General features: G+C 40.9%; 1 protein-coding gene across 2 annotated transcripts; it reads right to left on the bottom strand.

Annotated features, from left to right (window-relative positions):
• Positions 1–219: 219 nt before the first annotated feature.
• On the bottom strand, positions 220–52132 carry LOC140127158 (uncharacterized). 2 transcript variants are annotated; one of them, XM_072147503.1, is made up of 21 exons: positions 51996–52132; positions 46235–46387; positions 44196–44326; positions 43862–43970; positions 43163–43279; positions 42763–42824; positions 40613–40672; positions 37053–37199; positions 36740–36925; positions 35224–35326; positions 19626–19767; positions 19292–19475; positions 17769–17868; positions 16175–16293; positions 15447–15484; positions 13624–13736; positions 10361–10509; positions 8552–8646; positions 4445–4523; positions 1213–1321; positions 220–852 (listed from the first exon to the last, which is right to left on the bottom strand). In XM_072147503.1, exons 1-21 carry the CDS (start codon positions 52048–52050, stop codon positions 779–781), a joined length of 2325 nt encoding a protein of 774 aa, XP_072003604.1. In that variant the 5' UTR covers positions 52051–52132; the 3' UTR covers positions 220–778. The 2 variants fall into 2 exon arrangements, with proteins under 2 accessions (XP_072003604.1, XP_072003605.1); XM_072147504.1 differs by lacking the exon at positions 40613–40672.
• Positions 52133–53097: the final 965 nt, after the last annotated feature.

Here is a 53097-nt window from a genome sequence, read left to right as displayed (position 1 = left end):
GAGGAGTTACAAAATCTTGTTGCAAAAGGTACAAGACTCCTGCTCTCCTCCACAGGTATTATCCTTCTGTGCCCAATGGGCCCCGAAAAATTAAAAAAAAAAAAACGACCACCTTTGAACCAACTGGATTGTTCCAATGTATAAAACTGCCTTTATATAAAATTAGGAGTCTGCTAGTTGTTTGCATGAATGCTACAAAAAAAAAAAAAAAAATACCACTCCAAGAAAAAGAATGCTTTAATAATCTTATAACTATATACAATACATATTAAACCAAAGGGATTCTAGTAAATCACTGTATTAGAGTACATAACATGTAAAACAGCAGGTCACCACTATATGGGTATATGGGGCACAAACTGACAAGCATAGAAGATTAGTGAAGATTTTAGAGACCATACAAAAAAAAAAAAAAAAAAAAACATAAAAAAGGTCAAAAGTCCATCTAGTGATGTTTTAGACTCTTCTGCCAGTTATATGAACACAAGAAACGGACTTTGATTTGTATATTGTAGGTGTTACCCAAGTATCTGTACCATTAACCCCCATAATTTATTTTCTAGACCAGTCAGTGCAAGGTTTCCAGCTTTCTAATGTGTCCATCAGAAACCAAAATGGAACAGGTCGCTTCATAAGTGGTCAGAGGTGCACAGTGGTCTGGCAGCTCTATTGGATTTGTTTTTTTTCTGTTTCTATTAATGTGCCCATTTATTATCAGATTTTCCCCTCCATCAGTTAGTATGCCTTCAATGGCTGGCAACCTTTCAGAATGGATGAATTAGCAACCAGCAGGAGACGGTGCAAAGAAATACATGGCAAGAAGTATGAGGTAAACCATTACCAGAGCAGTTCCTGCAAAAAAGAAAAAAAGTGTTATATAAATGTTCACATTGGATTTCTACTATGCAGTCTGCACCGGGCTTCACTTACAGAGTGCTGGCCTGGTATATGGTGAATGCATTAACCAAAAAACGGATTTTAAAAGGTGGTTTCTGTACTGCTGTATTAACCATGTATGATTAAAATTCTAACCCTATTGAATATTATGTTGTGTTTCAATAGTCTAAATATTTGCTTGTTTAACCAGTTCCTGTCACTTGATAGTGTTCTCATTCACAAACTGCCTTTTCACATCCACATTCAAAGACATTAGAACATAAGGTAGTTAATCTGCCCCTCACTCTATACACAAAGCTACAGTGAGAACCTTACCTTGAAAATAGTCACACTTCCCATCCATAAATATGTAATTCATCAGTATCACACTGAATATACTGGCCCACAAGTGAAGATCACAAAATATCAATGTAAATCCTGTTGGCTGCATGGAAAAAACAAGATAGGTTAAGAATATGTTACTCTGATAAAATCATTTTTTCCCCATCTAGCAAAAAAATAAAATATTCTACGTACTGAAAAATAAAAACCTCAGCACCACAAAAACAAATCAAACTATGTTCAGAAACTGGTAGGGGAGCTGAGGATAGGGGCAACTGGTTGGAGTGCCACTACTAAATCCTGTGCCCCATTAATGTCAAATCCAAACAAACAGAAAAGAATGATCACTACATTCAAAAACATTAATAAAATCGATTTGATTCATAAGAAGTTCTTCACAAAAGGATAATCATAAAAAAACGAAAAAGGGCAGTTATAAAATGGGAACACTTAGTTAAAAACAGTGCACAGCCACATAAGACAAAAGCAGAACACCAAGGAAAAGGAAACTTAGTATGGGATCCATAAAATCACTTAGACCAAAGAGCAGTAGAGTACAAGCCTCAGCTATAGAATATGCAATCTCAGTGAGTAGCAAAGGTCGTTACCATACCAGGATAGGCGGTGTGCACAGTGCAACCCCGACACGTGTTTCGCCAACTGACTTTCTCAAGGGGAGTATCAAGTGAAAGTGAGTTGTGGGTAATATATCGCTATCAGCCAATAAGAATTGAGGAATGATTGAGAAGGGGAGTACCTAGTGGGGTGACGACAATGGAAGAAGGATTAAGATACCTGGCAGCTGATTGCGCCTATGTGGCGTTCACGACCGTGGATGCAGTTACATTGCGCATGCGCGCGGCTAAGGATGCCAACTCCCTGAAATCGCAAGAGTACGGAGCATGTTTGTGCCGCGTGTGCGCGGTCCACGGTAGGGGACGGCACTGCGCATGCGCGGGATGCTGGAGAAAGTACCGGCTATCGCGAGAGAAGCCTCTGCATTGCTAAAAGTGAGAGGCGATTGTGCATGTGCCGATAAAAATAGAAAAAAGGTGCACAAGGTAAGTAAAAAGGAGAACTATATAGGGACCGCTACTATGAATAATAATCCTATTGTAGGGAGCCTCTCATAAATTAGCCATATAAATATGGATTAAAACATATCAATTTCATAGGAATGAAGAGGATGAAGCAGCTTCATCCTCTTCATTCCTATCTACAGTATAGGGCTATGTCGGGCCCTGTGTGAAGACCTGCACCCGCTTTCTACACGGTGCCGTTCCACATTTTCCTTATCTCGCATATCAATTTCATATATATACACGAACATGAAAAAATATATATATATATATATATATAAATATAGAGAATATGAATCCCTGTGAATAAAAATTAATATATACAAAAACCTTAAAAATACATCCACATGAGACCATAATATCCAATGTGATATAAATTACAATCATCATAAGTATACGTAACCTACATAATAAGTGTAGGATGATATCACAAGAACAATAGAGTGACGTAATACAATAGAGCCACCATAGTGGTTTAACATTTCTGTGCAAATTATGCAAGTAAGTTTCAATATGTACAAAAGGACCATAAAAATAATACTACGTGTGTATATATAAGAGACGTGATGTTATAAAAAAAAACACTAATATAAAGTACATAAGAACCTACATAGTAAATATGAGATAATATACCAAGAACAATAAAGTGACGTTTTGTAGTAGGACCACCTATAAGTGGTCTAAGATATCTGTGCAAATTATGCAGGAAATGTGGATAAAAAAGTTAAAAAGTGAGGGAAGTAATCAGTGACATGTGTGTCACGTGTGTCACTGAGCACTTCCCTCTCACTTTTTTTATCCACATTCCCTGCTGTGCACTGTTTCCCACACGGTTTGGATTTGATATGTTCAGAAAGCGGCAATTTACACAAAGTCTTATATTCTAGCTACCTGTGATACTGCAGCTCAGCTTTCATACACTTGAATGGGAGCGGAGCTGCAGTAAGTAAGACCCAGCCACTACACAGAAAATAGAACTTCATTGTAGATGACCTGCCTATGGTGAAAAACAAACACCAGCAATTGGACTGTATGGTCCAAAACAACTTGCATAAATTAGTCCAAAGTTCCATTTTATGGTATTTGGGATATGTTATGCAGTACTCTTAAAGTTAAAAAAAAGGCGTACCTTGCAATAAAGAACATGCAGACAGTAAACAACCTGGATGATTGGGATGAATATATGGCGTATTGTCACACAGTATCCCCATCTACTTATACTCCAAACAGTTTTTATTTCATGAACTTGAGGAAGGGAGTGGCAAGTTTCCAAAACCCATATTTTCCACCTTTTACCAATAAAACTTTAGTGTTACACCAAAACCTCAACCCGAGCAACCTGTCACTCTGTACCTTAACTTTTCACTCATTTTCGTTTCTATACTGAACAAATGGCTGTCCCAAAAGTCAGTAAAAAAAGGCTAGGAAACTGTTAAGGAGATTGCACTGGTTTTGGACGACATCGTGACTACTGTCGGCAATTTTATTAGACAGGGGTCAAAGCACCGTCCAGTTAAATTCATAATTCAAACTTCAGTTCTTTTTTATTTAAGATCTGCCTGTAAGGATTTCTCCTTGACACTTGTTATACGTAATAGTTCTCCTTATCTTGTTCTCTAGCATTGTTTATCTCTTGTTATGGTTATCAAGAAGCTTCTGGAGACATTCTCAGTACTTTTTGCAGCTTGGATAAATGATATTGTTTAGATTATCAGTGTACAAGATCCCTGAGAACTGAGCACAATTAATTAACTTTTTGTAAAATGTATGAGAGAGCGGTTGTAGTACATTTAAACTAAGCCTATAGCATCCAAGCACCTTATCTCCTTGTCACGCCCCCCCGATGATGATTTTTCTGTCTTTTTATACATGCAGCTGTGATTAAACGGGGGAAGATCTTTACATACACTAAGAGACTGACGTGTCTTGGTTTTATGTTTAAGTTCCTGGTACCAGGACAACCATGAAAGGGTTAATTCGAAAGTCACTGTACAACATGAAGTAAGGACTGTTAGATTTTTATCTAGGACTTCAAACAGAAACAAAAATAAAATCTCCCTAAAAACAAATACACAGTAAAGTAACAATTTATACCTGAATACTGAGCACTACAACATAAACAGGGCCAATGGTAAAATGTTACTTACATAGAAAACCGAGAACAGCACCAGAATAGGGATCTGTAGCATGCACACCTGAACTGCAATGCAGCTTCCAATTTCTATGCTGCAAAATAAAATAAATAATAACAAAGATTTTTTTCTTAGCACATATCTGCCATAACCTTCTCTTTGCCGCTGCCGGCACTTAAAACTTACCTCCGATCATCACTCCCCCAAACGTCATCGGGGGGGGGGGCGGCGATCGGTTGCCATGGCAGCCTCGGGTCTTCGTCAGATCCGAGGATAATTGGTTTAAAAAGATTCGTTACAATAAGCCAGTGGCTCATTGTAAGGAATCACATGCAAGAACTCCATATGCTGCAATACAGTTGTATTGCAGTATATGGTAGGAACAATCTGACCATCTAGGGTTAAAGTACCCTAGAGGGTCTAAGAAATTGTGAAAAAAAAAAAAAAAGTAAAATTTTTTTAAAAATTAATAAAATATTACAAATTCAAATCACCCCCCTATCCCTAGAACTGATATAAAATATAATAAACAGTAAAAATCGCAAACACATTAGGTATCACCGCGTCCCAAAATGCCCCATCAAACTATAAAAATGGTTATAACTGGCGGTGACCTCAGAGACGGGAAATGGCGCCCAAATGTCCGAAATGCAACTTTTACACCTTTTTACATGACATAAAAAATGTAATGAAAAGTAAGCAAAATGGTACACAGTAATCATAATGATAGCAATGAAAACGTGCGAAATGAGCCGACATCACACAGCTCCATACACCAGTATGAAAAAGTTATTAGCGTCAAATTTTTTTCCTTTGTCGTACACATTCGTTTAATTTTTGAAAGTGTATTAAAATGCTATAAAACCTGTATAAGTTTGGTATCACCGCGATTGTACAGAACCAAAGAATAAAGTAGAGGTGTTATTTGGAACGCAGAGTGAAAGTCATAAAAACTGAGCCCACAAGAACGTGACTCACGTGTTTTTTTTTTTTTTTCTTAAATTTTTCCACATTGGGATTTTTTTTCCTGCTTCCCAGTACAATGCATGTTATAATAAATAACATCACGGGAAAGTAAAATTTGTTGCGCACAAAATAAGCCCTCACACAGCTCTGTACATGAAAAGTGAAAAAGTTATGGATTTTTGAAGATGGAGAGCGAGAAATGAGTGAAAAAACCCTGCATCCTTAAGGGGTTAAAGTCTGTTTCCGTGTGTGTTTCAAACAGTAGGCTGGCTATTTTGTTTTTGGAGTAATGGCCTCTTCTTGGCAAAATGGCAGCCCATGTCGATACAGTGCCATTATCAACCATGAAACGGGTATACTCTTACCATTTTCAGTCGCATCTTCACATGTTATATATTATTATATAAACCCAAGAATAAAAGAAAGTTTCAGACTAAAGCTCGTTCATCCCAAGGACACAGAACCTGCCTCCTTCCTGTATGATGTGATTCCCATCTTGTTTGGCATCTTAAGGTATCTGCAAATTGCACCCAAGGATGAACCAGAGTTGTGCAAACCCACAATTTTCTTCCTGATATATTGGCCGATTTATTTAGACATTATGTTCATTCAGGTATGCCTGAAAATAAATCCACATGTGTGTCTATTTAAATCTCCATGTGTGTCTATTTAAATCTCCAACTTTATCTAATTGCCAATAAATCTGGAATTGGAGTCACTGGTAATTCAGTTTCAATTAGTCCATCTTGATGAAGCCCCTCGACTTCTTTAAGGACAGGAAGAAGAGAGGAAAAGCCCCTCCTGCATCCTCCCACCAGTGTTTACCAAATAACTACACCGGAAATGAATGCAAAAAAACTTTAGTTGCATGTTAATTTTCACATACCTAAAGAAAAACAAAGCAATAAAAATAAGGGAAATTAGGGGTCGTTGTGGTGGATAAATGGAAACTGAATTACCATTGAGTCAGATTCCAGATTTCCACTTCGTCCCCCATGGCGGCCCACCTGAAGACATAAAAAAAAAAAATCTCTCATAGGTTGGTTAAGTGGGGGATTATGGCCTGTAACAATTCCTCCTAAAGGAGAAGTCTCCTGATCTTTGAATATATGCAATCTGTAATGTTTGACGAAAGTTTGATGTGATGACTAGGTAGCTGCTTTACAGATTTGGTCTAGTGAAGCTCCTTTTCTCTCAGCCCCTCAGGAATAGTTTAATGTTGATACATAGACCATTCAGATATGGTAGATTTATACCATCTAGCAATTGTTGCTTTGGAAGCTTTCTTGCCTCTGTTTGCCCTAAAATTGAACCAAAAGATTAGGATCTTCAAGTTTTGGGGTTTCAAGATATTTGACAGGTTCCAATAGCCTACGCTATGAAGATTTTAAAAAATGCCATAGCATTTCAGTAGTCTATATAAAAGTTTTATTCACGTTACCTGGCTTCCTGCCAGCAGCATGTGGTGCCCCCCCCCCTCCCTGGGGGTAGAGAGGGGCACCTGCAGGCTGCGTGTTCCTGTGTCAGTCTTCACTCCTCCAAACTGGGGCCTTTTAACTTTTATTCTTCCTGCACCTACATCGGTCTAGGGCAGGGGTCAGGAACCTTTTTGGCTGAAAGAGCCATGAACGCCACATATTTTAAAATGTTATTCCGTAAGAGCCGTACCATATGCACATGTCCCCAAGTAGATAGGTAACCCCAGTGTCACGGGTGCCCCTGCGATCTAGGTCTCGTGCCCCTCCCCTTTCCGAGCTCACTCAACTCACCACTTTCCGGCTCCCGTCCCGGCGTGCGCACCGGCACTCGCAGATTTAAAGGGCTAGTGCGCCGCTGTTTGGCGCTGCCCACTTCCCGGGTTACTATAAAGACCGGCGGCTCACAGTATTGCCCGTCGGATCTTAGTGCTTCATGCCTATGAGGAAGCTTTCCACAGTGTTTCCTTCCCAAGGGTTGGCCTCCCATTGCGACACTAGACCAGTAGATAGGTAGCCACAGCAAAAAAAAAAAAAAAAAAAAAAAAAATATTCACTTACCAGTGCGCCCTGCAGCCAGCTCCTCATCACTCCCACACTCTTCTCTTTGACCCAGACTTAGACGATGGCACCTGGGTCGTACAAAGGACGTAGGCAGCGGTAATATTGCTGCCTGTATCCAGTGATCAGTCTAAGACACACAGCAGCCATCACTATTTATTAAAGATCTGTCTGAGAGCCGGATGTAGCCAACAAAAGCCACATCTGGCTCCCGAGCCGTAGGTTCCCTACCCCTGGTCTAGGGGTATGCTCCAGATGGGCCGTCGTGGGGGGGGGGGATGACGTGGAAACCAGAAACTTCCAAAGACATGACATCAACATACAGGCTCTCCCAGATTGTTTAAAGTCATAATAATCTTAATGCATAAAAACAAAGTTTTACATACATACACTAAGGCCTTTTTATGACTTTCTGCAAAGTCAAATGATAGATTTCCTCTGTGAGAATGCTGTAGCTACACTGATGCAGAAACATATCTTGTTTAACACGATCCAAGTGGGTTTGCTGAAAAAACAATTATAAAATTGAGGACCTTGGGAAAGCTGGGTGCATACTGGCTAACACATTACACAGAGCTTCCTGAACTGACCAGACAGGACTTATCAACCTGAGCTGGATCAATGATACACAGCAGCTGCAGCGATTGACTACTTTTGCCTGTCAGGGACGACAGAGTGAATACAGCGTTTTCTCACCGGAGCAGCAACAGAGCCTCATTATCATAATTTTATAATTGTTTTTAAGCAAAACCACTCAGTTCAGGGAACAAACAAGATATGTTTCTGCATCAGTGTAACTACAGCATTCTCAAGGTATGTTTGGTTCATAATGCATAAAAGCAAATGGTAGATTTCCTTTAAAAGATTCTCTCGCTCTATTTTGGCATAAAGAATTTTGGTAATCCTAGTTGACCTAAAAAACGGAAAAGGTTTATTTTGAGTTCATGTGAGATAGAGAGAAAAGCATGCATGTGTGTGTGTGTTGTGTGCTTTGTGTGTTGTTATATAGTGTATGTAAACTTATGGATTCAAATATATGTACCACACACATTCATAAAAACTCCAACACACCCTATGAAAGTACAGCTTTGGTGAATGATAATTGCTCTTATTTACCAACCTTAGACTCAGGTTGTTCAGAAGGGCAAACTGGATTCCATTCACAATTTCTGGAAGTTCTGGTATCATTGCTAGGACAGTGACTCCAATAAAGTACTGACAAAATAAAAGAGAATTCAACTATAAAAATTTATACTATACACTAAAAACAGATCAAAGATGTGTTTTATGAAATCACAACCGTACTATATAATTAAATATAATATAAGGGGTTGCCTGGACACTTCACCCACTGAAGCCATAAATGCGGAAAACATTAAAAGAGCGATACTTGCCGCCCTCCTGTACAGCAAAACACCTGAAACAGAAGGAGTTTAGAGGAATATTTAAAGTCAGCATTCTTTGATCCTTCTATTGGCAGGGAGAATCCGGCTTCAGACTCCTAAGTCTTGGAGTAGGCTGGTTTATGCTCATCGGTGGGTGGATATTGATAGATGCTCTCGCAGGGGCCATAATGGGATAAATTAAGCCCTCGCTAATCTACTATAGAAGTCCCACTCCCTCATCTTTGCCGGCTGCAACCATGGGGTTAACACCTGCGATTGGTTTTGTTAGCGATGGGTGTTTGCTGCAATATGCAGCAAACTGAATGCCAGCAAGTCCTCTTCATACATCAGATAAATCAGTGAGAAGTTGAGGAACTGGAGCAGAAACTGACTATATGATTACACTGCAAAGATTATACCCTTTCAGACTAAACTTAAAGAAATATTCTCATCTGGACATTCATATTCATAGTATCATAGTATATAAGGCTGGAAAAAGACGCAAGTCCAACAAGTCCAACCTTTAAGAATTAAATAAATGTTTAATCCCCATAACCCGTGATATTTTTGCTCTCCAGAAAGGCATATATATTTAACATGTATATGTAACATTTGACATATTCAGACACTTCTTCAATTGGATGTTTTAATCACACACACACACCAAGATAGCTATCCCTGGATACGACACACTGCACCCTAGCATCATTGACCAGACAAGCAACATTACAACCAACAACCACCTAGATTTACCGTTCATTGCCACGGAACAGCTGTGGCACATACAGTAACTTCTAGACTTTGCACAAACAAATACCTTTTGCATATGAAAAATCACTCCAGCAGTGATGTAGTATCCAAGGACGACCCACTCTCTCCCGAGTACAACAATACCCCATATGTGGTGGTAACATGGCACACGTCATGGCATTGATGCAGATTTGCATCGTCACTTTTTAAAGGCTATACAATGTCTTATTTGGGTAATTTGGACATATAAGGACTTCTTTTCTGCAAGATTACATGCACTTTACAAGTTTCCTGCACTTATGCCAACCTCTTTCTGGCCATATTAGAATACATATTTACAAACGCAATGTGGACGAGGCCTAGTCCATAGTATGGAGAGGGGACAACGATTTGTTTGTTCAAATAGTAAAAGAGATCAACAGAATACATGACATGAACATGTATTACCACCAAAATGGAGGAAATAGTTTAGACATGCTAGTGGAAGTAAAATTAGGAGAAATAACAAGCGCGCTCTATAGAAAGCCCAGGACTAAAAAGGCACTATGTGAAGAGAGGGCTGCCATATGGGCAACTCACAAGACTCATACATATTAACAGTACTAACTAAGGGTTCATCAGACAGGCTAATGATTTAAAGCAAAAAGTTAGCTAAACGGGGTTACCCAAGTGTGTTAATAAAAGAAGGCTATAACCAAGTGTCAAGTAAAGATTGGTCACAGGGATGGATAAGAAAGTATAGAACAGATTCGTTTTTTTTTTTTTACCCTATGGCAGGGACGATAAGGTCATACCTGAGAAACAGTTGCTCCTGTCAGTATGGGGCTAATATGTTCAGTAGCTAGATCTGCGCAAGCTGACATCAGTAATGTGGAACCAATCAGAATGACCACTGCCCTCAATCTGGACCAGTGGACCACAGGGCTGTGATGATGTCCAGGCACTAGAATAGAAAAATAAAGCTGATACAAGTACTAGTAGTAAAGAGCAAAAAACACACTGCTAAATACAGAATTTTAAAGCCCTAGAACCATATAATAAACTGTAGTGTGTGTGTGTTTATAAAGAGATAATACCCCAGCTGTGGATGTTCTATAATTTGTTGCTACTGGTCAAGAATTAACTCCTTAACGACCTGGCTCTTTTTAGTTTTTTTCACTTCCATTTTTCACTCCCTACCTTCAAAAATCTATAAAACTTTTTTTTTTCACGTAAAGAGCTCTGTGATGGCTTGTTTTCTGCATAACAAATTACACTTTATAGTTATGGTATTTAATATTCCATGCCGTTCACTGGGAAGCGGGGAAAAAAATTCCAAATACAGTGAAAAATGGTGAAAAACCGCATTTGCGCCGTTTCTCGTGGGCTTGGTTTTTACGGCTTGCACTGCGCCCAAAATTACATGTCTATTTTTTTCTTTGCGTCGGTGCAATCATGGGGATGCCAAATTTGTATAGGTTTTATGTTTTCATACATTTACAAAAATTTAAACCTCCTGTGCAAAAGTTTGTTTTTTATTTTGCCATCTTCTGGCGCTAATAACTTTTTCATACTTTGGTGAACGGAGCCGTGGGTGGTGTCATTTTTTGCGACATTTGATGTAGTTTTCATTGCTATCATTTTTAGGACTGTGCAACCTTTTGATCACTTTTCATTTATTTTTTTTTATATTTTTCAAAATGGCACAAAAGTGCCATTTTTGACTTTGGGTGCCATTTTCCGTTACGGGGTTAAACGCAGTGAAAAAAGTTATATTTTGATCGCACATTTTTTGGACGCAGCGCTACCTAATGTGTTTGATATTTACTGTTTATTAATATTTATATCAGTTCTAGGAAAGGAGGGGTGATTTGAATTTTAAGGGTTTTTTACTAGAATTTTTTTTTTTTTTTTTTACTATTTTTCAGACTCTCTAGGGTACTTTAGCCCTAGGTTGTCTGATCGATCCTAACATACACCGCCATACTACAGTATAATATTAAAAAGTATTAATTACGGGGCAACATAAAGAAAAGGAGTTTCATTCAAAAAATGATGGTCATAGTCTAGGGATAGGCCATTATTTACAAAGCCAGGAAAACATATTAAGCTTTCTACAGAACAGACAAATGTTTGGACACACCTTCTCATTCTGTATCTGAGTTTTCTGTATTTTCATGACTATAAAAAAAAATTGTAGGTTCACACTGAAGGCATCAAAACTATGCATTAACACATGTGAAACTGAAAATATGTCTTATATTCTAGGTTCTTCAAAAGTTGCCATCTTTTGCTTTGATTATGGCTTTGCACACTTAGCATTCTCTTGAGGAGTTTCAACAGGTAGCCACCTGAAATGGTCTTCCAACAGCCTTGAAAGCATTCCCAGAGATGCTTAGCACTTTTTGGCCCTTTTGCCTTCACTCTGCGGTCCAGCTCACCCCAAACCATCTCTATTGGTTTCAGGTCTGGTGACTGTGGGCCAGGTCATCTGGCGTAGCACCCCATCACTCTCCTTCTTGGTCATATAGCCCTTACACAGTCTGGAGGAGTGTATGGGGTCATTGTCTTGTTGAAAAATAAAGGATGGTCTGGATGGGCATCCCGCTGCAAGATGCTGTGATAACCATACTAGTTGAGTATAGCTTCAATTTTGAATAAATGCCCAACATGTCACCAGAGATGCCACCCACACCTCCAAGGTTCACGGTGAGAACCAGGCTTGTAGAGTCCACTCGTTCACCTTTTCTGTGACGCACAAAGGAACCAAGGATCTCAAATTTAGACTCATCAGATCAAAGCACAGATTTCCACTGGTCTAATTCCTTGTGTTCTTTAGCCCAAACAAGTCTCTTCTGCTTGTTGCCTGTCCTTAGCAGTGGTTTCCTAGCAGCTATTTTACTATTAAGGCTTGCTGTACAGAGTCTGCTTTTAACAGTTGTTGTAGAGATGTGTCTGCTTCTAGGACTCTGTGCGACATTGACCTGGTCTCTAATCTGAGCTGCTGTTATTCTGCGATTTCTGAGGTTGGCGATTCGGAATGAACTTATCAGCAGAGGTGACTTTTGGTCTTCCTTTCCTGGGGCGGTCCTCACGTGAGCCAGTTTCTTTGTATGGTTTGATGATGGTTTCTTGATATTTTCTAACAGTCTATTCAGTAGGACCATCAGCTGTGTATCCATTTCTACACAACACAACGGATGGTCCCAACCCCATTTGTAAGGCAAGAAATCCCACTTATTAAACCTGACTGTCATGTGAAGACCAGTTCAAGCGACTACCTCTTGAAGCTCATTAAGAGAATGGCAAGAGTGTGCAAAGCAGTAAAGGTGGCTACTTTTAAGAACCTAGAATATAAGACATATTTTTAGTTTCACAATTTTTTGTTAAGTATGAATCTACAATTTTATAGTCAACAAAATACAGGAAACTATTTGAATGAGCAGCTGTATACAAACTTTTGGTCTGTACTGTATATAATTATACAGTATTATAAAGGCCAATGAATATACAAAATATTTGCAATACTATGTAGTCCTCAGAAGATTGATACTCGGAAAATGTGAGTCAAAGCCAGAGGAGTCGCTAACTAAGCACGCTCCCAAATTGGCCATAAATTCAAAGTTCAAGGATGTTTGTGCTCTACTCTAAAATATATCATCAAACCATAGTTCCAAATAACGATCTCGCCATTGGCGGACAGATAGTGCGGATCACCAAGATCAAGAGTAAAAAACTTTTTTTTAATTTTCATATACTCAAACAGTAGTTAAAGCGTGCGTTCCAGTACAGGACCTTCTACTGACCTCGGGCACGAGAGTCAAGCAGGGTCTTCAGTAAGATGCAATACAGGAAATGGAGGAATAACCAAGGAAAATCTTCAATTTTCCATCTACCAAGGATTTGGGGAGATCGTTCTTTGGAACTATGATCTGATATTTTACAGAGTAGAGCACTAACATCCTTGAAGTTTGCGATAGCTACATTTGTACAGTGACCCCAATGCACCATTCAACGATTAGTTTCAATTCAGTGTCAAATACATGTTTATAATTAACAGATTTTTTTGTCACCTTACCGTGACAGTCACTGATGTGAATATCATATATATGGGAATGTGTCTTCAGGGTAAAAATAAGTCCTATGACATAGGCAGCAGGCAGAAGAATGGACACTGTGTATACCAAGGGCCTGATCAAGGAGGAGGAGTATATAAAATTATTGAAACCATCAAAAGCTTATTATTTAACACTATACATTATAAAAATATATCTACACCTCGCCCTCTTCAGTATCATTAGGTGCAATAAGCACATGCTACTTGGATGTGGCATAAAGGAGATAATTCTGCTGTACATATTTATCCAATACTATTTTTGCACTGATCCTGAGGAATAGAAGATCACAATGGCATCATTTCATGATTAAAACTACAGATTTTCCTTTTTACGAGAGGTTTACATGATAGTTAAATGGGGCACATTTACTTACCCGGTCCAGTCCCGATGCAGCGGCGGGTTTGCCGACGCGGATTCGGGTCTGTCCGGGATTCACTAAGGTAGTGCGCCCGATGGCCACCAGGTGTCGCTGCTGCGCTGAAGTCCGCTGGAGTTCACCGTCCTTTCGTGAGTGCAGGTAAGCGCGTGTCAAGCGACACTTAAAAAATAAATAAAATACGCCGGTTTTTCCAAATCCATTGGGTTTTCCGACCGCCATGCCCCCGATTTCCGTCGCATGCATGCCGGCGCTGATGCACCACAATCCTATCGCGTGTGCCAAAAAACTTGGGGCACTTCAGGGAAAACGGCGCAAATCGGAAATATTCAGGAGACCCGATGGAAAATCGCGATTCGCGACCTTCGTAAATGACCCCCAATGAGTCAATTAAGTTTGCCAGCAGGGAGCCAAGTACATTTTTAAAATTGTCCCCCCCCTCTTTAATTATAAAAGCAAATTGGGAATTAGTGTTAAACAAGCTATAGGAACCTGTCATTACGTAAAGTTCTGCAGAATTTGATGGCGCCAAATAAACATCATCATCATTATGGAAGGGACAATAAAAACAATATGTAACTCAGGATCGGCACAATACAAGTTATACAAGATATTTATGAAGATTAAAGTTTTAAAACTGTGAACGAAGACATATTAATATAAAAAAAAGTGCTAAAAGGTCAAGCATTGCTTTTAGTTGCAAGTTTAACTGTTTGAGATCATTTTTATATGTTATAACATTTTTATTATGAAATTCTTCCGAGAGTCTCACATGATCACACTGTGAAGTAATCGCACAGATTCATAGAATAATACACAACCATGTTTGATTATCCATTCCTTAGTTAATGTTCGGTCCGTGAAATGTGGCCAAAAGATGTGTGAAACAAGCCTTCAGCTATTCTGTTCTATGGTGTTATGTGTAATGCACTGGTTCATCTTTTATGATCTCTTTGTTACCTCCTGGATTATGTCGAAGGTTTTTCTTTTGTCCATTATGTTATAAAATTAAAAGAATAAAAATAAAACAAAATAAGCAACTATTAGGCTAATCTACACAGGTGGCAGATTCACAGTTTTTTCTGCAAGGAATCTGTTGCACAGTAAGGAAAATAAAATAATGATCATGTTAGTAATCTTGTGGGTCCTGAAGTATTTTTCATGCTTTTTTTTTTAAACCAGGGAGAGTTGAAAAAAAAAAATAAAACATACACATAAAAACCATGCACATACTGGATGCAGATTTTCTGCATGACAATCTTCAACTTGTGCAGCCTTACAATTCTCCATGACAACAGGATTGAAAAAAAAAAAAAAAAAAGTATATAATAAAGTCAACAATGGTAATTCAGCTAAATCAAATAGCCAAAGCTTCACACCAGAGGTTTGCACAATGCTGGTACTTACTTCACGCCACTATAGAAAACCGTGCCATTTTGTCCAATCTACAAAGAGATTTTGTGTTTCAGAACATATCAAAAGAAAAAAAAAAAGCTTTCAAGTTTACTTAGAGGTTATACGTTCCTTCCAAACATTTTTGTACTTTTTGTTGTATTCTAATTTATGTCAGCACACAATATTCACATTATGGTACAGTATGTAAGCCATGGTAAAGAGAAAAACCTTCAGAAAATCAGTTCATTCCTATTAACAGAAAATGACAAAATAAAATGGCTGCAAGAAAGTGCAATAATCTTTATGCACCAAGAAATACGTATAAAATTGAATATTTCAAGTCTTGAGATACCGCTTTTCATTTTCTGTATATTATAGTCTTTGAAAGAGAGCTTCTGAGATTATCCATGGCAAAGGTATTATTTTTATTGAGTAGTTTAAACAAATACAATCATACCCTATTGTATATTGTCTTGTCTTTTCTATGTTAATCCCCCTTCGGGTTTCCCATAGTTGAAATGTTGATTTGTTATTGTTGACAGTTAACCTATTGTTTTACGTGGAAATGTATACCATGCTATAAGAATGCCTACTTAATTCTTTCAAGAGTATACTCATGTTTAATTGTTGCATATTATATAATGCATTTTTCATTCCTGTACTACCCACAAGCAACAATCAATAAAACTTAATGTTGAACTATAAACAAATACAATCATTTGCTACACATTACTACTTACCAACTCAGTATGGCAATTCTGGCAGATGTACTTGTCAGTTCCATTTTGTCCAAAATTCAGACATTCACCACAAATCATTTTCCCATAAACTTTAGAGAAAAGAGTTGGTGCAAACACACCTGAAATACAATAAAATCACTACAGCTATAGTAATAACAATTTATACAACAATCAGACTTTAGGATAATAAATGGTGTTCTAAAACACAAAAAAATAAAAATATATGTTTTTCGATAAGGTGATCATATGAAAAGGTAAAATGTATTAAGGTTTTACTATATAGTAGAGGTAGGCGAAATAATGTACTGCTACAACTTTACTGCTTGCATAGAAAATAGCATCAATGATTAGCTCACCAAATGCCAAAAATAAAGTGATCAACAAGTGATCATATTTTTAGATGGTGGAGCCAAGAAACACAACAACATCATCATGTACAGTTTGAGACAAATCGATAAATCTGCTCCAAAACTTTTCAATTGTGGAGGCCATATATAAGCAAAAATCTTCCAACTGTAGAATGAGCTATAGAAAAACAGCAAATAAAGTTAACGAAATGGCTTCCTTCCCTCCCCTCAAATGTCCCCCCCCCCCAACGATATTATATGTACTCTTTACGAGAACCTATTGTAAGAGTTAATTAGACTTATTGGCCATGTGTGGGGAATACATCTAATCAACCACTAGCAGTCACAAAAATTAAAACCAAAAAAAAAAAACAATTCCAGTGAGTGGGTGGAGTAGAAAATCTCATGTATTCTGGAGGACCAATCTCCCCTTATTATTCTAAGGGGACTGGTAGTACAGGATAGAAAAGTCTCCAGCATCACACCAGAACAGAGAACCAAAACTCAGGTGCAAAGTCTGACCAACAAATAATGGAGACTGCTATTTACCAATAAGGTGCCAAGTAACATAACCGTGACTTTGCTGAAACTTTAACAGAGCTATTGGCAGAGCTTATCCTTATCCAACTCTATGCATTTTTCTCCAGACCTTATCGTTCTCAAACATCAATGCTTTTTTCAGCTCTGTTAGATGGAAAAATGCCAGATAGCTCCAGCCCAGGAACAGCCGTCTGACAGTGGCCCAAAGAGCATAGTTTCAGGCTAGCTTCAGTAAGCAAAAAGCATACTGTGGTTTCTGCTGTTAGATCCGTAGTCCTGAGCTGCAGCAGACTAGTCTAGAACTGCCTATAAGCCATTAAAAAGGTGAATATACCAGATTGCTCAGGAATGGTGGTGTGTAGAAATGAAATTACTGCTATGCCAGAATTATGAGATGGGTACAAAATTTGTTGGTAAAAGTCCCCCGTCAAATATTCCGATTCTGCCTACTGAAATGTTTGTGAGTGCCAATCAACTTTTTCTCCATGGTCTGCATTTGTCAACAAAAGTGAAAGACTTTTCTGGATTGAGCACCTGGTGGTGAGCACATCTGTTTTTTCTCTTTGCATTCTTATTCCTAACAAGGAATACAATGAAAATGACTCATGCCCCTCTTCAGGCTCTGCTCCAGAATTAATTAATAAATTAGTTTTGACTTAAGTTTTCCTTTAATTTATCATCCATTTGGGAACTTACAGGATCCTCACCTCCAACAGAAATGAAGAGTAGAGCAGAACCCACACCAGCCGAGCGACTATTAAATCTTTGTTCACGATGTTTTATTCCTCCAATTACCATGCACAGCCCCTGTAAGAACAAGTGGTATTTATTGCATACAAACTTTCAGTCTACATTCTACAAATTACGTACAAAAATTAGATATTTAAGAGGGAACCCGTCATCAGGCAGGTAATCTTTTACATATGATTGGTTTCAATAGCCTCTGGCCAATAACATTAAAGTGTAACAGTCATTCTGAGCTTTAAAAAAAAAAAAAAAAAAAAAACACAATTCTGCTCCAGGTGCCCCTGGGAATCATTCCTCAAAGTATTTTGCCTCTCGGTCCTCATTTAGTACCTCTTTTGGCCCATAGCAACCATGGTTTCCAGCTCTCAAAAAAGCTACATTCAGCTAGATGGAGGGGTGGAGCCTGCCTCCTGTCACCTCATCACAAGCGCAGGCCAATCACATTCTATCTATCTAGTCATATCTATCCATTTATTTAGCCTATATCTATGTATATTCTATCTGTGTATATCCTATATATCTATGTACCTACCTAAGTAGAACTTCAGCACATTCATGTATCATCTTGCAAAAGTAACTGAGTATTTTTCACTGGGACATCTTATAATGAATACCGATAATGTGAATAGTGTTGACATAATTATATGTTTTCCAGCAGGACCAGTTTTTCTTTCCCCACCCGTTCCGGGCTTTGCTGCTTCATATCACCTGCGTAGTCCTGAAGTAATTAGACAAGCTTCCGGAGGAGAGGGGTTTTTAACAGGAAACACCAAACAGTATGTTTAGCCATGAGTAGAACAATATCAAAACGCGTAGGCTTTGCCTGATATTTTTACTGTGTGCCTTCCCAAGATCTCCATTGCCTGTAAGGATTTTAATACATTGTGGAATAAGGTACTGGAATGATTTTTAAGGAGCACTTCTGCAGTGGAACCTTCTTTCCACAGTTTGTGAAACTGAGAAAACCTACAACCAAAATGGTCGATTTTTTAAAAATTATTTTTAAATTTTTTCAGGCTCACACAACTTCGAGAATAGAGCACCACTCATTTTTCATGGTTACGCGCTGCACAAAGCCTGTCCCCATGGGGCTCACAATCTAAACAACCTAACAGTATGTATTTGGAGTGTGGGAGGAAACCCACGCAAACACGGAGAGAACATACAAACTCTTTGCAGATGTTGACCTGGGTGGGATTTGAACCCAGGACCCCAACGCTGCAAATGTTTTCAGAAAGCAGAAAAGCAGATGTGCAATGCAGCTGTAATGGGCTTTTTCAGCGAGTCTTTAGTAAAAATTAGGTACCTGGTAACAGGGTCCCTTTAAAGAAACAATTCAAAAGCAGATGAATTATTCATATGCACGACAAAGACCTTTTCATTATGCCAGATCATGGAAAAATGATCTGTTTGATGACAGGTTCCTTTTAATAAGAATGTCAACTATACACAATGTTAGAGATTCTTATTGCAGAGGACTCACAGGAACGAAGAGGACACACCCCAGTAAAGTGCCAGTCAGCGCAGACTTCACCACTTCCTCATAGCACTTGTTATCTTCCCTTGCCCCCTTAATCAATGCAGTGATGTAGAAGGTCAATTCAATAATAGATCCGAATGTAGCATTCACCACTGCTCCTACTGCAAAGTTACTCTGAGCCGAGATACTAAAGCATTCAACAAGATTGGGGAAAATAATAAAATATATTAGAACTGCAAGCAAAATACAATATAAAGCCTTGAAAAACACAAGTACATAAATATGAAGACCAAAAATGTCTTCAGCCCCAATGCCGAAGATCAAAAAGTACACTTACCTGGCTATAGCCATTCCAATGTAATAGGACAGTGGCATTATGGAGATCAAAGAAAGTGTGAATTTCACTGGGGAGCTTGAATAATAGTTGTGACTGTCCACATAGCCAAGAACCAAGGACACAATCACTAACACAATGAGATCTACAAAGAGGTGTTAAGGCATTTTTCATGCATGAAAAGCTTCCCCTGGACAGGAATGAAAAATGTATAAACCGCCATGGTTGTCAAAAATGGAGGCTATATAGGCTATGATTAAAAGTAGATAAAAGCACACTTCTAAAACACTTAAAGGACACCTGTCAGCAAATTAAATCAAACAAGCTGCACATACTAACAAAAACAGATCCCTAGCCCTCTTCCAACTGTGGAACTGTGAGAAACCAATCTATATAGCAGTGACGGCAAACCTTTTAGACACTGAGTGCCACCACCAGGGCCGGATTATAGGCGGGGCTCCCGGGGCTCGAGCCCCGGGGCCCCCACCATCTTGCTCCCAAAGGGGCCCCCACCATTCTGACAATGTCTGCCGCCGCCTGCCGACTTGAGTACGCGAGCGAGCGGAGCTGTGTCGCTGCGCTGACGCTCCGTGCCCCTGTCGACTCATGTGCGGCATTGCTGCTGCCGGGCCGGCCCATGCCTGCTGCGAGTACGAGATGACTGTCTGTCACTCAAGTTGGGAGCGATGATCAGCAGCGGCGCTTCTGCAGTGTATCGCTCCCACTTGGTCATCTCGGCAGACTCCTGCTCCCGGGTCCCGCCTAGAGCCTGACTCGCTCAGCAGCTTGCTGTGAGCTCAGCTGCCTGTCAGCTGGAGTGAAGCGCAGCGGTGGACCATAGCGCTGCAGAGCTTCGCTCCAGCCTCCCTCCCACTCTTCAGCTCCAGTGCCCGCCCAGCTCATTCTGCATGCAGCGCGATTTTAGCAATTGCGCTGCACGCAGAGTGAGAGACCCAGTCTGTGCTGACCCCAGCGTGACCCTAACCTAACACTGATTGGATGAACTGACTGAACCAAATTCTAGCCAATCAGTGTTAGGTTGCTTCACAGATCACTTGGCCCGCCTTCTCCCCACACCGAGTGATCTGGGAGCTGTATGAGGAGAAGTGTCAGGTGTGAAGTCCCTACTTTGTGAACTTTGAAGTAAGTACAAAATACTTTGTAAAAAAATTTTTACTTAAAGACACCCTTCACATGGCCCTCCCCATGCCACCTATAACTGAAGGTCTCACCTCACCAAAATAAAGAAGGTGCTCAGCTATGGGTGGCCTTAGATAATAAGCCCCTTTTGCACAAACATTATGGGGACATATATTTGGCCACAGAATTTGCAGCAGGATATGTGTCCCCATAGACGCCCATGGCAAAAGTACAGTGAACACAAGGTGTGCGTCTGTCCCATAATATCCACGGAAAAAGAGCTGGCTCTGTCTTTTCCTGTAAGGGTGATGGCACATGTGGCATTTTGAACACGTTTTTGGCCTGTGTTTAAGCAGTGAATGCTTTTTTGACAGGTTTGACCAATTAACTTAATTCAAACTGGTCAAATGCATGCGTTTTTTGACGGACTGCGTAAAAAATGGGCCAAAAACGTGTTCAAAACACCACGTGTGCCATCACCCCAAGTATGGTCAGGCATTCCTAAGGCGAGCGGTGCTCATCCGTCCGCCTCTAAAGCCGAATGGGTGCTACACTTGGGCGTGAACACATTGTAAGAAGCCTAAGGCTAGTGACGCATGTGTTTTTCAAATATTTGCTTTACTTAGTGTTTTTCAAAACCCAATGCTTGATAACTGTGATAACTGCAGGAAACTGTGTGTCTTGGAATTTGTAAAAACGCAGTGATCTTGTTATCTCTGAATTTTGCAAGTAATAGCATACGTTTAAAAAATAATGAATTTTTGACTTATAAGTAAAAAACGCAACGCTTTGAAAAGTGCTATTAAAGCACACCTAAAAAACGCAGACACAAAAAACGCAAGGGAGAAAACGCTGAGTTAACCCCTTCCCGACATTTGACGTAATAGTTCTGCATCGCGGGACGTGCGTTCCCGCAAAATGCAGTACTATTACGTCAAGCTTCTGGCGCCGGCTCCTGAATGGAGCCGGCGCCAGAAGCTGCGGGTGTCGGCTATATGTTATAACCGACACCCGCCTCTAACACCCGCGATCGGAGATCTCTCCGATCGCGGGTGTTAACCCCTAACACGCCGCGGTCGCGCTGACCGCGGTGTGTTAGAGGCATTTAAAGTTGTCTAAAGCTGAATCGGACCCCCCCGCGGCGCTTACCGGGGGGGTCCGCTCCTCCGATCGCAGCCCCGGGACTGCCGGTGCCCGGGGCTGCGCGATCCTCCTCCCGGTGCCGGGTCCCTGCCTTCTGACAGGACCCGGCTGTAAGACACTGGGCATACGCAGCATGCTCAGTGTCTTACATTACACAGTGCAATACATCTGTATTGCACTGTGTAACCTGTAAAAAAGCTTGAACAAGTGATCAGAAGATCACTTGTTCAAGCTAAGATGTCATTAACTGTAAAAAAAGGAAAAATAAATAAATAAAGGTTTTTTACAATAAAAATAAATAATAAAAGAAAGTGAAAGTCCCCCCAAACACCACATTTCCCTTTACACAAGTAATAAAGTATAAAAAACACTAAATCACGAAAACCCCCCACTTATTTGGTATCGCCGCGTCCGTAACAATCTGTACAATAAATCCTAATCATAATTGGACCCGCTCGGTGAACGTGGTAAAAAAAAAAAAAAACCAAAAACTTGCCAAAAATTAAAACTTTTTATCAAATTGCTTTACAAAAAATGTTCTAAAAAGTGATCCGAAAAAGTTACAAGCACCAAAATAATACCAATAAAAAGAGCAACTTGTCACGCAAAAAATAAGCTTACAACCAGCTCCGTAAACCAAAAAATACTATAATTATGCCACTATAAAAATGGCAATACTAAAACAAATGCAATTTTTTCTATTCTAGTTTTCCTGCAATAAAATTGGACAAATAAAAATAAAACTATATAAATGAGGTATCACCGTAATCGTAGTGATCCGTAGAATAAAGATAATATATTATTGTTATGCTACAGTGAACACCCCCCCAAAAAAATGCTAAAAATCCAAAACAAGAATTGATGATTTTATTTTCCTCCACACGTAAAAAGTTAATTTTAGTGGGTTTTTAGCTTATTGAAGAAATTTTATTAAGTTTTTTTTACAGTGCATCTCGTCTCGCAAAAAATAAGCCCTTATTTGTCTAAATTGCTTAAAAAATAAATAAAGATTGTATAGCCTATTCCCAACGAGCGTTGTTATAGAACGGTGCGGCAGGTAGTGACTTTCCAACACCGGTCAGGGTAAGACGGCGGCTGTTCACTGATCGGGGTAAGATGGCGGCTGTTCCTCACAGCCATCCATCCTGCCCTATGGACCAGAAGGGTTACGTCCCCCCCACACACCCCCAGTTTATTATCGCTGCTATTGGCTCATCAATTCAGACGAGCCAATAGAAGCGAATTTACTAATGACGTCAGTAATACCGGTCACTATGTCTGTAGACACGGTGATCGGGGCAGGGTGGTGGCTGTTCCTGACAGCCACCAATTTTGCCTTGCGGTCCAGAGGGGTTTTGTTGCCCCCCTCTGTCCATGTTTGCCGCTATTTGCTGGTCGATTTGGTCCAGTCAAAAGCAGCAATATTCGTCACAATGGGCATCGCTAGGGTGAATAAGAGTAACACTTGGTGATAATTTCCCTACTAAAACGAAGATATGGTACAAAAGTGCTGGCTGTGCACATTGTTCAGATGATGCTGTACAACTCTTACGAGCTGTTCCAATGTGCAGGTCCTGCCGTATCATTTCTCCGTTTTCAAGAGGAAGATATTAGGAAACTAATATTGGGACAAGAAGGACGGAGCCCCAGGACCTCTGGTTTAGATGTTCCTGTGTTTTGCCAGGACAGCATTTTCCCGGTGAATTCTGCTGCTTCTAATGGTAGGACTCAATAAAGAGTCTGTTCCAAAAGAGGAGTTAGGATGGACACTATATACTACTAATAGACCTGCGACACCTCCAGAGTGACAAAAGTTTAGTTGGTCCCCTGTTCTATTCTACCTCCTTATACACTAGACATTCACAATTCATGCCCAACCTGTTGTGAATTAATTTCGGTAAAATGAATAATTGTAACAACTGTTATGTCCCGTTGCTCCCTATACCCCTCCAATATTTAATTAGGGGCGCCACATAACGGGCACTGAACTTTCCAGAAATAATTGAAATTTCCATCTTGGACTCCATTGCACATCATATTTAGAAACCACCTATATGTTCAAAATACTCATTTCACCACGTGTATTACACTACACCACATATTACACCTTGCTATATTCCCCAAGGGGTGTACATTCAACAATTAGGGTCACTTTTCGGGTTTTCCTCTGTTTTGGTACCACTACGGCTCTCCAAATGTATCCTGACACATGTGAAGGATTTCTTACAAATTTGGCCTCTAAAAGACAAACATCCCTCTTTTCCTCTACTGTGCGCCCATAAAGCATTTTATATGCACATGTGGGGTACTTCTACACTCGGGAGAAATAGTTTTACACCTTTTTTGGGGTTATTTAATATATTATCCCTTGTGGCTTACATAAATTAGGGGTAAAGTGACATTTATAGGAAAATTTTCATCTTTTTAATGATTCGGGCCTAATTGGATCATTCACCTGTAGGGGCAAATACATATATTACACATTGCAAAATTCTCTAAAGGAGTGTGCATTCAAAGATTAGGGTCACTTTTCAGATTCTTATCTGTTTTATACCACTAGGGTTCTCCAAACATTTCTGTCAAATTTGGCTTTTAAAAGGCAAACATTCCCCTTTCCTTTTACTGTGCGCCCATACAACATTTTATATACACATGTGGGGTACTTCTACCCTCGAGAGAAATAGGTTTACACATTTTGAGGGGTTATTACATTTTTTTATCCCTTGTGGCTATATAAAATTAGGAGTAAAATGACCTTTATAAGAAAATGTTCACCTTTTATCTATTTAAGTCCTAATGAAATCAAACACCTTTACAGACAAATACACATATTACACCTTGCTAAATTCTCTAAGGGGTGTGCTTTCCAAAATGGTGACACTTGTTGGGGTTCCGCTCTGTTTTGGTACCACTACGGCTCTCTAAATGCATCCTGACATATGTAAAGGATGTCTGTCAAATTTGGCTTCTAAAAGGCCAACGCCCCTCTTTCCCTTCTGAGCTTCACTGCGTACCCATACAACATTTTATTTGCATGTGTGGGGAAATTTTATTCTCGGGAGAAATGCTAGTACACATTTTTTGGGGTTGTTTCATCTTTAATGCCTTATGGGATACAAAAATTAGCCGTAAAAGTGACTTTTTGGGGAAATGTTCACCTTTTTCCTTTTAGGGACCTAATTGAAGCAAACACCTGTAGGGGAAAATACACATATTACACCTTGCTGAATTCTCCAAAGGGTGCACTTTCCAAAATGGTGACACTTGTTGGGGTTCCCCTCTGTTTTGGTACCACTAGGGCTCTCCAAATGCATCCTGACACATGTAAAGGATTATTGTCAAATCTGGCTTCTAAAAGGCCAAAGCCCCTCTTTCCCTTCTGAGCCCTACTGTGCACCCATACAACACTTTATATGCAAAAGTGGTGCAGTTCTGTGCTTAGGAGAAATAGTTTTACACATTTATGGGGTTGTTTCATCTTTTATCCCTTGTGGCTTACAAAAATTTTGGGTAAAAGTGACTTTTTTGAGCAAATGTTCACCTTTTTTCCCTTTTGGGGCCTAATTGAATCAAACACCTGTTGGGGAAAATACACAAATTACACGTTGCTAAACTCTCCAAGGGGTGTACTTTCCAAAATGGTGTCTCATGTTGGGGATTTCCTCTGTTTTGGTACCACTATGGCTCTCCAAATGCATTCTGACACATGAAAACTTTTTCAGCCTTTTTGCCCTGCAAAAACGAAACAACGCTCTTTCCATTCCAAGTGCCCCCATGTGCCCGTACAGCAGGGTACAGTGACAAAATGGTTCGTGGCATACTCAGGAGGAATTGCCCTCAACATTGTAAAATGCATTTTCCTTTTTAACCCATTGTGAAGGTGCAAATTTTAGTGTTCAATGAATCTATTGTAAGATAAAATTACATTTCTCTAATTTCACTTTCATTTATCTTTCACGCTCATGAAACGCTCAAAGGGTTAACAAAATTCCCAAAGGTTGTTTTGAATATTTTGAGGGGTGTAGTTTCTAAAATGGTGTCATTTGTGGGGGGTTTCTGTCATGTGGGCCTTATAAAGTCACTTCTAACTAAATTGACCCTCCAAAAGTAGGTTTTGATGATTTTCGTGAAAATCTGAAAAATTGCACCTAAAGTTATAAGCCTCCTAACATCCTAAAAAAAGGAAAATATGTTTGAAAAATGATGCCAAGTTAAAGCAGACATATGGAAAATGTTAGTTATCAAGTTATTTTAGTGATATGACCAACTTTCCAAAAAGTAGAAAATTTTGAATTTGGAAAACATTGTTTTTCTCAATATTTTTGCCAAATTTCCATTTATTTCATAAATAAATACTAAATATATTGATTACATTTCTCAACCAGCATGAAGTACAATGTGTCACGAAAAAACAATCTCAAAATCAACTGGATATGTTAAAGCGTTCCAAAGTTATAACCACTTAAATAGACACATGTCAGATTTTAAAAAATGGGCCGTGTCAGGAAGGTGAAAAGTGGCTTCAGCGTTAAGGGGTTAAAGGACATCTACCACCAGATTACTGGTGGTAGAGTGTCCTAAATAGGCTGCTCGATTTACATCAGGGATGGGGGGGGGACCATGTTTAACATGTGATTTGGCGTTTTTATTGTGGAGGCGCTCAGGCAGACGGCGCCACCGCTGAATTACAGTGACGACAGAGGGCCAGGGGCAGTGTGAATATATTAAAGGCCATATTATAGTTATTAACCCTAACACAAAAAGACATTCCTAAAAGTCCTGTAGCATAGGGGGGGAGGGAGTATGAAACGGGCTCACGGGCTGAACCCTCTCATACTCACCGTGTGTGGAGCAAACACCCGTCGCTAACATGGGCGCTGCCTGGCGTTAAAACCTGTAACGGAATATAGCGCCAAAGTTGGAAATGTCACTTTTTTGCCATTTTGCTCAGTATAAGGATTCAATAAAAAATGATCAATAGGTCGCCCAGTCCTCAAAATGGCAGCATTGAAAACGTCATCAAAAGTCGCAAAAACTGACACCACCCACAGCTCCATACAACAAAGTATGAAAAAGTTATTAGAGCCAGAAGATGGCAAAATTAAGAATTAGTTTTTTGTACAGGAGGTTTTCATTTTTGTAAATGTAGAAAAAACATAAAACCTACATAAATTTGGTATGCCCATGATTGCACTGACCCAAAGACATGTCATTTGGGGCGCACAGTGAAAGCCGTAATTCCAAGCCCACAAGAAAATGGCGCAAATGCGTGTTTTCATACTTTTCACTGGATGCAGAATTTTTTCCGCTTTCCAGTACATGACATGGAATATTAAATACAGTCACCATGAAGTGCAATTTGTTACGCAGAAAACAAGCCATCACACAGATCTGTACAAGGAAAACAAAAAAACGGATAGATTTTTGAAGGTGGGGAGTGAAAAATCAAAACTGCCAAAATGAAAAAGGGGTTAAAGGACATTGTCGTTGTCTGAGGGGGGACATGTTAGATGTCCTACTCACTTGTACTAGGGGGTCTGATTGCTCCTAACATATACTGCAATACTGTGGTAAATTGTGAATTTTTTAAGAGTCTGTAATAAAGTGCCACCATCATACGGTTGCAGATCAGGTAAAATGACAGTCTGTAATGTCATGGAAAGGGTTGCCTGTCTTCTAACCTGTTTTCTTGGATCAAAAAATAAAGGACAATGTCTTAGTTCAGGAGAAACATGCTAGTTACAAACAGCAATTAAAATGGTACAGGTATAGAATTTTTGTGCTCATCTCTCCTGCATCATCATCATCATCATCATCATCTTAATATTTGTGTGTGCAATCCAAGTATGCCCGAATCCCTTTTATTCCATTCTAGCTTCTTGGACTTACGGACCCAGCTCAAGCCAGCAGGTGCAACCAGTGGCACACAGACTGCAAGAGGAGCGTCAGTGTTGATTTAGTGGAAAAGAAAAACCCCAAAATAGTAAGTTTTTCTGATTATGGCATTATGCTGCATGTCACAATGGGGAGATTTAGCACAAGTGTTTGACTATAAAATAGAGATGAGCGAACATGCTCGTCCGAGCTTGATGCTCGTTCGAGCATTAGCGTACTCGAAACTGCTCGTTGCTCGGACGAATACTTCGCCCGCTCGAGAAAATGGCAGCTCCCGCCGTTTTGCTTTTTGGCGGCCAGAAACAGAGCCAATCACAAGCCAGGAGACTCTGCACTCCACCCAGCATGACGTGGTACCCTTACACGTCGATAGCAGTGGTTGGCTGGCCAGATCAGGTGACCCTGGGATAGACTAGCCGCTGCCCGCGCTGCTCGGATCATTCTGTGTCTGGATGCCGCTAGGGAGAGAGCTGCTGCTGGTCAGGGAAAGCGTTAGGGTGTTCTATTAGCTTACTGTTAGGCAGGAGTGATTCTCCAAGAACCCAACAGCCCTTCTTAGGGCTACAATAACGTTCTACTTTTTTTTTTTTTTATTTGCATCTAGTACCATTTTGTGAGGAATTAGCAGGGGGACTTGCTACCGTTGCGTTTAGCTCTTAGTGGCACACATATCCACCTCAAACACCAAAGTGGGAAAATTTAGTAGGGGTTGGATTTCAATTAGGCACAGTCTGCCATTTTTCCTTTTTTATTTTACGTTTATTTTGTTTAATAACTCAGTGTCATCTCATCTGGCATAGTAGTGTGCTTTCATACTTGGCTAGAAAATAGCCATAGGAGAATCCAAACGGCTTACGCCTACAGTAGCGTTATATATTTGATTTCTAGTTGATCTGCTGGTGGCTGTACTTGCTGCAGTGCATCTACTAGCCAATTGTGAGCAATTTGTAGTGAGACTTGCGACCGCTGTGTTTTGCGCTTAGTGACGCACATATCCATTGCAAAGACCGAAGTGGGAAAATTTAGTAGGGGTTGGATTTCAATTAGGCACAGTCTGCCATTTGTCCTTTTTTATTTTACGTTTATTTTGTTTAATAACTCAGCGTCATCTCATCTGGCATAGTAGTGTGCTTTCATACTTGGCTAGAAAATAGCCATAGGAGAATCCAAACGGCTTACGCCTACAGTAGCGTTATATATTTGATTTCTGGTTGATCTGCTGGTGGCTGTACTTGCTGCAGTGCATCTACTAGCCAATTGTCAGCAATTTGTAGTGAGACTTGCGACCGCTGTGTTTTGCGCTTAGTGACGCACATATCCATTGCAAAGACCGAAGTGGGAAAATTTAGTAGGGGTTGGATTTCAATTAGGCACAGTCTGCCATTTGTCCTTTTTTATTTTACGTTTATTTTGTTTAATAACTCGGTGTCATCTCATCTGGCATAGTAGTGTGCTTTCATACTTGGCTAGAAAATAGCCATAGCAATAGGATAGCATCGTTTGGTTTTAAAAACTCAAAAAAAAAAAAAAAAAAAAAACAACACAAAAAAAAGTTTAAAAAAAATTAAAGCTATAACTCTCATTTTAAAAATGTTTAACCCGAGGGCTAGTGGTAGAGGACGAGGGCGGGGACGTGGGCGTCCAACTACTGCAGGGGTCAGAGGCCGTGGTCCTGGCCGGGGTGAGACACCACCTGCTTATGAGGGAGCAGGGGAACGCCGCAGAGCTACACTCCCTAGGTTCATGTCTGAAGTTACTGGGACTCGTGGTAGAGCACTGTTGAGGCCAGAACAGTGCGAACAGGTGATGTCGTGGATTGCTGACAATGCTTCGAGCAATTTGTCCACCAGTCAGTCTTCCACGCAGTCCACCCATGTCACCGAAATCGCCACTCCTCCAGCTCCTGCACCTCAGCCTCCTCCCCCCCAGTCTGCCCCCTCCCAGGAAAATTTGGCATTTGAACCGGCATACTCTGAGGAACTGTTTTCTGGACCCTTCCCACAGTCACAAACCACTTGTCCAGTTGCTGCTGAGCAATTTTCCGATGCCCAGGTTTTCCACCAGTCACAATCTGTGGGTGATGATGACCTTCTTGACGTAGTGGAAGTGTGTAAAGAGGTGTCCGACGATGAGGAGACACGGTTGTCAGACAGTGGGGAAGTTGTTGTCAGGGCAGGAAGTCCGAGGGGGGAGCAGACTGAGGGATCGGAGGATGATGAGGTGACAGACCCAAGCTGGGTTGAGAGGCCGGGTGAACACAGTGCTTCTGAGACGGAGGAGAGTCCTCGACCAGAACAGGTTGGAAGAGGCAGTGGTGGGGCCAGACGGAGAGGCAGGGCCAGAGCTGGTGCATCAGCGCCAAATGTGTCAACTAGTGAAGCTCCCGTGGCGAGGGCTCTTGCGGCGAGGGCTAGATCTTCAGAAGTCTGGAGGTTCTTTAAGGAAACACCGGATGACCGACGGACTGTGGTGTGCAACATTTGCCAAACCAGGCTCAGCAGGGGTTCCACCACTACTAGCTTAACTACCACCAGTATGCGCAGGCATATGAATGCTAAACACCCCACTCAGTGGCAACAAGCCCGTTCACCTCCGGCCGTGCACACCACTGCTCCTTCCCCTGTGTCAGCTGATAGTCAGCCCCCTGCCCAGGACCCTGCCACAAAAACCCCATCGTCGCCTCCACGATCCTCCACCAGCGTTCAGCTCTCCATACCCCAGACGCTGGAGCGGAAACGCAAATATAGTGCAACCCACCCGCACGCCCAAGCCCTTAATGTGCACATCTCCAGATTGCTTAGCCTGGAGATGCTGCCCTATAGGCTAGTAGAGACCGAGGCCTTTCGCAACCTCATGGCGGCGGCCGCCCCTCGGTATTCGGTCCCCAGCCGCCACTACTTTTCCCGATGTGCCGTCCCAGCCCTGCACCAGCACGTGTCAGACAACATCACCCGTGCCCTGACCAACGCCGTTTCTGACAAGGTCCACCTGACCACGGACACGTGGACGAGTGCTGCCGGGCAGGGCCACTATAGATCGCTGACGGCACATTGGGTTAACTTGGTGGAGGCTGGGACCGAGTCTGACCCTGGGGCTGGTCATATACTGCCGACGCCGAGGATTGCGGGGCCTACCTCGGTCCAGGTGTTTCAGGCCTACTATGCCTCCTCCTCCTCCCACCCCTCCTCCGAACTACCATCCGTGGGCACGGCGCCATCAGTCGGTAGCTCTAGGCACAGCAGCAGTGCCGTTGCTAAGCGACAGCAGGCGGTGCTCAAACTGCTGAGCCTAGGCGATAAAAGGCACACCGCCCAAGAGCTATTACAGGGCATCACGGCGCAGACTGATCTGTGGCTGGCACCACTGAACCTGAAGCCAGGCATGGTTGTGTGTGACAACGGCCGTAACCTGGTGGCGGCTCTGCAACTCGGCAGACTGACACATGTGCCATGCCTGGCCCATGTGTTAAATCTGATAGTTCAGCGTTTCCTCAAGACATACCCCAATCTGTCAGATTTGCTCACGAAGGTGCGCCGCATCTGTGCGCATTTCAGGAAGTCCAGCACAGATGCTGCCACTCTCAGGGCAGCGCAGCGCCGCCTCCAACTGCCCGCTCACCGACTGTTGTGCGACGTGCCCACGAGGTGGAATTCAACACTGACCATGTTATCCAGAGTTTACCAGCAGCGCCGAGCCATTGTAGACTGCCAGATGTCAACTTCCACCAGAACTGGTAGTCAGGTCAGTCAGCTTCCTCAAGTCTACAATGAGGAGTGGACGTGGATGTCTGATATCTGTCAGGTGCTGAGTAACTTTGAGGAGTCAACACAGATGGTCAGTGGCGATGCCGCCATCATCAGCCTCACCATCCCGCTGCTTGGCCTGTTGAAAAACTCTCTGATCAGCATGAAGTCGGAAGCTTTGCGCTCGTCACAAGAGACGGGGGAAGAAGATTCCCTTGTTGATAGCCAAAGCACCCTTAGGTCTGTTTCTCAGCGCATATCGGAGGAGGTGGAGGTGGAGGAGGATGAGGAGGAAGAGGAGGAGAATGTTGGCGAGACACAAGAGGGGACCATTGTTGAGTCCTTTACTGTTCAGCGTGTATGGGCAGAAGAAGAGGAGTTGGAGGAGTTGGAGGAGGAGGAAATGGACAGTCAGGCCAGTGAGGGGAGTGAATTCTTACGCGTTGGTACTCTGGCGCATATGGCAGATTTCATGCTAGGCTGCCTATCCCGTGACCCTCGCGTTCAAAGAATTTATTCCAGCACCGATTACTGGGTGTTCACTCTCCTGGACCCACGGTACAAGCAAAATCTTTCCACTCATCCCTGCAGAGGAAAGGAGTGTGAGAATGCATGAATACCAGCAGGCCCTGGTGCACAAGCTGAAACAGTATTTCCCTTCTGACAGCGCTAGCGGCAGAGTGCGTAGTTCTGCGGGACAAGTAGCGAGGGAGAGTAGGCGAGCAGGCAGCTTGTCCAGCACTGGCAAGGGTACGCTTTACAAGGCTTTTGCCAGCTTTATGTCACCCCAGCAAGACACTGTCACCTGTCCCCAGTCTCGGCAGAGTAGGGCTGATCTTTACAGAAAGATGGTGAGGGAGTACGTAGCTGACCATACCATCGTCCTAAATGATCACACAGCTCCCTACAACTACTGGGTTTCAAAGCTGGACATGTGGCACGAACTGGCGCTGTACGCCTTGGAGGTTCTTGCCTGCCCTGCCGCTAGCGTCTTGTCCGAGCGGGTTTTCAGTGCAGCTGGTGGCATCATCACCGATAAGCGTACACGCCTGACGACTGACAGCGCTGACAGGCTGACGCTTATTAAGATGAATAAAGCCTGGATTTCTCATAATTTCCAATCTCCACCAGGTGAAGGAAGCTCAACCTGAATAATTGATCCACTCCTCCTCCTCCTCATTTTCCTCCTTCTCCTCCTCTTTGTACAGTAAAGCAGAGGAAACTGGCTATTTTTTGACAGGGCCCACTGGCTCTTGCTATAGTACTTTATGCATTTAATTTTTCTGGAGGGCCACCGACCCGGTCCTCTGTTTTAAACAATTTTTGGGAGTGCCACATACAGGCACTCAATCTATTCTATTTTTCTGGAGGGCCACCTACCTGCTCCTCTGGTTTGAAAACTTTTTGGGACTGCCACATACAGGCACTCAATCTATTCAATTTTTCTGGAGGGCCACCTACCTGCTCCTCTGGTTTGAAAACTTTTTGGGACTGCCACATACAGGCACTCAATCTATTCTATTTTTCTGGAGGGCCACCTACCTGCTCCTCTGGTTTGAAAATTTTTTGGGACTGCCACATACAGGCACTATCCAAATTAAATTGTCTCCATAGCAGCCTCCACGCGTTGTCTCCATTGCTACCTCCAAAAGTCGTCCATATAGCTGCCTCCATACATCGTCCCTTTATCAAACGAGGTGTGTCAGGCAGAAATTTGGGTTGTTTTCATGGATTCCACATCAAAGTTGTTAACTTTGTCGCCACCCAGCTGTGTTATCCACAAAATATACTAATAAACTTTTATCATTTACCAATATTATTTCAGCGCTTCTTGCGCATCTGTTTACATTCCCCTCACCCGCCATATCCTAAACTTATAAGAACGCTACTACACTTGATCTTATACAAAAGGTTCTTAGAAGTGCTGTTTGGGGAGTAGCCTAGAGACAGGGGCTTGGATTGGCGAAAGCTCGCCTGGCAGCGGAGCGCCAACTCCATGCCAAGATCCAACTAACATAGTTTTAACTGCAGAACCTTTAATCTACTACTAGTTCACTGCCTCCATACATGGTCCCCTTATCAAACGAGCTGTGTCAGGCAGAATTTTGGGTTGTTTTCATGGCTTCCATGTTAACTTTGTCGCCACCCTGCTGTGTAATCCACAAAATATACTGGCAAACTTTTATCATGTACCGATATTATTTGAGCGCTTCTTGCTCACCTCCTTTGGTTCCTCTCTGCCACCCATTGGTTTGAAGCCTGAGTCCATTTAGGGTATGTCGCCATGCCACTCTCTAGCCTGCTGCCGCTGTCTCTGCATGCCGTCCCCTATAGTGTCAGGGTCAATTATTGCATGTTTTAGATGCTATCTAGCTTCATTCTGTCACTCTGTCATGGCCATGCTGTTGCCCATAATTTTGGCATAATGGTGCGATTAAGCAGCCTCAGAGGCATCCATGCATGCTGCCCCTGCTGTTTCCTGTCCATTTCCGTGGTGTTTCCATCCTTTTCTGAGGTTCCCAGGTGTTTGGCCAAGCTTCCCTGTGCAGAGCCTTGGTCCCCTTGAAAAATGCTCGAGTCTCCCATTGACTTCAATGGGGTTCGTTATTCGAGACGAGCACTCGAGCATCGGGAAAAGTTCGTCTCGAATAACGAGTACCCGAGCATTTTAGTGCTCGCTCATCTCTACTATAAAACTGTTCTTTTTGCTTATGGCAAACCATTCAAAGTTCATGCTTTATTTTCCAAAGCTGTGCTTTAATTCAACTAGAATAATTTTTCTCTCAAACACCATTGATAATGCATTACATCGACCCCTGCTGCTTTGCTACCACTACTTCCTACTTCAATTTTCTTTTGTAAAGGGTTGTTATCCTCCCTAATTGCATGTGACCTAAGTATAATGCTAATAAAAATGTATAATGAACCTTAGAATGATTGTCTAAATTGGGGGGCCTCCACCAGATTTTGCGCCCAGGGGCCCCCACCAACCTTAATCCGGCCCTGGCCACCACTCCCACACCAGACGCCGGCAGTGACTGCCTGGTTCGATGCTGCAGTCATCGCCTCCTCAGACAGCCCCTCCTGAATACACTGGACCGCAGAAGGATAGGTCTGCCGATCAGACCGCTACGTGCCACATTCTGTGAGACTCAGAGTATGTTCCTATATAGATTGGCTTCTCACAGATCCAAAGTTGGAAGAGGGCTAGGGATCTGTTTTTATAAGTATGTGCAGCTCATTCAGTTTAATTTGCTGACAGGTGTCCTTTAAATACAGGATGAAAGGTTCACTCAGCAGAGAGATTGTTTACTGGATAGATATATCCACTTTGAGCTGGGTCTCCTGACTATCCAGGTCTGTAGACAGTTATTTCTCTCATTATTTAGTGAATCATCAAGTGTAATATGCTCTAGATATAGAAAGATAATCTGAATTGAACAATTGTTTGGAGTAAGGCTCTTTAACGGAGTAAACAGGACCAAAGAAAAGTAGAAGATTATCTTCTATACAATCAAAGTTATGTTGCAAATCCACTCCACTATCGAAAAAAAAAAAAAAAATCAATCACTCCATGATATAAATGAACATCCATACCTCAAGCCAGGCAAACTTCAACTTACACAATAATACCCACAGACCAACATAAAATGACTATGCACTCACAAAGCAAAGGATATTAACTGCAAAAACATTGAGGCCATCCACAGTGTACTTGTAGTAATAAACATTAACAGCATAATAGCAGCAGAGAATAACATCTTTATTACAATAGTCGCCCACCTAGAAAAAAAAAAACAAACAAACACACTACATTATCAACAGTATTGATCATTCTGAGACGCTCAAAAGTGTATCACTGCAAGGTTAACACCAACCTGACCTTGTATTCACAGGGCTCAGTCCGCGAGTTCTCTCCATACACCCCCAGCCGGTGTGTTATGTACAAATATATTACACATTGGTAAGGGATTAAAAGTAGCTTTTGGCCTGTTCTCCACTGACCAGTTTAGAGATAAAAGAAACCCAATAATGGTTTCCAATAACTTAAAGACTATGTAAAATATGCTCTAGATATAGAAAGAGAAGGTTGGTCTGAATTAAACAATGCAGGACAACTTGTTAGAAGTAAGGCTCTTTTTAACAGTGTAATCTCTGTAATAACTAATGAAAACAGGACCTAAACTGGCCCATGTCCAAAAGCGGACACACATGACCAGTAATCTCTATTTACCGAAAGCTTGAAAAAAATATTCCATAACCACTATACATACAATTTTGATACACAAAACAAGCACATTCCAAAAAACATCAAAGATCAAAGCTCATCAAACATCAAAGCTAACTTGTGTAGTGTTCACAAGACCAACCTAATCTCAACTCCTTATTGGCAGTACCACTACGTGGCTCAGGGAACAAATTAATCTAAAAGATTGCAATTGCAGTCCATGGTTCGAAAATAGATGCAAAAAAGGTTTGGAATAAAGATACTGCCGCCAGAGCCACCTTAAACAAGACAGCAAACAACATATCAATGCCCGATTGAGGAAGTTGTGTGACATCACACAAGATAACAGCCAAACTGGGAAGACCCTTTCAAAAGAACTGTTCCATCTTCTCATTACACAGTAGGGAACTGGTTTGGCTTTGCATAATCAATACATTTAGTTTTTTCTGCAGGTCTTGTAACTTGCTTGAAAGGGCTGTCCAAGAAAATATATATATTTTTTTTTTAAATACGGTGACATCAACAGTCAATAGTGAGTGACAAAACTTATGTAGTGCATAGTCTTACACAATTTTAAAGAGATGTCACTTTTTCGCCACATTTGACCCTCAATGAGAGCGTCAGTGAGATGCAGTCAAAAGACCTTAACAATACTTGAAAATGATACTAGAAATGAGAACACATTACTTTTGGAATATGGAATATGTAATGTCTGCAAGATATATTATTGGGGTATGTTCAAGCAGCATATTGTAGAGAGTGGGCTACCAAATAGAAATCAGTACATAAGTTACCTCCTACTCCAACAGGATGAAAAGAAAAGCTATAGCTCTCTGCATAAAAAAAAAAAAAGTTCAGCTACACATAATTAGTGACCATTGTAAGGAACTACCTTTTCACTAAGAAGTATAAAGCACTTGAGTTGTTAAGCCAAAATTTTTACAGAGTAGGCCTTGCCCATGTCAAACCTTGTTTTCCTGGCAGATGTCAACATACTCTGGGGGCATTAAAAGCACAGTGGATAGAACTCTGCCATTCATCTTGGACACTGGAATGAAAAATACCAAAATCCAGGAGAGCAAACAAGCGAGCCCATGAACGACGGCAAGCACAGGATAACCCCCAAAGAACCAAATGTAAGTGCTGAAACGCTTCTAGGGGAGACAAAAGAAATAAAAGAATTAAAATCAAACAAAACATGGCAAGAACGTCTAGTTTTAAATTGCCTAAAAGCTGTAAAACATTAGCAAATTACAAAATGGATAAAAGAGCAAGATTTACCCAATAGTTGACCTCATTTCCTTGGATATCTTCAGGAAGCCTTTCACATTTTTCAATTAGAGAAGTCTTCTCCAGCTCATCAACCTCTGGTATGGCTTCACACTTTGAAAACCTCACACAGCATTTTTTATTTTGTGTTCTACCTCTCTAGGTAAAAAAAAAAAAATGAAATATTTTGAAAGGTGTAGACACTTTAAAAACACAAATGTGTAGCAGGTCTGGGGGGAGGAAGAGGCTGTAAAAACAACAACAATCATCTTACCTCCTCAGAGTAAAGTCCTTTTAGGAAATTCCCATTCTAATTTATCTGATATTAGAATCCATATTATCAAAAACTAGCTTACCAATCTATCCAGCCATCAGCAGTTTCACTAGCAGCTACTGACTTTGGTAGTTTAAGGGCGTTTCACAAACTGACCTAGGGGCATTATACAATGTGCATTATAGCGATATATGATGAAAAAAGTCGACTTTCATGAGGAACAGCAGCACCAAATTGTAATGGTGATCACATTACAGTTTGCAACTTTTTTGCAGGGAGGAGGGCACTCCATTCATCATACAAGCACTATGACGCACATTCTGAAACTAGTCACTACATGTTCCGTGATTCATGGAAAAACCACGCCCATTGTAAAAACAGGGTATATACAGGAACCTCTCCGTGTAAATAGTACTTGAGGTTAGGAGTGGCCAAAAAAAAAAAAGAAGTAAAATTTGTATTCATTTTGATTTACTGCAGTTGTTTTAAACATACAGTAACTTGACAAGGCACAATGCTGTGACCAAAACAAAGCAATATACTGACTGTGTGGTTTCACAGGCACCACAAAAACCACTATAAAAAGAGTCAACACCCTGAAGGCATAATGAAGGATCAGCAGTGGATTTTCCTGAATACCAGTTTGTAGCACAGAATTTTGTTTTGCATTAGTTATTTTGAGCCATAACCAGGAAAGGTCAAACTTATGCGTCCCGTTACACATTATGTTTGTGTAGTCGGCTAAAAGTTGAAAACCCACACTGCAGGTAAACTGAAGCATTGTTTGCCAAGAGTGGGTGAAACATGTTGAAATGAGCAACAGGTAACTAGTGTACCAGTTCTCAAATTTCAATACCCTAGTGATGTTTACACAAAGATCATTTTTAACCCTTTACAATTTTACTTAGTTTTATTGCCGTTTTAGGAACTATCACTCCCTAGGCTGGTTACTGTAAAACTCCAGATTTCACATGATTTCTCTAGTGTTGAGCGACATGTTGTGTGCCGACAATGTGATTTAGGTTTATATACACTTAAATTTAGCTTCTGTACATTCACTAGTATCTGACACAAAGAGATGAGAGATTATAAGATCCATGAGATGCATATAACACTTAATTACATTTTCAGCTCTGCTACATGTCAGCCACAACATACCACCAGATCTGCTGTGCTCCCTCCCGCTTCCCTGGATAAAGACCTCATCTTTCTGTAGCTTTACTTCCCTCACGCTGCAGGAAGGAAGTCTGTGTGAGCTCTTCTTGGAATGCACGGGGGTTTGGGAAGGGATGATGCAGAGAGCGAGCGAGAGAGCGAGCGAGAGAGCGAGCGAGAGAGCGAATACACACACACACACACACACACACACATATTATATATATATATATTTTTTTTTTTTTACAGAGATTAAGAGGTGTTATTTTGTTATCCCGAGTATATTTAAGAATCCTGTCTTCATGGGAATACCCCTTTAAGGATGCAGCCTTTTTTCCCCATTTTGAAGTTTTCATTTTCATAGATCCATAACTTTATTTTTCTGTATACATAGCTTTATGAAGGCATGTCTTCTGCATAACAAATATTATTTGCAGGTGACAGTATTTAATATTCCATGTCGTGTACTGGGAAGCTGTAAAATATCAAATGCTGTGAAAATGCATTTGTGCCATTCTCTTGTGGGTTCAGTTTTTAACAGGTTTATTATGTTTAAATAGATTTTTAAAAATGAAAACCTTTAGCACAAAAAATTAAAAATATGTACAGACATTTGTAAGGTGTAATTTTTGCAGGCTAGCACCAATTGCAGGTATTAACCCTGCCGATGCCGCTGGCAACATTTAAAAGACGGCGGAGCTGCCATCTTGGTTCCGATTGTTGCTTCCCCGAACGTCATCAGCTGCTCTCAGATCCGAGGCTGTCTGGTTTCTGCAGTTTAGTTACAATGAGCCAGTCATTGTCATGAATACTGTGTAAAAATGCCATATACTGCAATATAGTAGTATTGCAGTATATGGTGGAAACGATCAGACCATTTAAAAAATAAAGTTAAAAAAATAAATAAAAATAACACGCACTAACACTAGATTTGTCCCCGTTTAAAATGCCAGATCACAATATTGAAAAAAATAAATAAATAAATTGTCAGCGGAGAACTCCATATTGGAAAATTGCGCCCAATTGTCCGAAACGCTACTTTTTCGCCATTTTATAACACATAAAATAAAATGTGATCAAAATTTTGCACAGTCCTCAAAATGGTAGCATTGAAAACATCAGCTCGCAAAGGATCCCTCACAGGGCCGGGATGAGGGGCATGTGCACAGCTGCCTGCGGTTCCAAGGAGCGCAGGTAGTCAAGTACCGTATATACTCGAGTATAACCCTACCCGAGTATAAGCTGAGGTACCTGATTTTAACAAAAAAAAAAAAACGAGTATAAGCCGAGGGTGGCAAATGCATTGGTCACAGCCCACTAGCGCCTCCTGTAGTATATAGACAACTACAGGGGTGGGGGCAGACTGGCTATATTCTGGGGGGTAGGTGACTGGCTGGATATATATTGGCTGGCTATATACTGAGGTCATGGGCTACATTATATGGTAGTATATGTTATAGTATATTGATGGGTCACATTGTATTCTCTTTATATGTAGGGGCACTTAGCTGTTATCTAGGGGACATTATATTGACTGATTTTTTTTTTTTAGGCACAGAGTGTGGAGATATTCTCCAGAGGCCACAGTAACCAAGGTGGCAAATTCTGCAGTGATAAGTTACGTCTCTGAGAAGTTTCCATTACGTTCTCTACTTATGGATAAGGAGTGGCAACAATGAGGAGCCTACAGGAAGAAGAGCGGGATGTACCAGGCCAACACAGACATAGAAGGAGACAGCAGCAGCTGCACAGTGAGCGATGTCTGAGTGCTGCCCAGATGTGCAGGACATAGAATGCTGGTATATTCATTTTCTTATTGGGTTTGTGTTTACAGCTCTCATAATTTTCCAAATTTCCCTTCATTCTTTGGGTCAGTACAATCACAGAGCCCCATTAATACAAGCGGTCAGACGCAAGGACACCCGACCCAAAGTTACAGTTGGACCTCTCTGCAAAATGTTCTCTGATGAAGCTCTCTGGATGACTTACTTTAGTTGCAACCTGAAATAATCAGATGTAAGGGGGTCTGTAATGAAGAGTTACTAATAATCTTTGTTCCCATGACAGCACACATTTTTGAAAAGGGACAAACTAAAATTTTTTTGTCTGGAGTTACAATGATAAAATATGGAATTAGTCTTACCAGTAATTTGGTTTCCACTAGTGACCATGACGGCCCCCACCTGGAGCATGCTCCTATATCCTGTAGGGACAGGAAGTTGCAAGAGATTAAAAAGCTCCTGCCTAGCACCCAACACCAGTGTCTACCAAAGTACCACATGGAAGGATGCAAGTGCGAATGAAAATTTAATTAGACCCATCTCCAAGAAGGAAGGGAGGGAAATAATGGGGTGCCGTCATGGTCACTAGTGAAAACCGAATTACCGGTAAGACTAATTCCATATTTCCACCACGTTTCCATGAAGGCCCCCACCTGGAGACTTACCAGATAACATTATTAGGGAGGGAAAACCGCCTGTAGGATTTTCCTACCGAATGCCAGGTCATCCTGGGAGGCAATATCCAAGCAGTAATGTTATGCAAAGGTCGAGGAACTTGACCCCGTTGCTGCCCGGCAAATCTGATCTAGAGATGCACCTCTTTTCTCTGCCCATGAGGCTGCCATAGCCCTAGTGAAATGAGCTTTAATCTTTCTTCCTTTAGAATTTTTGTTAAGCAGTCTGGGCATAAACTCTTTCTATATTCCTCAGACATTTTTGCACTACATAAGCCACATCTTTTAGAGGGTTTTTAAGTTGGTCTTTCTCCCTCTGTTCTCTCTCTCTTTAGGCTCTTTTTGTTCCTTTCCCTGAGAAAGCATACATTATAACAGTCCATATTAGGACGGATATGAGATGTATGTGTGAGAGGGAGAGGTCAGCCCAAGTGAAATGAAGAGATAGAACAAGCTGGTCCACCATCCAAATAAGAAAAAATACAGAATATTTCCAAATGTTAAAGTTGAGACTGCAACTTTAACAACCCATGTAGAAGCGGAAAAAAAAAAAAGAGAAAAAAAAACATTTTTTAGGGAAAAAAAATATATCTCCCTAGGGAGATCTCTTGCATCCTATATCCCGTAGGGACAGGAAAAACACTGGTGTTGGGTGCTAGGGAGGAGCTTTTAATCTCTTGCAACATCCTGTCCCTACAGGATATAGGAGCACCCTCCAGGTGGGGGCCGTCGTGGAAAGTGTATACCTATTTCGACAAACATTAAAATTATGATTTAAGTTGAATTTGTAAGTTATTTGACAAAAAAAAAAAAAAATAGCTGGAGTGAGCCTTTGACAACAATTCCAATGATACATACATCTTGCTTCTTTCTACCCTGAGATATGGCTGATAGAGATCTAGAAGACTATCTGTAAAGTCCTCTCAGCTTCTCCTGAAGTGGGTGGGATTTCCTGGTTGTGACATCAGCTAAGGAAACTGAAGGTATTCACATGAACATGCACAGGCAGCACAACCAATGAGAACACAAAATCAGCTATTGCTTGTACAGAGATCTAGTGCAGCAGAGCAAGGGAGGGAAGACACAGAGCTGACAGCACAGAGGACTGGAGCTCTGCATTATAATAAGAAATGATCACACAGTAATCTACTACATCACAAAGAAAGATATAAAACATGTTCAACAGCGCAGTGCACATGTACACACACATTATATACACACACATTCCACATTATACACCATGGTAGCTGCCCTACCCCATCTGCAGACCACCCGATTACTGTTGCACTGAAAATATGCTGTGCAGGATTGAATTTTTTTTCTGCTAGCAATAGTGAGGACTGACAGTTTCCTTGCGCCCCCTCCCTAAAAGATCCACCCAACCTCTTCTCCACCTACAAATACAGATTGCCATGGCAACCGATCAAAACAAATGCAGGAAAGGCAGCCAGGAGGGCAAGATAAAACCTCTGCTAGCAGGCAAACCGCTTCAAAATGAGAGTAAATTACTTGCTTATTTTAGCTTAGTGCAAAAAGTTTATACTTTACAGTCGTTTCCTGCCCGTTTAGGTTTTTATCATGTTTTAAGGTATTTATATTTTTTTTTTTTAGACTTTAGTCTACAGATCTGTCTAAGGTGTCAATTTTTTGCTCACATTTTCATGGCTACCATTTTTTGGGACTGTGCTGACGTATCTGTTGCACTGAGACCAGTGATAACAGAAAGGGGTAATTCAGCCTGTCGGTATTGTTAGCATAACACCAGAAAAATCTGAAAATAATTGCAGTACAACTCAGATTTCAAAAAGATTAAAAGAATTCTTCTACAAGGCTCTTACCTTCAAAATAACAGTTCCAAATGGCCAAATAAAGTATTTTCCAAGCCTCCAACATAGCACACCTGTAATATACATACATAATTCCACATTTACCTAATGGGACATACCCTCTGGTATTGTTAACATACAATTGTTGTCATTACCCATGCTCTTCCAGAAGACTGGATATACTAAATAAATTGCTTCTGCAAAAATTGTTTCTTTTCTATACATACCCCACTGAAGTTAAATATTAGCTTCCATTGCAAATTTACAACTTAACAAATTAACATGGTCCTAAATGGCTAAACTGGCTATAAAAATGGCAGCCAATAAATGTTACATCACAGGTTTATAGAGATGAGCTTTTTTTCACCAATTAATATTTCATGCACAATATTAATATTGTTCTATAACATACCATATGGATATCCTCCAATGGAGATGAACATCACAAGTGAAATGAAGAGATAGAACAAGCTGGTCCACCATCCAAATAAGAAAAGATACAGAATATTTCCAAATGTTAAAGTTGAGACTGCAATACAATCAGCAATACATTATGTGTTACAATTTGCTTCCAAGTAAAAAACTAATTTCATTTTATGTGAAAACCATAAATCATTCAATCATCAGACCACGCAAAGAAAACAATTTCACATTACTCATCTAGTCCCACTTTAGACTAGTAGTGCCAGATGCATCTAGTAACTGCTCAACTCTCATAAGCACACAAATGTTCAGTAATGCAAACATCAAAACAGTCTTGGGGTACAATCATACAGCCATATGCCCACCTGGCCACAGCCAGGCGGGCATACAGCTGTGCGCTGGAAACGAGGAGATGACACCTCCCCACCCATAGAGAAAAGCGGCGCACGGCCGCACACACAGGGAAAGGTAGAGCATGCTGTGCCACACGTGTGGCACCGTACCACCGCCGGGTCGCCATTGCCGTCTATGGGGCCGTACATATGCCCCCATACTGTCGTGTGAATGCGGCCTTATGGCAAGCTCTAAAAGAACATTTTAAAAATCTGCCAGACTCTTTATAAAAACTCGGAAATACCGACAGAACATATTTGTTTCCATGAAACCATTTATGTGAAGTTTATCATACCAACTGACGTTTTCACTACATTTAGTTCAGAGTAGAGTTCCTTCACTATATCAGACCGATCCTCCCATGGTCTCTCAGTTACATGACTTTTCCATTTCTTGAAACCAAACTTAAAGGAGAGAGAGAGAGAGAAAAAAAAAGCATATAAATCAAGCATTACAGGAGATAAATCAGATTGGATTGATGAATTCAATGTGAGAAAATTCCTATTTATGGCACATACAAAAGTTACATTTTCATTGATCATCACTCTTGAGGAAGTGTTATTATGTGCATTTATGGGCCACATTAAACTCCAAAGCAAAATACTACTAGTTCCATTATGGAGACTTGCCTTGTAGTTGTTCGACAGTTTAAGAGCTTCCACCTCATTCTCAGCAGTTATGGTGGTTTTAATAAGACAGATGTTGCAAGGCTGAAGCTCTTCCGAGTGCTGTGGACAACACAATGGTGTCGAAGATGCTCCTACAAAGTTGGAAGCCATTGGAAGAATTATAAACATGTTGATATTCTTAATAGTCTGAACATACAAAGATAACTGGGATCCCCGTATAAATTAAATCCTGTGTGGATTGTATTAAAAAAAAAAAAAAAAAAAAAACACGCATGTACAGGATTTACTGAAACAAACCAATATGAGGAGTTCAGTAGGTCCTATAAATAACACACACAGTTTGTATAGCCAGTTTTACTGAGTCAGCTGCAGCACTATTTTTCAATCTTATATTGGTGTGATCAGACCTAGAAGGACAATGTCATTCCCAGTGTGTAAGCCATTTCTGTCTGGATAGAGTATTGGTAACACTGAAAGGTCCTCTTCTTTTCCAGATCTAAATTCAATCAGAAAACTCGAAGATATTATGAATTCGTGTATCCAGCACAGTTATAGCGCCACAGATTATCAAGGTCTGGAAGGAGTGTCCCAAGAAACCAACTCATCAGGAGCATGGCCTGCTTGTATGGACCCCACTACCAAAACACATAAAGGGGCAGATTTAGCAAGCTGTCTAAAAGTAAGAATGTTCTTAGTTTCCCATGGCAACCAATTACAGCTCCCCTTTTAAATATTCATGAACACTGGTAAAATGAAAGTTGAGCTGTGATTGGTTGCCATGGGCAACTAAGAACATTCTTACTTTTAGACAGCTTGATAAATCTGCCCCAATAAGTTGATTGGATTGGTTAGATTTAATTTTTTCCACTTTCATTGTCAGGGCGATTTATTATCCAGCCCTCAATTGATGACCACTGCTATATAAATCAGATCTCAACTTGGCCAGTTACCAGGAGTATCTATCTTCTCCACATTTCTGCACTCATAAAGCTTTGCGATATTCTATTCAATAAAACCACATGTGAGTATACGAGCGCGTTTGTGCCACCAGACTCGCCAAGCTTGTTAAATTTACAGGTCACGATAGAGCTGCGGACCTCAAAATGTCTGTTCAGTAAGCATACTACTCACGTGGGGAGTCGGTAGGAACAAACCAGTGGGTTGCTTTAAACTGAACGTGTCAGGAGCTGTTGGCCACATTGTGGCAAATGCACAAGCACTGTAGGTATGGCACATGAACGATGAAGCCGGGATATTATCCCAGCTTCACTTGCTGCAATGCAAGAGGTGGTATTGGCACAAAATATGCAGAAGATGTGAGTCCGATGTGCCTCGTCTGACTCACATCTAGGCAGGTATTAATGTGTTTTTTGGCTTCCTTAATCAAAGTTGATTGGTCATAAGCACAAGGGACTATGTAGGTAACATTGGGTTTATGATTGTGCTTATACTTATTACGTAACTCATACCATTTGAGACGGATTTGATGTTTACACTACCTATTTGATTGGAATATTGGATATACAGTAATAAGGCAAAGTAGAAAGTATCTTTTGATTTCTTGTGTACACCGGGGCTATTGTTTTGTCTTGTCTCATGCACTATGAGTGCTTTTTAAATTGTTTTTAATCATGTTATTTACTTATTTAATAAAGACTTATAAATTTGTTCCATGTACACCATCTTGTACTTATTTTTGTTTTTTTATTTGAGACCACCCAAAACTGATGTACAAGTCGATTCGGAACCCAACACTACAGCCATATGAAATGTATCATGGTTCAGAGCTTTTTAACAATAAATACAATCTCATGGCCTTACCCCTGTAATATAAAGTTATGGGCATGAATTGTAACCATTTTCTGGTTTATGAAAAATTTTACAACTTGGCCGGTGGTAAACAAGCATATAGTATTAGGTGACATCTGTACTTCTGAAAAGGAAAAGATGAAACTGCCTTTAAATGTGTCGCAATGTAGTCTTTATACACCACTGTACTGTATATATTTATAATCATGAGAACCATCCTTTTAACAAACCTGGTAACAGCCTTGGAGTGAGAAGGCTATGTTGATGAGATCCAGAATGAGTCTCTACCAATTCACCATGAATATTTATTCCACAATGTCGGTCACATAGTGATCCTCTTCGGTGGTGTGGATCAGTACGGTGTTCATATTCACGTGGAAAGTCTAAAGGGGCAAGGAAAAAAAAAAAAAAGAAAAAAAAAGAAATTACTCAGAGATGCAAAAACACTAAGGACCCTCGCATCACACACTGCCATATAGTCTTCAGTATTTTTTTTTTCCCCATACGCAATTTCACTGCTGTGGAAAAATGGCAGCATGAGCCAATTTTGCTTTGGGTCACGGAAAAAAAATTGTCCAGACTCGCACACCATCCGAGTGCCATAAGTTTTGGACGATCCTTTGCTATAGAAAACAGACTAAATTCATCCATTTTTTCTAGCACATGATAAATGGATAAAACTGATGAAAAACTGGCAATGAACATAAAAAAAATTTTTGACTTTACATTTCACAGAATTTCTGCGATGATCAAGTAAAAAGGGTCCTAAAATAGTGCACAATTGACAAAGCAGAAGTTAATAATCTGTTGGTTCCGTTTAAAGCAGATAACAGAAACTTTTAGGTGTTCTGCTTGTAAAAACTTAGCTTCAGAGTTATTGTAGCCCATTAATTGAGCTACAATATGCTTCATTTAACGGCACATTGGTCTGCAAGGGAAACAGCAGCTGCATGCTAGTTCTGTTGGACATTAACTAGCATAGCTTTGTGTAAAAATATGAAGTATTGAATAGGACCGATCAGGGCAATTTGGGACCCTAAAGCAACTACAGGTCTGTATGGAACTATGATTTAGGGACTTGTATCAACCTTTATATTTGCTTTAGGTAACCTCAATTTAAAGAAAAAAAATGTGTATGTATACATTTATAAACATTTTTTTAATGTGTATAATAAATTATACACACACACTCCCTTTTTTTTTTTTTAAATTGAGGTTACGTAAAGCAAATACAAAGGTTAATACAAGTCCCTAAACCACAGGGCCCTAAAGCAACTACAGGTCTGTATGGATCTAAGTCGCCGTAACAGGTTCTCTTTAAAGTTTTAGAGTTATCCACTGTTGATACTCCTGCATTTAAAAACACTCCGCAAATGCATTGGGAGAAACTCATCACCATGCATTTGGTGAATTTTAACATGAATCTTACGCTTAGCAATAAAAATAAAATTATTAGTGCACAACACATGAACACAGTTTCTAACCTACCAGCAGTTTCCTAACCTTTATTCTGTATCCCCTCATAGAAGATACAGTAAGCTCCCTTAGAGGCATAACCCCCTCTAAGTACAAAATGCCATCCATCTGAATAAGCAAGGGGCTGATCAACAATCAATAATTGTAAATATTGGTAAAAACAATTATGAGCCAACTGAACTTCCTGCACCAGTTTCTGGAAAAGCTTAAGAGGGTAGCATTCTTAGACCTGATTACATGTATCCACCCAAAAACTTTAAAAAAAAACCAAAAAAAACTCATTTATGAGCCCGTAGTGCATTGTATAGTAAATAGAACAAGTTAGTAGTAAGCAGACCTGACCAGTTCTAGCTATCATATCCTGGAATAAGTTTATAAACTGAAGTTGTTAGATGGAACATATAGTTACATTGTACTCTACCACTATAAGCAAGTCATGCTTTACCTTCTCCAAAAATTATATCTCAGAATTTAAAACATACTGGTAACCATTCACATTTATTAGTTCCTTGGGGAATCCTGAAACATGTTTAAATATTTACATAAATAGTTTCGCCATTTTGCATATGTTCTACAAGAATGGAAGCTAGTAGAAACTCTCACAACAGTAAACTTTCAGCAAAAGGCGAGGAGCAAATTAAGTTTTACTTTTGTGAACTTCCTTTACAGGCATACAAAGTTTTGAAGGACTTAACAAAATCATTAGTGCACTTGGCACAGAAACAGTGTATTTGGTAAGTGATCAGTCCCCCCGTAGTAATAGTTATAAAAAAAAAAAAATTCCAGTTTCCAAGTACATGGCACAGAATGAATGATGCAACTGAAAGGTACAATTAGTGCTGCAGATAACAAGCCCTTATATAGAAAAATCAAAAAGATACAACCCATGAGGCGAGTTGAGAATCTTGCCTCGGGCGGCGCCCTTTGGTGGCAGAATCAGAGACGTCGGACACTGTATGAGTTTTGTAAGACAGGACATGCCACCTTAAAATAACAATGACTGTGGCATGTCCTGGCTCTGTGTCTATCTACAGAAGGAAAGGACTCCAGGCTGAAGGGACCGCTGCCACTGCCTGCCTGCCGACTGGTCAGATTACAGCTCCCACCAGCAGCATGACTGTCTCTTCCAGGATTAGGGATCTATGCAGAGGTAGACGCCTGCTTAGGGCGCCAACTCTGCTCTGCCTGCCGGGGATCTGCTGACAGCAGGGACTTATTCCTCTTCCGTGCGGTCGCCCTTCCCCTTCGGCAACTTGCAGCTTTAGAGCTGCAGAGATAAAGAGCCGACATTGCTAAGCCCCTACAGAATGAAGCCCCGCCCCCACAACATGGCTGCTTCCATGAGAAAGACACCAAGGAGAGAAAACATTCATAAGCCGAGGCAAGTGTGTGGTGTCAGTGGGGGATAGGGAGTGAGTAATGCCAGGGAGGATGAGGGTGTGTCTATGTTGTCAGTGGGGTAGAGATAAGTGTGGTCTCAGGGGGGTATATGAGACTTATGTAGCGTTCGTGTGGGGGGGGGGGGGGGGGAGTGTGTAGTTGTGTGACAAGGTGCAGTGCTTTTCTGTGGGGAGTGGGTGCGGTCATTGAGGAAGGGGAATGTGTGAGCTCTGAGTCAAGGAGGAGTGTTAAATGCAATACAAACTTCATATACTTAATAGCAATAGGAAGTGCTGCACCAGATTTAGCTGAACACATGGATAATTTTGTCACTTGTCTATGGTCTGGTCAGCATGCCACACATAAGTAACCAAGGATTTGCCAATACATTTACACATCCCCCTAGGTAAAATTACCCAATACATTCACTGTAGACTTCTCCATGCCATTGCCCTCTCTGCCTCACTCCTTTTACCTATAACTGATATAAAAATAAAAATGTTAGGTATCCTTTCCCATATGTCCTGATCTATCAAAATAGAACCTCGTAAGGGAAAATAGTGGCCAAATGTCTGAAATGCATCTTTTTTCCCCCATTGTGTAACACATAAAATTTTTCATAAAAAGTATCCAAAAGGTCGTACAGTCCCTAAAATAGTATCAGGTCATCATGTCCCGCCAAAAAAAGCACCTTACACAGGTCTATACAAGGAAGTATGAAAAAGCTATTGGTGTCAGAATAGGACAAAATTAAGAATTAAGACATACAAAGAGTTTTAATTTTTGTTAATTTCGTATCCCTGTGATCAAATCCAAATAATAAATTAAAGGTGTAATTTGGAGGGTACACTAAAAGCAGTAAAAACGGTGTCCAAAAGAAATTGGCGCAAATATTAAAAAAAAAAAACCAAAAAACATAATTTCAATCAAACGTTGCACCTAATAAAGTCTAAGACTAAAGCATTCACGTGATATATATTGGAATGATCAGATGGTTCCACATGGCACAAAAGTCAATTCTGCAACATATTAAAAATAATAATAATAATAAATGTAACTGTAACAATTGAGAACTCACCCTACATTAGGGTTTATATTTATAATAACATTGTTGTCTATAATAACAGACATCTAGTTTAATTTATTCCAAAAAGGTTAACTGTTAAACCCAGTCAGACAGGTCCAGATACATCAGATTTGGCAAGCTCTGTGCTGTTTGTGCTATAAAGGAATTATTACTATTAGTATTATTATCAGATATCCTGGAAGTCAAGCCCTAAACTATCCTGTCCCAGGGGTTTCATGCATTGATCGGACACAAATAATTTGAGGTCCTAGAACAGTGATGGCAAACCTTTTAGAGGCCGAGTGCCCAAACTACTACAAAGACCCACTTGTTTATCGCAAAGTGTCAACACAGAAATGTAATTTGTAATTTATACTTCCTTCTCTGTCACAGTTTTCATTGATACCAGCACCTTGAGGACACCAAGAAAGCAGAAAATAGTCCCAGGTACAGCTGGCACTTTATCCGGTTCGCGACCACCCGTCGTGTATTCACGGCGGCGGTCGCGTTCCGATGCATGGAGAGGGCTCGCGGACCAAACCCTCTCCATAGCCGGTAAGTCTCTGCTGCATATTGCAGCAAAGGCTTACCGGTAACACCCGCGATCGGTGCCGGCACCAATCGCGGGTGTTTTCTTGCTGATCGCTGCCAGCGGCTTCAAACAGATGGCGGCGCATGGGTACCGCCATCTTTCCGAGGATCGCCGCTCCCCGTGACGTCATTGGGGAGCGGCAATCCGTCGCCATGGTAGCTTCGGGTCTCACGAAGACCCGAAGCTACTTCGGGTTAACCCATTCATTACAATGTACTATCAGCACATTGTAATGTATGAGGAGTAAAATCCCCATATACTGCCATACTGTAGTATGGCAGTATATGGTAGGATCGATCAGACAACCTAGGGTTAAAGTACCCTAGGGAGTCTGAAAAATAGTAAGAATAAAAAAAAAACTAAAAATTCAAATCACCCCCCTTTCCCTAGAACTGATATAAATAAACAGTAAAAATCATAAACACAATAGGTATCGCCGCGTCCGAAAATGCCTGATCTATCAAAATATAATAACGGTTTTTCACTGCGTTTAACCCCGTAGCGGAAAATCACGTCCAAAGTCAAAACTGGCACTTTTTTGCCATTTAAAAAAAAAATTTAAAATTCTATAAAAAGTGATCAAAAGGTCGTACAGTCCTAAAAATAATATCATTGAAAACATCATCAAAAGTTGCAAAAGATGACACCACCCTCAACTCCATACAACGAAGTATGGAAAAGTTATAAGCACAAGAAGACGGCAAAAAAAAAAAATAATAATTTTGTTCATGAGGTTTTAATTTTTGTAAATGTATGAAAACATTATAAAACCTATACAAATTTGGTATCCCTGTAATCGTACTGACCCAAAGAATAAATTAGATGTGTAATATGTGGCGTGAAGTGAAAGCCGTAATATCCAAGCCCACAAGAATACAACACAAATGCGTTTTTTCACCATTTTCACTGCATTTGGAATTTTTTTCCCCCGCTTCCCAGTACATGGCATGGAATATTCAATGTGATCACTATGAAGTGCAATTTGTTACGCAAAAAAAGAGCCGTCACATAGCTTTTTACGTGTAAAAATAAAAAAGAGTTATAGATTTTTGATGGTGGGGAGTGAAAAATGGAAATGAAAAAAAACAGGAAAGGGCCCGGTCCTTAACCGGTTAAAATAGTTCTGTGCACAGCAAGTCCTGGGCTGTCTGGGACTGCAGGAAGATACCTGGAGTCATCTCTGGTGATGGCCTGAGTGCCCACAGAAAGGGCTCTGAGTGCCACCTCTGGCACCAGTGCCATAGGTTAGCCATCGCTATCCAAGAAGGTAGCTACATTTTATTGGGCCGCCTCCTCCAAGTTTTCAGTCTTTGGGTAATATGTAACTTGTAGTCCCACAAAAAGCCAATACAGGGAACGTGCAGGGAAACAGACAAGCAGCAGCAGCGCTTCCAGCATGTGTAGACAAGGCACAGGTGTAACCAATTACCTGCAGGTCACGACATAGAGCACCAGTCACAATATTCACGACTCTTACCAAAGGTGTCATGCGTATACCTCCTGCGCCGGGCATACTCCATATCAGCAGACATGGCTGTGCAGACTCTCCGGCCGCCGCTCGCAACACCCGCCACCCGCGGCTCCCCAGCGCTTTTTTAAGAAACTGGATCGCTGATGTGCGCAGGCGCAGTTGTGCAGCTTTGAAGCAAGCCGGGATTTTCAGTTGCAGTTTCAGCTAGAAGCGCTAGGTGGCGCACTCCAGGATGGATTTCATTTTTGCTGCCTAAAAATTGGATTCTATCTGGGTTGCTAGTTGATGCTGGTCAAAAGCATATTGGTGTGTGATGTTTATTTTATAAATATTCATTTATGTGTCAGAACAATGATAAAATATTGCAGTTTCATATATCCAGTCAGAGGCCTGGAGAAACTATGACAGCAGATATCAGGGGTGATGGAAAACTGACCTAGAAAGCATGCAAACATTTCTGGAGCAGGGCACGAAAAGTGGGCACAGCAGGGTAGAGATCAGGGGTAGTTGAGTAACTTTAATATGCCAAAGTAAGTGCGGAAATCCTCGCAGTGCCAAGCCTATGGCAGAGCGGCTTCATGCACATGAATCAAAATCTACTTGGTATGTACTGACCTCTACATCATTGATTATAATAAATGGACATCAATGACACTGCCGACAAACATTTTTCTTAAAAACTGCTGTGGATATCATGATTTTCTCTTAAGACCATATAGACTCCATTATACTATAATGGGGAATTTTTGGAAAATATAGCACTGCTGGACCTCTGAACCACTGGTTCTGGACCCCTATACAGCTGGTGATGGATCTCTGTACCACTGCTGGATACTTCTGGGCCCCTGGAGCATTTCTGGACCTTTGGACTATTGCTGGACTATTGGACCACTGCTGGACCTCTGGATCACAGCTGGGCCCATGGACCACTGCTAGACCTCTGCTTGACTGCTACTCTACCTCTGGACTGTTGCTGGACCTCTGGAGCGCTGCAGGACCTCTGAAATGCTGCTGGACCATTCTACTGCTGAACAACCTGGATAACCACTGGACCTGCTAGACTTTTGAACCACTGCTGGACCCCGGGACCAATGCTAGACCTTTGTAC

This window comes from Engystomops pustulosus, chromosome 4 (assembly GCF_040894005.1).
Source record: "Engystomops pustulosus chromosome 4, aEngPut4.maternal, whole genome shotgun sequence".
NCBI classification, from domain to species: domain Eukaryota; kingdom Metazoa; phylum Chordata; class Amphibia; order Anura; family Leptodactylidae; genus Engystomops; species Engystomops pustulosus.
Note: the sequence above shows the minus strand (reverse complement) of the source record. Positions and strands in the feature narration are given on the sequence as shown.

Coding starts and splice junctions, on each gene's coding strand:
- LOC140127158 (XM_072147503.1), bottom strand. CDS start 52,050: ATGTCTGCTGATATGGAGTATGCCCGGCGCAGGAGGTATACGCATGAC. Junction 42,825..43,162: donor CATTGGAGGATATCCATATG/GTATGTTATAGA, acceptor TGTATATTACAG/GTGTGCTATGTTGGAGGCTT. Junction 13,737..15,446: donor GTTTTCTATAGTGGCGTGAA/GTAAGTACCAGC, acceptor CTCCTTGATCAG/GCCCTTGGTATACACAGTGT.